The sequence below is a fragment of the Mirounga leonina genome, unplaced genomic scaffold (assembly GCF_011800145.1).
Source record: "Mirounga leonina isolate KUSES-001 unplaced genomic scaffold, KU_Mleo_1.0 Mir_180, whole genome shotgun sequence".
Taxonomy (NCBI): Eukaryota; Metazoa; Chordata; class Mammalia; order Carnivora; family Phocidae; genus Mirounga; species Mirounga leonina.
Genome location: NW_023270469.1, coordinates 10,298,369 through 10,369,067, shown reverse-complemented (window position 1 = coordinate 10,369,067; position 70,699 = coordinate 10,298,369). Strand labels below are relative to the sequence as shown.

Sequence of the window (70,699 nt, the reverse complement as noted above, 5' to 3'; positions counted from 1 at the left end):
TTGTTTATCACTTCCTCAGCATTCCCACCTCCCACCAGCTGCGGCACCCTGAACTTTCTTTGGGAAGGTACTCCCTGCTATGGCTTGAGTAGTCTTGACTTCACTTCCAAGGCCAGAGTGAATCTTTATTGACTTAGGCCACTCTAAATGACCCTTCTCCTGGCCACAGTGGTTGGTTCAAGGGTGGACACACGATCCAACGCAAGTCAATGAGATTTCCGAAAAGACTTCTAAGAATAGACTCTCTTTGACCCTTTTGGACATGAGCAGGACATACATAGCCAGAGAAACTGCTGAAGCCATTTTGGAATGAGAGGGAAGAAACTGCTAGTAACTTGTGAGCCCCAACAAAGAAGAGAAAGAAATTGAATCCTGGTCAGATCATTGGAGCCCTGGACCAAGTCTCACCTGAAGCTAGTCTTTCCTTTCTCTTCAATTAGCCAACAAAGCACATTTATTATTTAAGACAGCTTGAATTGGGTTTTCTGCCTTTTGAAACAATAATAAGGACACCAGCAATAATAATAATTCATAACTCTTATCAGCCCCATGCAAACTTTCCGTACATTTTGCACTAGTCCTCATAGACTCTTTCCTTCCAATTTTACCAGCCTGAAGGAGAATATTCAGGCAGAAGGGACAGTGTGGGTGAAGGCCCAGAAGTGCTCATGAGGTTCTGGAGGTGCTGACTTGGTTGTTAAAGGTTGGGCCTGAGCATGGGGGAGAAGGCAGAGGAAAGTGTGACCCCAGGGGACAGACCTGAGTCACTTGGGACTGACTGCTATTGCCATTAACTAGGAGAAGAAATGAATTGGGAGAAAGGAGACAAAGTTCAGTTTGGAACAATTTGGATTTGAGGAGAATTATCCAACTGAGCCTCAGAGGTTGTTGACTACCATCTCAATGGTTGGTGTCTACCATCACCAGGAATCTGGCAGGTCCTTGAGGGCATGGACTGTGTGCTCTTCATCTTCCATCTATCCCCCAGAAGGCCCCAAGAACTATGTGCTCAATTAATGAAGACATAAATGAAAGCCAAATTATCCAAAAATAATTACAGAACAATTAAGTCCCAGTGTCTTCTGTGGGCCTGATGATTATGTTTATCAAAAGTTCCAAGAAGTTCTGTGATATCTGCCAGTGGGAATGATAGGCTGTCAGTGGAAGAGCTAACACTAACGCTCTACCTTGAAGGTGGAAGAAAGGGAAGGGAGTGGGGCGTTCTGGGTTGGGAGAGGAGCTTGAAGCAGGTGCTCATTCCTCCCTGCCTGATTTGACAATACCACTGTATTGTGCAGAATTATATCCCTGTTTCAAAGAATTAGAGCACCAGAGTGAAGCATCTGATAAGGGACCCCACCTCACCTGAAAACCCAAGACCCATCACAGTAACCAGAGAAGTAGAGAATACCAGGAAGGGACTTTGCTCAGAGAAAGAGGTCACAGAAAATTAAACCCAAGGGGGGGGTGGTGTCTCTAACTGCAACTTTCTACCTCCTTCAGCTGAGTCGGGAGACCATTTGGTGTGTCTTTTGAAATCCAAGGAATAGGAAACGAGGCAGCTGGTACCGATGTTTTGTGCCTCTTTTTCTGATTACATCAAGATGGAGAAAAAGAAGAGGGAACTTTGAGCCATTCTGATAAACAAATCCAGAAGCTAATTGCATTGTTTTGTTACCTATACCTCTAAAGGAATTTTTTCAGAGAAAAAAAGTTACAAAGAAAATTTCTGCTTAAAAAGAGGAAGAGTCTAACTCCCATAACTGTTTCCAATTTAAGAAAAAAAAAATATCTTCAGAAGGGAAGTGTGCCTTCTAAGCCAGTTGTTCCATGTGCGTTTTAAAAAGAAAATATGGCACAACCTAAAGCAGCTTTCTGTCAGCTGTTGGGGATTTGCACGAGAATGATCAAAGGGGCCCTTTCCTTCTGAGATATATAAACTCTTATCAGTCTTCTCTTAAAGGGCTTTCTGGGTGTAGGCGGTTACTCCTCTATAGGGTAACTGTTTACTCTTACAGGCAATATAACTCTCATGCCTGGTTTTATGAATTTCTTAGCTATCTGCAAAGAAATACTTTGAAACATTAGAAAATCCATTCAAATCTTATTTAACTGGCAGCGGGTGACTTGGAAATGATTTTGTGCTCCTTCTTGTTTTCTAATTCTTTGCAGGGTGATGATGCTGACTGGCTTCATTACTTCCACAGGGAAACAGATCTGGGGTCCAGGGGCCTATGAAAATAGAGGCACCCACCTATCACCATTAGGCAATTTACATCTTCTGAGTTTTTGGTGACCAGATTGGGTTTATCCAAAGGAATAATAAGATGATTGTGGCCTTGTATTCTAGCCTGGCAGTTCTGAGAACTGCTCATGTTTTTGCATTTTAGTATGAGCACTAGAGTAGAGCAGAGCTGGTGTGGAATGGTGGATGAGGCTTGGAATTGGGTGCCATGAAGTCTGGAGATGCAAATTCCAATTTGACTTGACTAAATGATTTAACCTTTCTAAGCTTCTGTTTACCTTATCTCTAAAATAGGATAGTTATAGCCATTCTAAAGGAGTGCTGAGATTTAATTGAGATAATATATATCAAACATCTCCTGTACATGATACACGGTATTGGTTCCGTGAATTGCCATTCTTATGTGGGGGATAGCAGAGAGCGTGGGGGGAGGGGAGGGTGCTACTGGTAGTGGTATTGTTAAAAGGCTTTAAGTATTCAACCAATGGAAGAAAACATTTAAGCAGAATATTCCATTCCAAATTACCCATAATGATTGCAGAGTTACAGTAGGAATAGTTAATATAAATAATATGAAATTGCCATTTTTCATTGTTGGATATTTTATTGTTTTATTTTATTAAAGCTGATAGATGCTCATTTTCAAATATTTAGATGATAACAGTTGTATAAAGTGGGATATGAAAGTCCCTTATCATTTTATATCTTTCTGCTCTGAGATATGTTAATGATCCTTTCAAATTTATCTGTGTGAACATATAAAAATAGTGCTAGAACAAAATAATGGATTTTTCACTTAACAATAAGATTTGATCTTGATGTGATGGTGGACCATTTTATCTCTAGGTCCTTATCTTTGGGGTAGAACTCACTGGGAGCTTTAGATTTTTTATCCAGTTTGTAAGCCAATAGCATATTAGGCTTTCAGATTGCTCTAACAGAGGCTCTGAGTTGTCTATTATTAAATAATGTCTAACAATATCAGTATTCCTGTTGGACTTTACTAGTAAAGTAATGACTTTTGTTGAGGGATAATTTCAAAAAGGTAAAAACAGAACTTATATAAACATATGATAAGGACATGCTGACAGTTTAATTCAGTTTGTTATTAAATGAAGGAATCAATCAAATTATATACTTGGTTTAAAGCAGAATTCAAGGAACAGAAATTTAAAGAGTCATTCAAAAGAATGCTGAAATGGATTTGTTAATAGATACAAAACTGGTTAATGCTCTTTAGGACCATAACCTGAAACCTTTGGAATTTAGATTTCTGATCAGACAGAAATCTACAGCTGAACATATAAAATCATAGTATCAGTGCTCACATCTAATAATAAAGAACAAAGTCAAACACACATGCATCCTCTGAGATAATTAAATAATCCTTGGATGAGACCTTTTAATGATGACCTACTATGACTTTAAAAAGGATATGTTGTCATCTTTTCCTTTATTTCTAAGTTTTAGACGTTAATTATTCTTAATACTTATTTAAATGTGTTCTTGGTTGTTATGGTCATGTGTCCCTGTTATCTTGACCCACAGAATCTTTTCACCTTCCATGTCTTTGATTTCCTTTTTATGTCTTTCATAATAATAAAATCTTTATAAAGAAACAAGACCTTAATTTTTTTTTATTTGCTCTTTTTATCGTATAGATACATAAAATAGCATTGGGGAGACTGGTTCCTTGTCACCAGCCAGGTCACTTTTATCTTCCTTTCTAGAGCTAATTTCACCAAAATGTAGTGATTAACTATTAAAACTCCTGTTCTCTTACTATTTTTTGCATGTTTCCCTGAATTTCAAGCTTAGAATAAATTCCTCCCAAGCTCTGTCCTACCCCCAAGACCATATAAGGTATCTCTTATGTGTCCTAATGCACTTGTCACACTATTATGATACATTCCCCAGCCACCTACCACCACCAACACACCTTCTATTAACTTGGAGTCCTTAAAGTCAAAAACTCTTTGTCCTCTGTTTCCTCAGGGACTGGTTTATATTAGGCACTCCCTAAGTAACACTTGAATCAAGGAATGACATATGGACACTATTCTTATAGTCAGTGAAACAAATGTAAAATTAAAAATTAAACATAAATTCAAAACATGCTTCATCTCTCCCTCATAGTTTTCTTTTAATCATTCTACCAAACTTTCTTTGTCATTCATTTTAAACATCTTAAACCATTCACCTTTTAATGTATTGATTAGTACTTTTGCCTTTCCTCAAGACTAACTGCTCTTGTCTAGGTGAAATATTGCAAAATGGTCAAGTTCTGAGTTTCCCAACTCAAAGTTGAGTTTAGCTGTTCAAAACCTGCTTTAATGACTGTTAACAGAGATTTAATTTTGTTCTATATCTAGTAGCTATAAAACAAATATTTCCACTGTAAGAGCAAAAAACATGTAGCACATCATCCTTAATTTTTTAGAAAAGAACTGAATCAAAGAGTTCCTTATCATAAAGCAATTTCATGGTGAAACTAAAACTAGTTCTTGATACCCAAACAAGTGAGTGAAACATTAGATGCTACAGTGACACATTGATGTGTATTGCCCAGCCTCTGCCCCTGTTCATTTTTGATCCAAGATACATGGTAAATGGGAACAAGCAATGATAGACTTCATTAGATAACACTTGCTATGCCTATGAGGTGATCAAAGACCGATTATTAGGTGAGTCGAGTAATACTTAAAACACGGGGCAATCTCCGGGTGCCTTAGTGGCTCAGTCAGTTAAGTGTCTTATTCTCTATTTAGGCTCAGGTCCTGATCCCAGGGATCTGCACTCAGCAGGGAGTCTGCTTCTCTTCCTCTCCCTCTGCTGCTCCCCATGCTTGCACGCATTCTCTCTCCCTCTTTCTCTTTCTCTCTCAAATAAATCTTAAAAAAAAAAACAAAACAACTACTGGGCAATCTTATATTGCCATAATGAGAACTGGAAGATGCTACAAAGTTGAAGAAGCGTAAAGTCAGCCTTCCCTTATTAATGTTAATATCACTGGCAGTTAACATACTGAGTGCACAGCAAATGCCTGTTAATGCTACTGCTCTCTCTTTTTCACTATGAAAGGCCTTCTCCGCATCGCCATCTGCCAGGTCTAATACACAAACTGATCAAGAAGAAGCACTATTTCTAAGATAAGTTGGAAAGATCAGAAATAGGGTCTCTTCTTCTCCTGTTTCAGCAATGAATGGGAATCAGTAGAAAAATGGAGAATATTGATTAAACCAGAAGGTTCTTTTGAAAACGGCTATGACATTAACAATTCAGTGGGTACATTATCAAGGAAAAATGAGAAAATGTACAGATTACCATTATCTGGAATGATAAAAGGACATTACTACAGATCTTACATATATAAAAGTAAAATTACAGACTACTATAAAGAACTTTATGCCAATAAATTTGAAAGTTTAGGTGAATTGGACAGATATCCTGAAGGATAAAAATTTCCAGAATATACACAAGAACAAATAAGGGCACCTGGGTGGCTCAGTTTAAGCGTCTGCCTTCAGCTCAGGTCATAATCTCAGGGTCCTGGGATTGAGCCCCACATAGGGCTTCCTGCTCAACAGAGAGTCTGTTTGTCCTCTGCCTCTCCCCCCGCTCATGTGTGCTCTCTCTCTCTCTCTCAAATAAATAAAATCTTAAAAAAAAAAAATAGAAATCTCAATACCAATGTATTGGTTAAAGAAATAGTTTACTGAATTTTTCTTACAATGCAAATAAACTTTACTTCCCTGGTTAACCTAACAAACTTTTAAGGCAAAAATAATACATTCATGAGGAGGAGCAAGATGGCGGAGGATAGGAGACCTAAATTTTGTCTGGTCCCAGGAATTCAGCTAGATAGTTATCAAACCATTCTGAACACCTACAAACTCAACAGATCGAAGAAAAGAATAGCAGCAACTCTCTGAACAGAAAAGCTACCACTTTCTGGAAGGTAAGACGTGCAGGGAAGTGAATCTGAGGCAATATATGGGAAGATAGCGGGGGAAGAGAGCCTCTCTCAGCCGCCACCGGCAAATGATAGAGGAACGGAGCACAAAATCGGAACATTTAGAAGTCTGCTCCACTGAGGGACGTCGCTCTAGTGGCTAAGGGTGATGTGGAACCCTAGCTGGGACAGTGTGGTCTCAGGACTCTCGGGGTCACAGAAAGACCAGGGGTGCCTGAGTGTGGCAGAGCTCCCAGGTATCGGAACAGGGAAGCCAGCTGCAAAGACAGAGCCGAGGAGTGGGCTCTCAGCTCGGGGTTGCCATAAACGGTGATCTGCGGCACAGTCGGGCCACTGCTCTTCCACCAGGGACCCAACAAAGGGCAGATCTGGGGAGATTCCCCTTCCTCCCCCGGGAGGAGTGGCACGGGAGCGCACTACAGGAATCTGCTGGGTTTGGAGACTCCAGACGGGGTTGGGTGCCAGATAGAAACGCTCGGTCACAGGCCAGGTGAGCACAGAGTATGGCCGGAGACTGGGGAGATGGGAGTGATTGACTGCTTTTCTCTGGGGGTGCACTGAGGAGTGGGGCACCGAGTTCTCAGCTCCTCTGGGGCGGAGATTGGGAGGCTGCTATTTTCATGCTCGTCCTCCAAAGCTGTATGGAAGGCATTCAGGGAACAAAAGCTACCAAGAGCAAACCCGAGATTACTTAGCCCGGCCCCTGGCAAGGGCGGGACAATTCCACCTCTGGCAAAGACATTTGAGAATCTCTGCAACAGGCCCCTCCACACGATGATCAGCAAGAACTTTCAGCCAAGACCAAGTTTACTGATCAATGAGAATGGCAGAACTCCAGCACTAGGGGAATACAGCACATAGAATTCATGGCTTTTTTCCCCCATGATTCTTTAGTCTTTCAAAGTTAATTTTTTAAATTTATTTTTTCTTTTTCTGTTTTTTTTTATTTTTCTTTTTCCCTTTTTCAACCAACATCTTATCAATTCCTTTTGTTAAAATCTCTTTTAATTTTCATTTTTAGAGTCATATACTATCCCTTCATTGTAGTTAACCTTATTTTTTGTATATATATGTTTTTCTCTCTTTAAACTTTTAGGATACAGTTTATTCTAACAGACCAAAATATATCCTAAATCTCTAGTGTATGGCTTTGTTCTTGTCTCCTGTCTGATCACATTCTCTCTCGTTTTTTTGTTTTTTGTTTTTTTTAATTTTTTCTTCTTTCTTTTTCAACCAACTTCCTATCTTATCAATTCCTGTTATAAAATCTTTATAATTTTCATCTTTACAGTCATATTCCATCCCTTCATTGTATTTACCCTTATTTTTCTACATACTTAAGTTTTTCTTTCTTTAAAATTTTGGAGGTAGTTTCTTCTAACAGACCAAAATACAGCCAAAATCTAGTGTATGGCTCTGATCTATTCACCAGCCTGATCATATTCTTTTTTTTTTTTCTTTCCCTTTCTCTTCCACCCAATTTCAGGTCTCTTCTGATATGTTTAGTATATATTTGTCTGGGGTCATTGTTACCCTTTTAGCATTTTGTTCTGTCATTAATCTGTTCTCCTCTGGACAAAATGACAAGATGGAAAAAATCACCTCAAAAAAAAAAAAAAAGAACAAGAGCAATACTGACTGCCAGGGACCTAATCAATACGGACATTAGTAAGATGTCAGGACTAGAGTTCAGAATGATGATTATAAAGATACTAGCTGGGCTTGAAAAAAACATGGAAGATACTAGAGAATCCCTTTCTGGAGAAATGAAAGAACTAAAATCTAACCAAGTCGAAATAAAAAAGACTGTTAATGAGGTGCAATAAAAAATGGAGGCTCTAACTGCTCGGATAAATGAGGCAGAAGAGAGAATTAGTGATATAGAAGACCAAAGGATGGAGAATAAAGAAGTTGAGAAAAGGAGAGAAACAACTACCAGATCACGAGGGCAGAATTCGAGAGATAAGTGATACCATAACATGAAACAGTATTAGAATAATGGGGATCCCAGAAGAAGAAGAAAGAGAGAGGGGGGCAGAAGGTATATTGGAGCAAATTATAGTGGAGAACTTCCCTAATTTGGGGAAGCAAGCAGGCATCAAAATCCAGGAGGCACAGAGAACGCCCTTCAAAATCACTAAAAATAGGTCAACAACCCGACATCTAATACTAAAACTTAAAAGTCTCAGAGACAAAGAGAAAATCCTGAAAACAGCTCAGGACAAAAGGTCTGTAACCTACAACGGTAGAAACATTAGATTGGCAGCAGACCTTTCCACAGAGACCTGGCAGGCCAGAAAGGACTGGCAGGATATATTCAGAGCACTAAACGAGAAAAATATGCAGCCAAGAATACTATATCCAGCTAGGCTGTCACTGAAAATAGAAGGAGAGATAAAAAGCTTCCAGGAAAAACAAAAACTAAAGGAATTTGCAAACACAAAACCAGCCCTACAAGAAATATTGAAAGGGTCCTCTAAGCAAAGAGAGAGCCTAAAAGTAACATAGAGCAGAAAGGAACACAGACAATATACAGTAACAGTCACCGTACAGGCAATACAATGGTACTAAATTCATATCTTTCAATAGTTACCCTGAATGTAAATCAGCTAGATGCCCAATCAAAAGACACAGGGTATCAGATTGGATTAAAAAAACAAGACCCATTGATAGGCTACCTGCAAGAGACTCATTTTAGACCCAAAGACACCTCCAGATTGAAAGTGAGGGGGTGGAAAACGATTTACCATGCTAGTGGACATCAAAAAAAAAGCTGGGGTGGCAATCTTTGTATCAGACAAATTAGATTTTAAACCAAAGACTATAATCAGAGATGAGGAAGGACACCATATCATACTTAAAGGGTCTGTCCAACAAGAAGATCTAACAGTTGTAAATATCCATGCCCCTAACATGGGAGCAGCCAATTATATAAGCCAATTAATAATAAAATCAAAGAAACACATCGACAACAATACAATAATAGTGGGGGACTTTAACATCCCCCTCACTGAAATGGACAGATCGTCTAAGCAAAAGATCAACAAGGAAATAAAAGCTTCAAATGACATACTGGACCAGATGGACTTCACAGACATATTCAGAACATTCCACCCCAAAGCAATACACATTCTTCTCTAGTGCCCATGGAACATTCTCCAGAATAGATCACATCCTAGGTCATAAATCAGGTCTCAACCGGTACCAAAAGATTGGGATCATTGCCTGCCTATTTTCAGACCACAATGCTTTGAAACTAGAACTCAATCACAAGAGGAAAGTCGGAAAGAACTCAAATACATGGAGGCTAAGGAGCATCCTACTGAAGAATGAATGGGTCAACCAGGAAATTAAAGAAGAATTTAAAAAATTCATGGAAACAAATGAAAATGAAAACACAGCTGTTCAAAATCTTTGGGATGCAACAAAGACGGCCCTAAGAAGAAAGTATATAGCAATACAAGCCTTTCTCAAGAAACAAGAAAGGTCTCAAATACACAACCTAACCCTACACCTAAAGGAGCTGGAGAACAGCAAATAAAGCCTAAACCCAGCAGGAGAAGAGAAATAATAAAGATCAGAGCAGAAATCAATGAAATAGAAACCAAAAGAACAGTAGAACAGATCAACATAATGAGGAGCTCCTTCTTTGAAAGCATTAATAAGATTGATAAACCCCTGGCCAGACTTATCAAAAAGAAAAGAGAAATGACCCAAAATAAATAAAATCATGAATGAAAGAGGAGAGATCACACCCAACACCAAAGAAATACAAACAATTATAAGAACATATTATGAACAACTATATGCCAGCAAATTAGATAATCTGGAAGAAATGGATGCATTCCTAGAGACTTATAAACTACCAAAACTGAACCAGGAAGAAATAGAAAACCTGAACAGACCCATAACCAGTAAGGAAATTGAAGCAGTAATCAAAAATCTCCCAACAAACGAGCCCAGGGCCAGATGGCTTCCCAGGGGAATTCTATCAAACATTTAAAGAAGAATTAATACCTATTCTTCTGAAACTGTTCCAAAAAAGAAATGGAAGGAAAACTTCCAAACTTGTTTTATGAGGCCAGCATGACCTTGATCCCAAAACCAGACAAGGACCCCATCAAAAAGCAGAATTACAGACCAATATCCCTGATGAACATGGATGCAAAAATTCTCACCAAAATACTAGCCAGTAGGATCCAACAGTACAGTAAAAGGATTATTCACCACAATCAAGTGGGATTTATTCCTGGGCTGCAAGGTCGGTTCAACATCCACAAATCAATCAATGTGATACAATACATTAATAAAAGAAAGAACAAGAACCATATGATCCTTTCAATAGATGCAGAAAAAGCATTTGACAAAGTACAGCATCCTTTCTTGATTAAAACTCTTCACAGTGTAGGGATAGAGGGTACATACCTCAATATCATAAAAGCCATCTATGAAAAACACACAGCGAATATCATTCTCAATGGGGAAAAAATGAGAGCTTTTCCTCTAAGGTCAGGAACATGGCAGGGATGTCCACTATCACCTCTGCTATTCAACATAGTACTAGAAGTCCTAGCCTCAACAATCAGACAACAGAAAGAAAGAAAAGGCATCCGAATCAGCAAAGAGATAGTCAAACTCTCACTCTTTGCAGATGGTATGATACTTTATGTGGAAAATCCAAAAGACTCCACTCCAAAACTGCTAGAACTCATATAGGGAATTCAGTAAAGTGGCAGGATATAAAATCATCCACAGAAATCAGTGGCATTTCCATACACCAACAACAAGACAGAAGAAAGAGAAATTAAGGAGTCGATTCCATTTACAATTGCACTCAAAACCGTAAGATACCTAGGAATAAACCTAACCAAAGAGGCAAAGAATTTGTACTCAGAAAACTATAGAATACTCATGAAGGAAATTGAGGAAGGCACAAAGAAATGGAAAAATGTTTCATGCTCATGGATTGGAAGAACAAGTATTGTGAAAATGTCTATGCTACCTAGAGCAATCTACACATTTAATGCAATCCCGATCAAAATACCATCAACTTTCTTCAAAGAAATGGAAAAAATAACCTAAAATTTGTATGGAACCAGAAAAGACCCCGAATAGCCAGAGGAATGTTGAAAAAGAAAAGCAAAGCTGGTGGCATCACAATTCCAGACTTCAAGCTCTACTACAAAGCTATAATCATCAAGACAGTGTGGTACTGGCACAAAAACAGGCACATAGATCAATGGAACAGAATAGAGAGCTCAGAAATGGACCCTCAGCTCTATGGTCAACTAATCTTCGACAAAGCAGGAAAGAATGTCCAATGGAAAAAAGACAGTCTCTTCAACAAATGGTGTTGTGAAAGTTGGACAGCCACATGAGAAGAATGAAACTGGTCCATTTTCTTACACCACACCCAAAAATAGACTCAAAATGGATGAAAGACCAAAATGTGAGACAGGAATCCATCAAAATCCTAGAGGAGAACACAGGCAGCAACCTCTTCGACCTCAGCCACAGCAATTTCTTCCTAGACACATCACCAAAGGCAAGGGAAGCAAGGACAAAAATGAACTATTGGGACTTCATCAAGATAAAAAGCTTTTGCACAGCAAAGGAAACAGTCAACAAAACCAAAAGACAACCGAGAGAATGGGAGAAGATATTTGCAGATGACATATCAGATAAAGGGCTAGTATCCAAAAATGTATAAAGAACTTACCAAACTCCATACCCAGAGAGCAACTAATCCATTCAAGAAATGCGCAGAAGACACGAACAGACATTTCTGCAGAGAAGACATCCAAATGGCCAACAGACACATGAAAAAGTGTTCCACATCACTCGGCATCAGGGCAATACAAATGAAAACCTCAATGAGATACCACCTCACACCAGTCAGAATGGCTAAAATTAACAAATCAGGAAATGACAGATATTGGCAAGGATGCAGAGAAAGGGGAACTCTCTTACACTGTTGGTGGGAATGCAAGCTGGTGCAGCCACTCTGGAAAACAATAAGGAGTTTCCTCAAAAAGTTGAAAATAGAGCTACCCTACGACCCAGCAATTGCACTACTGGGTATTTACCCCAAAGATACAAATGTAGTGATCCGGAGGGGTACGTGCACCCCAATGTTTATAGCAGCATTGTCCACAATAGCCAAACTATGGAAAGAGCCAAGATGTCCATCAATAGATGAATGAATAAAGAAGATGTGGTATATATATACAATGGAATATTATGCAGTCATCAAAAAAACACAACAAAAACAGTATCTTGCCATTTATAATGATGTGGATAGAACTAGAGGGTGTTGTGCTAAGTGAAATAAGTCAGTCAGAGAAAGACATGTATCATATGATCTCACTGATATGAGGAATTTGAGAAACAAGACAGAGGATCATAGGGAAGGGAGGGAAAAATTGGTCTAAAACTGATGAATCACAGACCTGTACCTCTGAAACAACTAATACATTATATGCTAAAAAAAAAAAAAAGACATTAGGAAGGGAAAAATGAAGGGGGTGGAATCGGAGAGGGGAAATAAACCATGAGAGACTATGGACTCTGAGAAACAAACTGAGGGTTTTAGAGGGGAGGGGAGTGGAGGGATGGGTTAGCCCGGTGATGGACATTAAGGAGGGCATGTATTGCATGGAGCACTGGGTGTTATACGCAAACAATGAATCATGGAACACTACATCAAAAACTAATGTAATGTGACTAATATAATAAAATAAAATTAAAAATAATAATACATGCATTTACAAATCTTTAAGAAAAAAAGAAGAGAAATAAATCTTTTCTTAAATCATTATATCAGTGAAAAAATGTAACACTAAAATCAAAGAAAATACAAATACACAGACACACACCCTCTAACATCAATATTCCTCAGGAACATATACACAAATTCCACAAGAAAATATTAGCAAACCAAATCCAGCAATGTGACTGAAAGTTGATTTATCTTTATGAAAACCAAATAATGTAGTTTACTACATTAACCAAATAAATGGTTAAAAAGAATCTATTCAATTATATAAGTTAAGTAGATGCATAAAAATAGGAAAATTCAACAGTTATTCTTGATAATACCTCTCAGCAGCATAGCAGTAGAAGAGAACATTTGTTAACCTATAAAAGAATGTATAACAACACTTTTCAACTAACATCGTACTTAATGGTGAAAGACTGAATGATTTCTCAAGATCAGCAACAGGGTAAAGATTTCTGTTCTTATCCCTACTATTCTTCATTGTAACAAAACTTCTAGGCAGTGTATAAGGCAATTCAAAGGAATAAAAGTCACAGTGATTAGAAAGGAATAAGAAAAACGGTCTTTATTCATGGATGACTTAACCTTGTATGTAAAATTTCTTAAGAAATCTAAAGAAAAGCTACTATAACCAATAAGTGAATTTAGCAAGGTTGCAGAGACAAGAACAATGTACAAAATTCACTTGTACTCATTTGTTTATGACAGGAACAATTACAAATTGAAATTAAAAATTAATACCTTCTATAATAGCGTAAAAATAAGAAATTTAACAAAATAGGTGCCAGACTCATAACACTATGAAACATTATAGAGAGAAATTTAAAATGGTATAATAAGTAGAGATAAAATGCTCATGGTTTGAAAGGCTCAATATTGGTATCAGTTTTCCTTAAAATCATCTCTAGATTCAAATCAATTCCAAAAAAAGCCTAGCAGGCATTTTTGTAGATACCATCAAGCAGTATCTAAATTGTATATTCAGTGGGCTCTACATGCAGTGGAAATAGCCAAGGTGGCCTTGAGAAAGAATACATTGGGAAGAATAACACTACAAAATTTCAAGTATATCATAAAGCTATAGTAACAAAATATGGTATTAGCATGAGAATACTTATATAGGTACTGGAAGAAAATATCTAGAAACAAACTCAAACATAGAGGGTGAGTTGATTTTCAACAAAAAGGCCAGGGTAATGGGTCTTTTAAAGAAATTATGCCAGAACAATTGATATTACATGGAAAATAATTAACTTTTATTCTGTCCCCAGACCACACACAAACATTACCTTGAAATGGATCATAGACCTAAGTGTAAAAGTTTCTGCCTACAACTTCTAGAGGAAAACAAAACATTTTTGCAACCTTGGCATGGACAAAGAATTCCTATATTGGAACAATAACAACAAACCATGAAGGGTTTAACTTAATTAAAACAAAATATCTGTTATTCAGAAGACACTGTAAGGAAAAAAAAAAAAAAAAAAAGCCAGACTAAGAGAAAATAGTGAATATTTTATGCAGTAAAGTTGAAAAATAATTAATTTGGAATACAGCAATGTGGTTCCATTTGCCTGGAGATGATATTCCAATGAAGAGTCTCACAAAGCATAAAAAGACGGTGTGTATGGTGGAGCTCTGATTTTCTATATACCTGGATAGGAAAAATGCATGTGTGTCTGTGAGAGAGAGAGAAGGAGAGAGAGACCCCTGCGGTAGTCAAAATAATGCCCCTCCAAAGATAACCACATCCAGATACTTGGAATCTGTAAATGTTATATTAAATGACAAAGGAGAATTAATGGTACAAATGGAATTAAGTTTGTTAATCAGCTCACTTAAAAATAAATAGATTATCCTGGCTTATCAGAGTGTAGCCAATGTAATCACAAAGGTCCTTTAAATGTGGGAAAAGAAGGCAACAGAGTCAGTGTCAGACATTGTGATGTGAGAAAGACTTGACTTGCCATTGCTGACTTGGAAGCTGGAAAGGCACCATGAGATCAAACCTGGGGGCAACCTCTAGCATTGGAAAAAGCAAAAACTGAAAAAAAATTTTTTTTTCTCTAGAAAAATATTAAAATATCTAGAACATATTCAGTTATGTATTAAAATCTCTGTAATACGGTACTGATGAAGGAATGGAAAGGTAGACAAATTGAATAGAAAATCATTATATAGTCTCAAATGCATGTGCAAATTTAGTATATGATAAAGGTGACATCTCAGGTATGGAAAAAGATATCTTTGTAATGGAGTATTGGGTTAATTAGATATCCATAAGGACAAAAATAAAATTGTGTTCACGCATCATACTGATACTAAGAATATAAAAAGTGAAATATAAAAAGTGAAATGATGGAAAGAACCATGGTAAAAATCTTCTAATGCCTGTTAGTAGTGGAAGCCTTTGCTAACTATGACTCAAATTCCAGATGCAGTTAATGAAAATATTGTTAAACTGATTGTTTTTTAAGTCAAGAGAAGTAAAATGTTATATGAGAAAAATAATTGCAATCATACCTTGAAGAGTTAATATGTTTAATATACAGTTTTTTAAAGTAGAGAAAGAGTCAATAACCCTATAGGAAGAATAGGACAATATGGACAAGTCACAGAAAAAAAGTGCAGAGGGCCCTTACTGCAATCCTATTTCTAGAAATCACTTGTAAAGACACATTTTTATGTCTGTATTATCCAAAGCATTTAATGCAATCCCTAATGAAATATCAACAGTGTTGATATCAACAGTGTTTTTCACAAAACTAGAACAAACAATCCTAAAATTTTTAAGGAGCCATAAAAGACCTGGAATTGCCAAAGCAATCTTGAAAAAGAAAAGCAAAGCTGGAGGTATCACAATTCTGGACATCAGGTTATATTACAAAGCTTTAGTAATCAAAACTGTATGATACTGGCACAAAAACAGGCACATAGATCAATGGAACAGAATAGAAAATCCAGAAATAAACCCAGTGGTCAATTAATCTTCGACAAAGCAAGAAAAAATATACAGTGGGAAAAAGACAGTCTCTTCACAAATGGTGTTGGGAAAACTGGACAGCAACATGCAAAAGAATGAAACTAGACCATACACAAAAATAAATTCAAAATGGACTAGCAACCTAAATATGAGATCATAAAAATCCTAGAAGAGAGCACAGGTCGTGATTTCTCTGACATTGGCCATAACAACATCTTTCTAGATAGGTCTCCTGAAGCAAGGGAAACAAAAGCGAATAAACTGTTGGGACTACATCAAAATAAAAAGCTTCTGCACGGCAAAGGAAACAATCAGTGAGACTAAAAGGCAATCTACAGAATGGGAGAAGATATTTGCAAACAATGTATCCAATAAAGGGTTAGTATCCAAAATATATAAAGAACTTATAAGACTTAACACCTCAAAATCAAATAATCCAATTAAGAAATGGGGGCAGAAGATATGAACAAACATTTCTCGAAAGAAGACATATAGATGGCCAACAGACACATGGAGAGATGCTCATCATCGCTTATCATCAGGGAAATGCAAATCAAAACTACAATGAGATGTCACCTTACACCTGTCAGAATGGCTAAAAACACAAGAAACAATAGGTGTTGGCGAGGATGTGGAGAAAGAGGAACACTCTTGCACTGTTGGTGGGAATGCAAACTGGTGCAGCCACTGTGAAAGTGTGAAGCTTCCTCAAAAAGTTAAAAATAGAGCTACCCTATGAACCAGCAATTGTGCTATTGGGTATTTACCCAAGGAATACAAAAACACTAATTCAAAGGGATACATGCACCCCTGTGTCTAGCAGCATTACTTACAATCACCAAGATATAGAAGCAGCCCAAGTATCCATTGATTGATGAATGGATAAAGAGGACATGAGACAACACACACACACACACACACACACACACACACACTGGAATATTATTCAGCCATAACAAAGAATGAAATCTTGCCATTTGCAACAACATGGATGGAGTAGAGAGTATAATGCTAAGCGAAGTAAGTCAGAGAAAGAAAAATACCATATATTTCACTCATACGTAGAATTAAAGAAACAAAACAAGTGAGCAGAGGGGAAAAAAAGAGAGAAACAAACCAAGAAACAGACTCTTAATTCTAGAGAACAAACTGATGGTTACCAGAAGGGAGGTGGGGGGGGGTGAAATAGGAGATGGGAGTGAAATAGGAGGTGGGAAATCAGTAGTACATTTGTGATGAGCACCAGTGATTAAAATACAAATTTAAAAATAAAAATGAAAAAAAGTAAAGACACATTTTTAAATACAGAAAAGATGTATTTCAGTAGAAAACTGTTGAAAGAAAGAACCAATAATTAAGAAATGATGGATAATCCAGGGCCTATCAACACAGAGTATTCTACAACTATATAAAGAATAAGGAATATATGCTACTATGGTGTCATTGTAGAGTATGCCCTAAAGTAAAAATGGCAAGATGACAAAAGCTATATGTAGTGTGCCACAATGGATGTGCTGGTGTCTGGGCTTATAGGTATTTCAATTAAAAGAGCAATAGGAGGATAAACCACAGCATAGTGATTGGAAGCATGGAGGGGGGTAGCAGAGAATAGAGCTGTGGGAAAGGAATAGAAGCTGAATGAGTGAATGAATTTTGTTTGATAGACTTGGTGTTGCAGGTGATTTTGTTTTCTCAAAATCCTAATGCAAATTTAAGTTGTATAAAGGCCCCAAATATGTTTTTGAATAATAAAACAAAGGAGTCTGTTGGTTTTCTAGGGCTGCCATGACAAAGTACCACAGACTGAGTGGCTTGAACAGCAGAAACTTATTTCCTCACAGTTCTGGAGCATAGCAGTCCAAGATCAGGGTGTCAGCAGGGTTGTTTTTTTCTGAGAGTTATCTCCTTAATTTATAGATGGCCACCTCCTGCTTTTATTTTCACATGATCTCTCTTCTATGTGTGTGTGTGTGTCTGTGTCCTAATCTCTTTTTATAAAGATACCAATCATGTTGGAGTCGGGTCCACTCGAATGACCTCATTTTACTCTAATTCCCTCTTTAAAGACCCTATCTGCAAATACAGTCACATTCTGAGGGACTGGGGTTAGGACTTCAACATGTGAATTTTAGGGGGACACAGCTCAGCCCAAAATACTGTCTAGGAATGGGTCAATTTGGTGGCTCTTTGAATAACCACACAGAGAGAGATTCCAAGTGACAAGTGCACCCATTAATCACACTGTACCTGCCTGGTTGATATGCCTGAAGGATGAAAGGAAATGAAGATGAGAGAAAAATGATTCTGACTGACTAGTACACCCAGTAATCAAATTGTGCCTCCCTGGTGGATATGCCCCAGGGCAAAAAGGCAATGCAGATGACTATTTATCCTTCCTGGTGCTGGGTATGCTGCAGAAGCTGTGGTACCCTTTGGCTCGGACTGACAGAGGTAAGGCATTTGAGATGCAGGACATAAACTTCATGCATCTGGTCCACAAGATCATGGGAGCTGGACCCAAACTTTCTCGGGTCCGTAAATATTAAGGGATGTAGACAGTCATCCATGGTCATCCCAGTTTCTGCATAGAGGTGGATGGGGGAGCTGGGTTAGAAGAAGTTCATGCTGTAATTCATGCCCTCTGTCCCCTAGGACCCGCCATGGATCCTTCATTCCTGCTGGCCTTTCCTTTGCTCCTGGCCCTGTCAACACTTTGTAGTGCTTGTAATTGTAAAATTCAGCACCCTCAGACATATTACTGCACATCAGACGTTGGTGAGTCTAGGGAGACACCAGAGAAGTCTCCACCCAGGAGGTCTTACCCTGGGGGAGCTCTGGTGATCTGAGCAATGTCTCCATGAGACTTTGGATGGGGAAATCCTAAATCAGTAAACCTTTGGGCCTCTGACTCATTTTTTCCTCCTCCCAGTCATACTAGCTGATATCCTAGGACCAGCAAACAACACCAGGACAAAACAAGGTTTCAGAGTGAATGTCGTTAAGGTAAACTCAGTACCTCCTTTCTTCTTACCTCCTTACATCAAAATAAGCAAGACTGTCCAGTCTGCTCTTGCTGAGTTCGGTGGTCTCTGGAGCCTAGCAGCTTCTATGAAAACCTAAGGTTGTAGCCACTCTTTCTCTCCCATCACAGGTACTCAAGGCTCCCCAGGGCATGCCAAGAATCCATGAGATCTACTCACCCATCAGTTGGACAGACTGTGGTTATAGGGTGAGGAACAGCCACCAATCACTATTACTTATTGCAGGTGAGCATCCCTGTCCACATAGAGCCCCTCAACCTTGCTACCTCCCCCTGAAAGAACCACCTGACTTCTGCAGCTAGCACCACCAAGGACCATGGGCTCCTTCTCCATGATCTGACAGACTCTTCCTGGGAAAATGCTGGACCCTCCTTCATGGCTGACTCTTCCAGCCTTAGGGGTCATAGACCCTCTGGGCTGACTTTGCAGAGGACATCCATACCTGCTGTGCTAACTCGGGCCGCGCTTGCCCGTCACTGCAGGCTATCTGAGGAGGGGCACGTTGCACTTCACAAGATGCCACCTGGTATATTTCTGGTACTGGCTCACCAGAGAGCAGAAGCTAGGCTTCGAGGTAGCATACAGAACAGGATGCAAATGTGAAGTGAGTAGCTACCTAAGTGATTTTTCTCTGCAGCCCAGGCACTGCTCTTCTCCCATGTCCTTGTTCCCAGATCTTTCTCCCCTGCTGTCTCCCTTTCTGGATGATCCCTGCTCCTTCACTGTCCTTCCATTCCCTGGCCCTGGCCTCTTCCCACTGTTTCCTTCCTGTCCTTGCCCCCTTCACTGTTCCCTTAAGCTTCTCCTTGTACCCCTGTTGTCCTTCGCTGTCCAGGATGGGTGGTATAGACAAGAGGTGGGCAGTCCTGTATCTCCCTCCATCCCTAGATTCAGCCCTGCCTCATCTGCTGGCGTGACTGCCCTCAACCTGATGTGAGAGAGTGTGTGTGGAAACAAAAGGATTGCGGCTACAAAATATGGGAAGGAAATCATTCCTTGTACTCCATGTGTGTCCCCTCCATGGGTGGGTATTGCGAATGGACCCCTATCCAGAAGAACTATCAATACCAAACCCCAAATCCATCGGCTTCTCTATTCACTCCAACCAAAATGACATATTAGGGTTTTGTTTCCTAACCTGGCTCCTAACGGAGTTCGTTTTTTTACACCTCCTTTGAATTGTACACTTCAGTTTTGTTTACTTTCTGTAAGTAGTGTATGCATCAATAAAATTAACAAAAATAAAGCCCAAGTTGATAAACCCCACCCTAGTGACAAATTTCCTTTATCTTCTCAGTTCTTCAATCATATTCTATTTCTTATTCCTTCAGAAACCTCATGCCAGACCCAAATCTTTCTCATTCTGCAGTTCCTGACATTTCCTCATCCTATCAAAGCAAGACCCCTGGGCCCAAACAAAGGGCTAGATACAGACCCCACCTGACATATCCTTAACCTTCCCCAGATGATTTGCAGAACCAAAAATCACAGGAGAAAGGATGTTCCTTGTTCCCATAGTATCAAGACTCTCTTGCAAATATAAAAATCATTCCTTGTCATATTAAAGTTCTGAAAATAAAATGGAAAACTTTTAAACTTTTATAAGAACAGAAAGGAATATTTTTAGGACTTCAAATCAGAAAAGGTCAAAATATGAAGGAAAATTGATAAATTCCATTACTTTAAGATATCTTCCCCCAAATAAAGTACTATAAACACTATAAAAATATAAGATGCAGACATAGATTGATATTATAGGGGATTTACAGCTTTATGGTAAAAATTAGGTCTGAACAGGGGTGCCCAGGTGGCTCAGTCTGCCTTCTGCTCAGGTCGTGATCCCGGGGTCCTGGGATCAAGCCCCGAGTTGGCTCCCTGCTCATAAGGGAGTCTACTTGTCCCTCTCCCTCTGCCTGTCCCCCAGCTCATGCTCTCTTTCTCTCCCTCTCTCTCTCAAAGAAATAAAAGCTTTAAAAAAGAAATTAGGTCTGAACAATGAATGTTTGGGGGAATTGGTTGAGGTTTTCCTTTGAACATAATTTATTAACTTAAAAATTCCTCAGAGTCCTTCCAGAAAGAGTGTCTTCTCTGTTTTATTTAATTTTTAATTTGATTTAATTATGTAATTTTATTTTACTTAATTATTTTAAATTTTGGAACAATTTTGGACTTACAGAAAAAAGGTTCAAGATGATACAAAGTATTCACATATACCCTTTACCTAGTTTGCTCTAATGATAACATCTTATGCAACACTGGTACATTTGTTAATGCTAAGAAATTCGTGTGAGTACAATACTATTAACTAAATGACACTTCATTCAGATTTCTACAGCTTTTCCCCTTTTTTGTGCCAGAATCTAATCCAGGATACTGCAGAAATTATTCTGATCTGTGACAACTATTTTTTTTTAAGATTTATTTATTTATTTGAGAGAGAGAGAGAGCACAGGGGGAGGGGCAGAGGGAGAGGGATAGAGAATCTCATGCAGACTCTGTGTTGAGCACAGAGCAGGATGTGGAGCTCAATCTCATGACCCTGAGATCACAACCTGAGCCAAAACCAAGAGTTGGACGCCCAACTGACTGCACCACCCAGATGTCCCTGGTCTGTGACAGCTGCTTTTTTTTTTTAAGATTTTATTTATTCTTTTGAGAGAGAGAGAGACAGAGCACAAGCAGGGCAAAAGGCAGAGGGAGAGGGAGAAGCAGATTCCCCACTGAGCAGGGAGCCCGACATGAGGCTGGATTCCAGGACCTGGAGATCATGACCTGAGCCGAAGGCGGGCGCTTAACCATCTGAGCCACCCAGGTGCACCTGTGACTTTTTTTTTTTTTTTAAGATTTTATTTATTTATTTGACAGAGAGAGAGCACAGAGGGAGAAGCAGGAAGAGGGAGAGGGAGAAGCAGGCTCCCTATAGAGCAGGGAGCCTGATGTGGGGATCAATCCCAGGACTCTGAGATCATTTCCCGAGCTGAAGGCAGACACTTAACCACCCAGGCACCCAAGAACTTCTTAATTTAACCTCATTTTTAATGACCTGGCAATTTTCCAGGGTACTGGTGTTCTGGAAACTGTCCCTCAATTGGAGTTGTCTGACGTATTTTCACGATTAGACTGGGGGTGTCAATTTTGGAGAAGAATCCCACGAAGAGGAAGTATTTTTCTAATTGATCTAGATCACAGGTACATAGCATTGACATTGTATCCCTGGTCGTGCTTACAATGGTCAGTTGGTTAAGGTGGTGTCTGCCAGGTTTCTCCACTGGGAAGGCACTGTTTTCCCTTTGTATACTCTGTTGGCCATGCCCCCTTTGTTTTTCAGCTGGACAGTGGAATTTAGAAAACCGTATTTGGGCTCTGGGTTGCTCATTGCTACTGGGGTGTCACTGCTTCCGGGCCTTCTCAGTAGACGGAGCCAGGAAATATATGCATACTAATTTATGTATCTCCATGTGGTTGTAACTATTACCCTATTTCTCTCAAGATATATTAAAATAAACATGAGTTTCATACTAATAACAACTATAGAGTAATACAGGGCTCGTTATAGCCCTCAACTCTTGATTATTTATATGTTTTTTCTCTGACAATAAGACTCTCATTTTATATTATTTATTTTTCAACCCTAGTATACATGTAAAGAAATTTCAGAATTGCCAACATGTACCCCTGTAAAGTAAATTTACCAACTAGAGTACCAGGTTTATGGAGTTTTTACATTAACCCACTCATTCAAATTCAAATGTACATAAGTTTCTAACCTAAGACCCCAAAGATTCCCAAGCACACCTGGGTCCATTCTGGGAGAGGAAGCCTTATAAAAGAGATGGTGCTCGTGGCACAGACTCAGAAATCAGAGTGAACTTGCATGCAGTGTCAGGAGTAAAGGCACTACAATCCCAACCTAATTTATCCAGACCCCAATTTCAACCTTCCAATGAGCAGGTCTTCCCATTTAAAACTCTCAGAAGAACATAGAGCTCCTGGCAGAGAATCAAGAACCTAAGTGGACAAAGTTGTGGTTAATAGGCATAGAGGAGGCTGCAAATCATGCACCAATCATGTGTGATCTCACCCTCCCTGGAATTCAACCATTGACCTTGGAATCAGAAGAGAATTATGGAAAAAGAACACTGCGGAACAGATGGCACACCTGGCAGACTTAGGGAACCAAATGGATAAAGAAAAAGGCTTGGTGCAGGTAGTGCTGATAGGGAACAGAGAAGCTGAAGAGGCTCACCAAATAGAAAGAAAGGGCAAAAACAAAACAAGGGACAAGAGAAAGACAATGAGGATACAGAAAAGGAGAAGAAAAAAAATGAAGAGGGAGAGGGAGCAAGATACAGTGAGAGAGAGGAAGGAATAGCTCTTGGGCTGAAAGAACAGCTGGTTGGTCACTCATGGTAGAATTACCTTATGCCTTGTAGATACCAAGATGCCTTCTTTCTCCTCCTAGTTGTACATTCCCAGATTTCATGCTACATCTATTCAATCTTAACTTATTGTTATTCAAAACTGCTCATGAAAACAGAAGTCAAACTTGGAAGATCAGCACACTGTGTTCCCTCTGTAGTTTGAGTGAATCCAGCCTTAGGCCTTCAGGATACCCTGGGCAAGGAAGCAAATCAGCCATGGATGGGCAGTCCTGGGAGCACAATGTCCTAAGTTACTAAGGAGAAACACTGACTGTGTTTCTGGTTTATTGGCCAAAATCAAGGGTTCTATGCAGCGGGTCAAAGAAGACAAAGGGTTGGGGTGTTTGAGCTCACCCTAGATGAGGTCTTGTTGTCTGGAAAATACCCACTCATGAATGTAACCATGGTCTTTCTCCTCATCAGATGTGCAGGCAAATTGAAACTTCTCCTCAGGAGACTTGATCATCTGCAGAGGAAAGAGGAAAAATGATACGGCACTGAGGAATACGTGTGGGGTGGGGGGCTGCAGTGTTGATGTTTGACTGAGACCTGTCAGACCCAGACACATTCAGTCAGAGTAGGATGGAGAATCTTCTGTTCTCATGGGGAGATATGTACGGAGAGGAGTTGGTAGGGTTAACCTGGCAATGTGATTTCATAGAGCTGCATTTTCCTGGTGAAATGGCCCAGCCCTAGAATAAAGCAATATTGATTGAGAGGTTGAAAAGAGTATTCATGGGACCCCTCATGTTTAGGTATTCAAGACTTCACTTGTGTGTCTCCAGCTGAGTCTCAAAAAGATAAAAAGTGTAGCCCCACTGCACCCATGTCCACAGCCACCACTCAGCACAGCAGGGAGAATTCTCACCCTTATGACCAAATGGTGAAATACCATAGCAAGGGACTCTGCATTCTTAACAGACTCACCAACTTCTAAGTAAACAATCCAATGGCATAATAGTGCCTAAGAGCAGATTCATCCAGGCATGGCCATGATAGCCAGGAGGATACAGAAACCACCAGGAAGGTGGGAGCCTGGAGGACAATGAAGGATTTAGGCAAAGACTTTCATACAGTTCTTCTGTCTTTACTGCTATAACATTATATTATAGAATGTGGATAAATAATATTAGAGGCTTGTGATAAGTACTCCTTTAATCATCATGAGAAACATAAAGGTTAACTTAATGGTACCCAGACTCAAGGTACTTTGGTTAAAATCCAAACTGCATTAATTTCTGGCTGTAGGACCTCAGGGCAGCTCATTCAACAGCTCGTCTCCTCAGATTCCTCAACTGTGAAATGTGAATAATTACAGAACTTCTCTTACAGGACCACTGCCAAGATTAAATATTTAATACATGCTCCTACATCCTTGACCCACACTGACCACTCACCAGAGAGGCCATGACCTAATCTCCACCACCCCCCCCCCCCCCCCCAGCCCCATCCTCTGCAAATTCCCAAGTCCAGGCTGATATGTACCAGCTAGACCTTACTTGCAGATCAGGGACCTACAGCCATGCCTCTAATATACAACATGCAGTCTTTTTCAGGCCATGATTTTAACCAACGCCCAGGCTTTTTTGCCTCAGGAGAAGGTTACAAATAGGCCAAAGATCAATTGCTTGTCCCCATGCCCTATCAGGGCCTCTCAGTGCCATCCATGAATTCATCCAATCCCCCTGCATAAGCAAGGGGGAGAAAAGCCACACTGTATCCTGCGGTGAGGCTTAGTCAGTATGAATTCATGTTTATTTTAATATATATTACACAGATGCATAAATTATTGTAGATATGCTTATATACAAAGATTAGCATATATATGTATATATACATACATAGATATTATTTATCAAATTTGCTTGTTTATTTCTTGACTTTGTCTCCTGAGCAGACCTAGAAGCACTGACACCCTGTTAGTCCTGACCACACCTAGAGCCCAGATCATGGTTTCTAAACACCATTATCCAATAACAGAAATTAGAACTCTTTAGAAAAGGACTGACTACAGGGCTGGGGCAGTTAAAACACAAGATGATCCCATGTGTATTAAAATGACACATGGATCAATATGAAAGAACTCCCAATAGCCATAGCTGGAACAATTTTCCAAGCAAAATATGTAACAATGAGAACAATTAAAATATGGGAAAATTTTCCTAGCAAAATAAATATATAGTATTAAATTATAACTCAAAGAATAAAATAAGTACCCATCATTCTATACCAATATTAATAAGATATTGAATAAATAAATGGGGAAAAGGAGCAAATCTTCCTTACAGAAGAATTCTGAATAGCATGTGTAGATATCTTCCGTCTAGGAGGTGGGAAATTAATTTCCTTTCTCTTAAGTATGAGGAGGACTTACCATGTCCCAGGGAATAGAATATGAAAAGGAGAAAATAGTGATTTTATAATAGAGAAACACTAAAGAAATCATCTTAACCAAGTGATCAAAGCTAATATCAGCAGAGATCATTTAGAGCAGTATCATACACCCCTGATATGATGCAATGAAAAACATACTTCACCTCTGAGTATGTTTTAAAATATCCCTTTTTAAAGTGAAATTTACTTAAATATGTAACAATGCATTGTATTTAAATTACGATTCCTTTATAAACCTCTGTTATATTAAATTTGTATGACTAAATCTGTAACCACTAACTTTAAAATAATGCAACAAAATTATTGTTGTAATGCTGACCATTACAGTTTTGTCCCCATTTTTGGTTGAATTTTGTCAACTAGGACCCACTAACACAATGCAAACAATCTCAAAATGTGACTACTGGCATATAGGGCTCTTGCCTTTGGGTCCTTCAGGATGTTTGCTGAGAATGTACTCAGATTGGCTACTTCCCTATGAGGTAACCAATTCATATTGTTAATGATGGAAGTTGGGGATGTCCTAGGCTTCGTGATGTTTAACGCATATATGTTGAAAAATAGTTTACTCGGTAATTTCCAGATCTTGCTATAAGCATGTTTCAGACCTCTCTTTCACATACTCCGAGTTCAGTTTTTGGTTTTGCAAGCTGAGGGGAATTTAGGAGTCTCTACAACATTTGGTTGATGCCACCATTGCTTGTCAGGGAAGTGAGCCAGCTGACAAACAAAGGAAAGGGATCAGACCATTTGCACTAATTTAAGTAAGTGACCTATGTGTCATTTAGCTCATGCTCTTGACCCCAAATTTTTTGTGTGGACATAACTATCCCTTGTTTCCACGTATGGTTCTGTATTTAGGTTTTAGGAATGCCTAATATTAAAGTTGAACATTTTTAGTGGATTTTCTCCTCAAGTTCAGCAGGTTGCCTTTATAAAAATTACTTCATGACCTTGACACTGAATTTTCCACCTGAGAGAAAACAGATAATAACATGATAACATCCCTTAGCCTATGAATTCATTTATGATGCAACACCAAATGATACCAATCCCAGCACCAGATATCGAGGCTAGTGTGAAGGTTTATGAATGGTGACCTTCTAGGGCTCTGTTGCTGATTAGTTAGATGTGCTCCTTTAAAGATCTTTACAAAAAAAATAAATAAATAAAGATCTTTACAAATAAAATAATCATCCATTAAGGAAATGATTAAATAGGGCCTAGGGCCTGAGGGGACCCTCAAAGGCATACAAGCCAGTACATTAGGTTATAAGTGACAGAAAACTAACTCAAAGTCACTTAAGCATAAGAGGTAGGATTTATGAGACCTCATCATTGGAAAATACAGAACTGCCCCCAGCTTCAGGCCTGGCTTGATGCAAAGATGCATCAAGCATCTTTATGACTCTTGGTCTCTCTCTCCACCTCACAGCTCAGCTTGACTCTTCTGGCATCCTTCCTCAGACAGGCTCCCCTCTGCCGGCTCAGCAACCTCACCAAAAATAACCAGCTTTTTCTCTTCTCGGGCATCAAAATTTCCAAGGAGAACTCTCACTGGGTCATGTGCCCTTCACGGACCAATCTGTACGGTCTGGGCTGGGGTACTCTGATTGAACTGGCTTGGCTCAAGCCTTCCACCCGTGTCCAGGGAAGGATGGTCATGACCAAAAGAGGCATGTGGGTGAGGGAGAAGTTCCTGAAAGACAAAGAGGAGCAACACTTTCTTAACTCCTTTCTTTTTTTTTTTTTTTACAGATTTTATTTATTTATTTGAGACAGAATGAGAGAGAGAGAGAGAGAGCGCACATGAGACGGGGGAGGGTCAGAGGAAGAAGCAAGCTCACTGCCGAGCAGGGAGCCCGATGCGGGACTCAATCCAGGGACTCCAGGATCATGACCTGAGCTGAAGGCAGTCGCTTAACCAACTGAGCCACCCAGGCGCCCCTTAACTCCCTTTCTAATGAGCACCTTAGAGTTGGTTTCTCTTACTTTCAACCCAGAATCCTAAGCACCAAAGTGAATTATAGGAAATGGGACGATGAGGAGGGAGACTCTTTTCTAGGCACAGGACTGTGACCCTACACACCACGTCACCCCAGGGGTGCTGGTGCAGAGCTGTTGCTCAAAGCTCATGAGCATCAAGCTATATACCGCCAGAGAAACACACAAATTGAAGAATGATGAGTGATGTTTTGCCTGCCAGAGAAGAGGAAAATGGGCTTGAATTGGTCCCTAGCAGCGGCTAGGGTGTATAATCTCAACACTCCACTGCCCTAAAGAGAGTCATGTAACCTGGAGCCAGTGGGACAGTCCAAGTTTAAAATATTCCACTAACAACAGCCTAGATATTGTCACAATGCCCCCCGAAGAACTAACTAATGGTCATACTTACCCAAGGTAACACAGCTAAAACTGTTTCCCAGATCCAGTAATGAGAAGATTCCGACATGTGTGTTGCCAGGGTCAAGAGAACAGGGACTTCATTTGAATCCATAAAGCCCCAACAATGCTAACACCATATTGCTCATGGCATGTAGTATGAATAGATGAAAAGATAGAGTCCTGAGCATTTTTCTAATTGTAGGACCTTGAACACATTACTTGAATATTCTGGGCATCCGTGTACTTCTTCTCTTTTTTTTTTTTTTAAAGATTTTATTTATTTGAGAGAGAGAGCACAAGCAGGGGGAGCAGGAGAAGGAGAAGCAGGCTCCCCACCAAGCAGGGAGCCCAATGTGGGGCTCGATCCTAGGACCCTGGGATCATGACCTGAGCCGAAGGCAGACGCTTAACGACTGAGCCACCCAGGTGCCCCTGCATCAGTGTACTTCTTAGTAGAAAATGTTTCACAGCCATCACTTCATAGGGTTAGTGTAAAGATTCAGTTTGCTTATGTAAAGTGGTTAGTACAGTGCCTAGCACATAGTAAGTGCTAAACAAATATCAGCTCTTACTATTATTTCTAATATATAAGGCTGCCTTCACCAACCTAATTGAAGAAGCAGATGGACTCTCCACTCTGGCCATTGATCACTTTGGATTAACAAATAATCTCTATGGCAATGCAAAAAACTCTAGTAGGAAACATAAAAATACCACAGGCAAGACTTTCATAAATAGTTTTCAAAGTATTTATTTCCTCCTAATGGGTTTTAGTGAAGAGAAGGGTGAGATGAACAACAAGACTCTTCAGATAGGTACAGATTTGGATTAGTGACATGGGAGTGGGATGGGCTGTGTTGTTAGTGGTGGGCTGAAGTGGGCTGAGAAGAAGATGTTTTAGATGGAGAATTTTCTGATATCACAATGATCTCTAATTCTCACTATTCACCAGGCAGATGATCTGGTCTCAAAAAACTCTCTCAAAGCTCCATAATCTCTGGAGCAGGTGTTTACATATCAAAAACATGGATTTTTCTGCCATCTACTGGTCATTTTTGAGAAGGACAACAATCTTTATGTGAGCAAAGATGGGGTCTTTGATGCCCCTCTTCTTTCTTGACCCACCTGGGTACTTGCCCAAAATCTCACTGGAACTGTGGGTTGTGGAACTGGGTTTAGTGAAATAGGTGATGGGGCTTTTAGGATTAATGATGGCGGTGTATGGAGACATTGATGGGCATGTGTGGGGTCAGTGATTAGTGTCTGGGTTCAATAGCAAATGTCCGTGGATCAGTGAGTGGGACTGAAGGCTGTGTCACTGAAAGGCTGTGGAACCAGAAATGGATTTTTTTTTCTGGAGTTAGCCATGGAGTCTCTAGAAATAATGTCTAGAATTGGAGATTGAAATGTCTAGAATTGGAGATGGAAATATCTAGAAGTGGAATCTATTTTGTCTATGGTACACAGTCTGTAGGATAAATGATATTTAGACAGAGGGGTCTGATGTAGAATCTGGGGACCCAAGAATGTGAAACCTTACGTTAGTTTTATAAAAACACAAATGAGACTATCTTTAGGACTCCGAGATACAAAAGGCACAAAATGTGAAGGCAATTATTAATCAATCTGACTACTTTAAAATAAAACATGTTTCCCAAAATAAAATCAAATACCACAAACACTGTAAGGTGAAAACACTGCAAGATGCAGACCCAGGTTGAAACTGTAGAGAATTTACAGAATAAATGAGATCTGAACAATGAATGTTTTGGGGAATAGATGCAGTTTCTCCTTTTAACATAATTCATCAACTTCAAACTTGCCCAGAGCCCTTCCACAACAGTGTCTTCTCTATTTTTTTATTCTATCCCATTTTTTTAAATTTTAGAATAAATTTAGATTTGCAGAAAACGTTCAAATACAGTACCTAGAATTTTTTTTCATACTCTTCACCTAGCTCTTGCTCTGATGAGAACACCTTACATCACCAGGGGACGTTCATCAGAACTAAAAAATCAACATGGGCACAATACTCTTAAGTCAATGACAGACCCTATCCAGGTTTCATCAGTTTCCCCACTAAGTCATTTTTCTGTGCCAGGATCTAATCCAGAATACCACAGCCCTTAGTCACCACATCTCTTCAGGCTGATCTGTGACACTTTCTCAGTCCTTCTTTGTTTTCCATTAACTTAGGGAACTTAAAAGAGTCTTCATCCCCTATCTTGTACAGTGTCCCTCAATTATTGTTAGTCTCCTGCATTCTCATTATTACACTGGGATTATGGTTTCTATGGAGAAAACTATCACAAAGAACAAGGGCCCTTCTCATCAAATCATATCAGGGGTCCATTATCTGCACATGATTATCTCTGGTGATGTTAACCTTGATCACTTGGGTGAAGTGGCTACTACCAGGTCTCTCCATGGTAAAGCCACTTTTTGTGTTCCATTTCCAAACCCTTTCATTTGGAAGGGAGTCACTAAATCCAACCTACACTCCTGGGGAGGGAAAGTAATTGGAATTAATTCCAGTTGCTCTGTAAGGAGATTTTCCCTCTTCCCCCCATCTATTTATTTATTCAATTATTCACCAATATTATTATGGACTCATGAATATTTATTTTGTTTCAGGGATTATAATCCAGTCATAATATTATTTATGTATTTGCTCAAATTCTTCTGGCTTTGTCTGTTGGGAGCAATTCCAGGTTGGCTTCTGAGCTCATTTGCAAAGCCCATATTTTTAAAATCAGAGAATGGTATTTAAAAACCAGTATCTAGAGGAGTAATGTCATCAAAATGGCCACGTAGGCAGCTCCAAGCTCTCATTCCTCAGAGACACATCAAAAAACAAGCAGAAAAATGTCAGAACCGATTTTATCAGAACACTGCAAAACAATCAACAACTGACAGCAACCGAGCAAATGCTGAATCCAGAAAAAAAAATGTGACTTCAAAACAGTAGAAAAGTTCTGTGGTGATCTTATTTGCCTTTACTCCATCCATCCCCCCCATGCGGTGGTTTTAAAGCACTAGCAACCCACATTCGTAGAGAGGTACCCTCTTCCCTGAACCAGGAAGGATCAGAGGAGAACTTAGTGGCAAATAAGTGTGTGTGTGTGTGTGTATGTGTGTGTGTGTGTGTGGTTGTGGTGAGAACACCTAATTTCTGCTCTCTTAGCAAATTTCAAGTACACAGTACAGTATTATTAACCATAGACACCATGTTGTACATTTGATCCCTAGACCTTGTTCATCTAATTGAAAGTCTGTCCCCTTTCACCAACCTTTCCCATTTTCCCCACCCAGGTAATCATGGCCTAGAAGGATGTATAGTTTTTAAGTAAGTAAATAAAAGTTACAGATATACCAAAAGGACACAGGAGTCAATCTAAAGGAGTTCACAATGGCTAAAACTGGAGTAATTTGCCCAAAATATGTGTTGGTAGTATAGGCTTCTACCCCAAAAGAATAAAGTAAATATCCATGACCACATGCTTGTAAATAAAAGGTCGAATAAAGCCATAATTGAAGAGAAAAGGCAAACCTGTCCTACAAAAGAATCCCAAATAACATAGGTAGATAACCCTGCAGAACTTCATTTCCCTCTTCTCTGAGTGCAGGCTGCATTTAGTGACTCACTTATTTCCAAATAAAGTATGAAAAGGTAAAAGTAGTGACTTTATAGCGGAGAAACCTGGCAGACACCTTAACCAGGGGATCAAGGCAAATATAACCAGGGATAATTCATACTGATATCATGTATCACCTGATATGATGTGGTGAGAAGGGCAATGATTTCTGCAGTATATTCTGCTCAAAAACCCATAATCCAAACCTAACCAAGAGAAAACATCCTACAAACCAACGATGAGGGACACTTTACAAAATACCTGACTTGGCACTCTTCAAAATTATCAAGATCATGAAAAACTAGGGAAGATTGAAAATTGTCACATATTGTTGCAGACTAAAGGCACACGAAGACTCCAGGATCTGATCGGGGAAGTGAAAAGGGATATGGGTGGTAAGACCGCTTAAATGGGAATAAAGTTTATAGTTTAGCGTATAGCTTTGTACCAATGTTAATTTCACTGCTTTGACAAATGCACTGTGCTTATGTAAGATGTTAGGAGAAACTGGATGAGAGGCATACAGGAAGTCTCCATACTAAGTTTCCAGCTTTTCTGTAAGTCTAAAATTATTCCAAACTAAAAGCTTATTGTTTATTTTTTAGAAGATTTTATTGACCAGAGCCAACACAGCAGAAGATTTGAGAAACGAACTACATTATAGAATACTGAGCAGATTTCACAGTTGGTTTCGGAGTAGCATGACAAGAGAGAAACCATAATCTCACTGCAAAGGCTTTGAAAGCTAAATTCCTAGCTGAGCGACAGCCCATGGCAGTAGGTCAGGGTGTTTGTTCCAAAACCAGACAGGCGACCACTTACTAAACAGGAAGATTTTAAAAGGAACCGTGTCAAATAATACACAAAATGTTCAAGATACAGTCTCAAAGAGCTGCCTTCTCTTTTGTAGATCTATGGTTTGCCTTGTTACTGCTCCCCCAACTTGAAATATTCTCCCCAGTAATTCCTGCTGCTTGTCTTAGGTTTTAATTTCTTATGATTCAGAAGGGTTCATGGGAACAAAAGTCGTTGCCTGGAGGTGACCTCGGTGCATACAGATGTCCACAGAAAAGAACACACTGTGGTCCGCAAACAGACTATTCTAGAGGCTCAGGGGACCCTGGGGCAAGTGGAAGATGGGACATGGTTCACCAGTCCAGGGAGTACAGTGTCCTGGGTGCCTCATGAAGAATAATGTGCAGAGAGGGTGACATCTTGTCCTGGTAAGATGAGTGGGGCCCACTTTTGAGGAACACATGCCAAGGGTTAGAGGTAGGGGTCTGGAGATTGATCAGTTTATCCTGGATGAGGACTTTCTCCCAAGGTGCCCACTTTTAAATGTAAACACTGTTATCCTTAGAAGTCATATGAATGAACTCCAATACCCCTTCAGTTGCCTCAATCACTTGTAACAAAAGGTAGGTGTATGGCATGGGATCGAGGAGTATAGGAGTGTTTTAGTCAACTCAGGCTTCTATAAAAAAAAAGAGCATAGACTGGGGCAGTTAAGCAACAGACATTTCTTTTTCACAGTTCTGCAGGCTGGGAAGTCCAAAATCAAGGTGGCGGCAGACTTGGTATCTGGTGAGAACCCACCTCCTGATTTGCAGACCACTGCCTTCTTGCTGTATCTTCACATGGTGGAGAGAGAGAGAAAGCAAGCTCTCTGGTCTCTCCTCAGTAGGACATTAATCACATCATGAGGACCCTCTCTCATGACCCTCTAAACCTACTTACCTCCCAATGGCCCCATATCCAAATAGCATCACATTGGGGATTAGGGCTTCAACATATGAACTGTGGGGGGCATAATTCAATCCATAGAAGGTAGGCAGAATAACGGCCCCCCAAAGATGTACATGTCCTAATCCTAAGAACTTGTGAATATGTTACCTTACATAGTAAAAGGGATTTTGCTGGTGTGATTAAATTTAAGGACACTGAGTTGGGGAGATTATTCTGGATTATCTGGTGTGCTCAGTTTAGTTACATGAATCTTAAAAAGTAAAGAACCTTTCCTGGTTCTCAGAAAAATAAATATGACTACAGAAGAATAGTTAAAGATGCAGCCGAGCTCCCAGGTCCTAGACTGGGCCCATCATATGCAACATTAATGGCCTCCCCCTATTCTAATAATGTCCAACACCTGTCAGGCCCTCACTGGAAGGTCACACACAGGTCAGTGATCAATGCTTATGGCTCTCATCCAAAACTACAGGATTGGCCATGCCCAAGCCATTACCAAGGCCAGTCCATGCCTCCTCAGGGTATGGACAGAGAAGCAGGCTTCCTCTTATCCAAGTCTTCAAGGCCTCAACCAGTTCAGCTCCACTACAGCTTGCTGATTCCTTACAGAGTCTTATGTCTCCTTGACCACTGGAGACCCTGTATGAGGAGATCACAAAAGAGCACAAGTCAAGCAAGGAAATGTCCCTTTGAGCCAAAGACTTAATGGGTAGGCAATTACAGGTCAGAAAGCAAAATTACAGGTCACCATGCCTTCATAAATGCTGGATACATAGCAATCTGTAGCCAGATCTTCAGCATTTTCCCAGTTCTGGGAAGGCCCAAAGACAAGCAGGCATTTGGCTAGAGGACGTAGGCAGGGCAGGCACCAATGGCCCTGTTGCCCTCCAGGGCCCTACACTTAGATTGTGACCCTAGGCCCTAACCATTCCCCACGACCTTCTCTGCACACAGCAGGAGATCATGCAAATCAGAAATAAATCCATCTGAATAGGTGCAATCTTGGGATTCTTAAAGTTCCCAGCGTATTTGAGAAGAGATAGGTTTGATTGTCTGGGCCTTGACTGGTTTATCTAGTCTGCCATGATAACTCTTGAGCACCCAAGACAGGTGCTTCCTACCTCAAGCAGTGTATTTCCCCAAAGCCTCCCTGAGAACAGAAGACCAAGAAGAGGGATATTGGGCCATTAGGATTCAGGGGAAAATCAAATTCCAGAGAGGAGGAAGTCACAGGCAACATAGGAAGCTTTCCTTGTGCATCTTGCCCCTTCTACAGGCCTGCCCATTACCCCATGAACCGCCACCCCATCCCTGCTTTAGTCTGGGAGGCAGGCTTACAGGCTCATCAGAGAGAAAGGGTCAAGCTGCCAATGGCATTCATGAGGCCTGGCCCTGCTCCTTAAACTGAACTCACATCTAAAGTCTTTCTCCTGTGTTTGACCAAGACGTTGTGGGGATCAGGGGTCAGACCCAGCACTCAACCCTCCCGATAGGCTAAGTGTCCTCTCTGTCTCCCTACCTGAGATGACTCATGGCTTCCACAGTCTTTAAGGGAGATTCCCAAGATATAAGAAGTTTTCTGACCCTAGAGCACTCTGAATCTGGCACCTTCTATTTCTCTAGGTTTTATCCTTTCAATGGGGTAAGGACAGACTGTACTTGAGATTGAGAAAAAACAGGGTCAGGAGTGCAACTTGTAAATGAAGAAGAACACGAAGTGATAAAATGAAATTGAATGAAGAGCAGAGAGGAGGTTTGTCAGTTTTTTACTTATTACGTTATATTGATGCATAAACTGTATGACAAAATATGTGAATGTCGTATGTGTACAGCTGTGTGAGTTGTAACAAAGTCTACACACCCATCTCACTAGGACGCAGATCAAGAAGCAGAACAAAACAAGTGCCCAAGCACAGATCCAAAATCATACCTTCAGTGAGTTTTGAAGGTTTGGAGGGGCCTGATGGAAAGAGAGAGAATAGTGTTTGGGATGATTGGTACACCTGGGAGTCTTAAGGCGTCTGGGAGCATGGATGGTCCTGTGGGGTTTGTTGAGCTTAGGAATTAAGACAGCTCATCAGTTGGGTGAGATGAATGAATTGCAGGAAGCTCTTGTTTATGTAGTTCTAGTCATAATGACCAGGTAGAGAGGGCGGGCTGGAGCTGGTCAAGGACAAGTGAAGGGACTCAATGTTTTCAGGCAAATGTGCCCCATGGACAGGACAGGAATTCAGGAAAGCAGCCTCTCACATTAGTTTTGCAGTCTGTCTACAGGGCTCAATGTCCAGCAGCGTCAGTTCCTCTCAGCTCCCTTACTGTAGTCTACCTCAATCAGAGAAGAGAAATGAATGGAACATGTGAGAAAAAGAAGTGGGCTACAGTGAAGCCACAGGGCAGAGAGATGGGGACAGGCTGAGGGAGGCAGAAAGCAACAGGGAGGAGCAGAGGACAGAGACACCGAGAAGAGTGATGGGATCAGAAAGCAGAGCGAGAGGCCAGGGAACGAGGTGGAGGAGCTCAAAACAGTGTAGACACTGGGAAGAGGAGAGAGTGCAGGGCCAGGGAGGGAACAGCGTACCAAGGAAATGGAGAAGCAACAGGGTACATGGAGAGAAATTAGCTGTACTCATGGTATAGTTTAATCCTATCTTTAGGAAGCTTTGATTTTGCTCAAAAAGGAGCACCTCCCAGGAACCCGTAAGGCAAATATTGAAGTTCAGTTCTCTGTTGTACAGATAACTTTGAGGAAGTGCATGGTACAACATTAGAGCCTCCACAGTATGTCCAGTCCAGATAGCCCCATACAAGCACATAGCTTAGTTCACAGGGGTCTGCCCCAGAGGCTCAGAACACCCAAGGCAGGTAAAGAATCCACAAGGACTTCCTGTTCTGCCAGCACATTGTTCTGGGGACAACTCAGAGGGCAGAACGCCTGATGTGAGGGATTCTATGTTACCAAATATATGAATGGGCACCAACTAGAGCGATTCGTGCAGGACCAAGTGATTGGCATGGGTTGACGATCAGATATGAGGAAACCTTTGAGGGGGAACCCAGCCTTGTTGGTGCCCCCACACAGAATCACTGACCTGTGTGTCTTCGTGAAAGTGTTGTATCATCAGCTGCCCTTGCTGACATCACCACCAACATGACATCAGTGTAGTATGGATGAAACATAGGTACCAGAGCCTTATAACAAGTGTCTATGAGGAACATGGAGCCAGATCTCAAAGTACCATAGGATCAAATCCAGGAAATGTTCTTCCTGATTGTGAATCCTGAGGGCAGGACATTTATCACTTCTGTCCCTCACAGCTTTCCATTTAAAATGGGAAAAGGGTGCCTGGATGGCTCAGTCGGTTAAGCTTCTGACTCTTGATTTCGGCTCAGGTCCTGATCTCAGGGTCCTGGGATCCAGCCCCAGGTGGGACTCTGCACTCAGTATGGAGTTGGCTTGTCCCTCTCCCTCTCTCTCTCCCCCTCTGCCCCTCTCCCTGCTCACATAGGCACATGGGCACGCCAGCTCTCTCTCTCTTTCTCTAAAATAAATAAATAAATAAAATAAAATCTTTTAAATAAATAAAATGGGAATAGTTTAGACTTCCAAGATTGTTATGAGGAATTACATAATTATTAAATTATTATAACATATGAAGGGCATGGAGCAGTGCCCAGCACATAATGCATGTGGCTCTGGTGTTATTTTTATTAATTTACTTATACTAATTACTATAATTATTATATGTTAGGAATAAAATGGCAGCAATCATTAATAGTACATTATAAATAAGGTTACATCTCATTTAAACCGCTCAAAAATATGTAAAGTATGGATGATCTAAACCTGTTTTACAGGAGCATCTTCATGTTGACAGCTGTACTAATAGCAGTTATATAGGTAAGAGAACTATAATGTCAATGAGGCATCACATTTACGTTCATTTCAACTGGCGATGGTAGAGCCCAAGATTATTTTGGTACTATCACCCTGAAGGTAGCATGATGCAAATACACAGTAAAGGAGGGCACCCCCATTTTGATGAGGAAACAGGTACTGTCCTGGCAGTGATGTGTCCCACCAGGCACAAGGCCATGCCCCGGCAGGTGATCTGTGGAGGTCACACAACGGGCAAACCCTATGTCCTGACCCAGCCCTCCTGTCAGGACTGGGCACTCAGTGGATGGTCTGTCCCAGGTCCCCCCGCCCCAACAGTACACACCGAGGACTAGTCATGAGATTACACACAGGTCAGTGACTATGTCTGTTCACCCCACCCCAAAACCAGGATGGCCACATAGTAGCCTCACCCTTGGTCAGGCCATGCCCTCTTGTGGGAGAGGAGTTTAGATTTAGCCTTAAAATTGTCTATGCAAGGGGGACGTCCTCTGCTTTCTTCTGAGTCGTCTGCCCTCCACTAGCAGCCTCCTCCACGCCCCTTACCCCTACACAGGAGATCAGTCTCCTGCTTCTCTCCCAGGGAAGGAAATCAAAGGCATGTCGGGGAAAATCTACCATACACATGCCACACACATTTGGCCTGGCCCCACCGCTCAGGCTGTGTCCACTTAGACCCAACTTTCCAGGCCTGTGTGTATCCTTCAGGGTCATAGAGGACCCAACCCAGACTCTGTCCCTCTACACATCCAAAGTCCCTTCCTTGACACCACTGCTGGGCTTTTTACATGCCAAATATCTTTAAGAAAGTTTCATGGCATGCACTGTTAGTTCTGATCCAAGAGGTCACCAGCTTCAGCACCTTCTTTAGTCCCTATGTGGAGACTAGGGGGGAAGGAGATGAGAGACTGTGTGCTTCTGGGTAACCAGGAGCATGGTTATGAATGTGATTCCTCAGGGAAGGAAAGCCCATGGTGGGGGGAGGAGATTTAAAGATGCTGAAGGATCTGATGAACCATGAGAGACAATGGACTCTGAAAAACAAACTGAGGGTTCTAGAGGGGAGGGGGGTGGGAGGATGGGTTAGCCTGGTGATGGGTATTAAAGAGGGCACATTCTGCATAGAGCACTGGGTGTCATGCACAAATAATGAATCATGGAACACTACATCAAAAACTAAATGATGTAATGTATGGTGATTAACATAACATAACAAAAAAGAAGTAAAAAAAAAAAGATGCTGAAGGATCTATAAACAGGATGAGGATTCAGCCATTTCTTTGCAGTTCATTGGTATCTAGTGCAGAAGCTACATAACCAAATATGTGCACATCATAAATGTACCTGTCTACTTATCTTGACAAAGGTTTCACAGCCCTCACTGCAGTACTTTACTAGAAAGACAATAATTAAAACGCGTGGAGTGGTTCATGGACTTAATGAGAATGGTGTTATTCGTGAGTCTCACGGTCTTTGGGCAGATGTTTGGAAATGCAGGAGATGGCATGATGTGGGAGAAACAGAGACATATGTTAGATGGCCTCACTTCTGTCTTCCTATCTGCAGACAAGAGGAGATCCAGGGGGTGGGTTCCGGTGCTGCCCAAGTGTGAGGACTCCACAGAGCCCAGGCAAGAGTGCTACCGTCAGGGCGCCTGGGTGGCTCAGTTGGTTAAGCGACTGCCTTCGGCTCAGGTCATGATCCTGGAGTCCCTGGATCGAGTCCCGCATCGGGCTCCCTGCTCGGCAGGGAGTCTGCTTCTCCCTCTCCCACTCCCCCTGCTTGTGTCCCCTCTCTCGCTGTGTCTTTCTCTATCAAATAAATAAATAAAATCTTAAAAAAAAAAAAAAAAAAAGAGTGCTACCGTCAGCACATGTGGATGGAGTGATCATCAGCAGCTCTTTTGTTCTCAGACTTTAAGTGACCCTGCTGACCTCCGCCACCAAAGCACCGATAAAATATTGATAGAACATGGAAACACATATATGAGATTCCTCAAGAGTTTTCCTTCAATTGCCCTGTGAAAAACAACGTTGAAATGAGTAAAGCCAGCCTCAAACTACCCTAGGATCAAATCCAAGACGTGTTTCTTCCAGCTTGTGACATCTCAGAGCAGGACATTTATCATCACTGTTCCTCAAAATACAGGGTTCAGATGAAAAGTAAAGCCCATGGGAAGCATGTGGCACACATTAGCGACTCAACATATGTTGCTGGTTTTGTTTTTATAGGTCTTCGAAGTAATTGTGTGTTAGCTAACCCCCACCCCTCCTTCCCTGAGTCCTACTCCATTCGGAACAGAGAGATATTCATTGTTGGGCCAAGAGCAGAGAGAAGGAGCATTGTTCAGGTTAAGGGAGCAAGAAACAGACAATAGGAAGTAAAACCAGCCCCAGGGCCTGGCTGCAGAAACTGGAGAGGCGACTCAGACTAGAAGATATAACTCTGTCTTCTCTCAGAACCTGCTTTCTGGTCTTTGTTGACCTCTCTGCAAGGAATCATATCGTCCTGGGTCAAATGTAATTTATGACTATCCAAATCACCACGGAGGAACGGATGCTATAGCAAAAGGGTCAGCACAGTGTGTCCAGACGTCCACTGACAAGCACACACTGCTTAGAGGTTGTAGGTGGTCAGTCCCCCGGAGGCTCAGAAGCCCTGAAGGAGGTACAGAAAGAGCCAAGGGCTGCCAGATCTGTGAATACAGCTACCAGGGAGTGATTCAGTGGGTGGAATGCCTGGAGTGAGGGGCATTCTGGGTGACTCGGTGCATGAGTGGGATCCAAGATGCAGGTCTCCATTCTGTGAGATGACATGACAAGAAACCTGGCAGAGGTCAACATACCCCATGTGAGCAAATCTCTGTTGGAAAGCCAACCTCACTGGTCTTATCATACAGAGTCACTGACTTAGCTAATTTGAAGGTATCATTTGTCCCTCAGGCCTTTTGATCATCCATAAGGAGAAAGTATGTGGAAAAGAAAGAAAGTAAAGAACTTTGGTGGGGTAGGATAAAAGAGCCCTGATATTTCACTAGGACCTGTTGGATGCCAGGGGATCCCCCCGCACCAGCCACAGAACCGAGGGGGTGCGTGTGGGAGATAAGGATGGGGAAGTGTCGATGGCATTATCCTGAAGCTGCATTTTTCACCCATTCTCCGATGTCAATATTTATTGATATATTGACACCAGCAGTGTATCAATATGATGTGGACAAAATATAGATACTAGAGACCTGTAACAAGCTTCTGCTTAATCACCCTGGGAGGAACAATGGAGACAAGAACAGAGCCAGGCCTCAAACGACCCTCGGACCAAATCTAGGCTATGTTCCTTCCTGGCTCTCTTTCCTCAGGACAAGACATTCATCCCCTCTGTCCCTCAGATTCCTTAATGCAATATGAGAATAATTTTTCTTCTGAGATCATTGGGAATACAGTGTTAAGTAACTTAAAGCACCCGTAGCACACAGAGCTGTGCCTGGTACATGTCAATCCCTCAGTGTATTGCTGCTATTGTGATTGTTTTTATGAATTTCTTCCTATTATTATGTATTAGTTCACTCTTGTTATGTATATAAGATACCACCATAGCCTGAGTCATATATTTAATATCTTAATGCAAATATGATCTCTTGCATTTCTGTATGTCAGAACCTCAACCAGACTATAATCAACGTATCAGCAATGCTGTTTTCCCTTCTGGAGGCTCTACGGGAGTATCTGTGTCTTGCTTTGTGAAATTTCAGAGGCCGACCGCATTCCTTGGCCCTTGACCTCCTGTGCTCATATTCAAAGCCAACCATGTAGAATCCCTTTGACTCATTCCATTTTCATAACTATTTATGATTCAATTTGGGAAATGTTCTCTGCTTTTAAGGACTCATATCATAACACTGAGCCACTGAATAATCCAGGGTAAAATCTCCTCAACTTAAGTACTTCACCTAATCACATCTACAAAGCTCCATTTACCATGTAGGCCATATATTCATAGGTTCAGGGCATTGAGATTGAGATGTAGGCATTTTTAGGGAGCCATTATTCTCAATATTAAACATTATTAGCAAGTTTTGCATATTTATTAGGAATAAAATTGCAGTGATAGGGGCGCCTGGGTGGCTCAGTCGGTTAAGCATCCGACTCTTGATTTTGGCTCAGGTCATGATCTCAGAGTCCTGAGATTGATCCCTGCATTGGGCTTCACACTGGTGGGTGGAGTCTGCTGAAGATTCTCTCTCCCTCCCCCTGCCCCTCCTCCACTCTCTCTCTCACTCTCTCTCTCTTTTTAAAATAAATAAATAAATCATTTTTAAAAGAAGGAATAAAATTGCAATAATAAATAACAAGGCTTTATAAATGAGGTCTACCCCATTTAAGCCAAAAGAAAGGAAGAAAGGAAAGGAGGGAAAGAAAGGAAAGGAAAGGAAAGGAAAGGAAAGGAAAAAGGAAAGGAAAAAGGAAAGGGAAAAGGAAAGGAAAGGAAAGAGAAAGAAAGAAAGAAAGAAAGAAAGAAAGAAAGAAAGAAAGAAAGAAAGAAAGAAAGAAAGAAAGAAAGAGAAAGAAAGAAAAGAAAGAAAGGAAAGAAAGAAAGAAAGAAAGAAAGAAAGAAAGAAAAAGAAAGAAAGAAAGAAAGAAAGAAAGAAAGAAAGAAAGAAAGAAAGAAAGAAAGAAAGAAAGAAAGAAAAAGAGAAAGAAAGAAGGAAGGAAGGAAGGAAGGAAGGAAGGAAGGAAGGAAGGAAGGAAGGAAGGAAGAAAGAAAAAGAAAAGAAAGAAAGAAGAAAGAAAAGAAAGAAAGCGAAAGAACTGGGGGTGCTCTCTGGATGAGGACAGCCTATGGACCCAACCAGGCCCTCCCCTCAGGCCTGGGCAGACACTCAGTGGATGGTCTGCCCCAGGTCCCCGCCACACAGTACACACCCAGGACTAGTCATGAGGTTGCACACAGGTCAGTGATTATGTCTCTTCACCCTACCCCAACCCCAGGATGGCCACACAGTAGCCTCACCCTGGGTCAGGCCATGCCCTCTTATGGGAAAGCAGTCTAGATTTAGTCTTGAAATTGTCTGTGCAAGGGGGACCTCCTCTGCTTTCTTCTGAGCCATCTGCCCTGCCTTAGCAGCCTCCGTATTCTTTATCATGACACAGGAGATCAACCTCCCCACCCTACAACCCGGGTCAAACAGATGGAAAAAATCCCCACAATCCTGATAGCACACTTGGCCTGTCCCTGTCCCTCAGGCTGCAGTCACTTGTCAGACCCAACTCTCCAGGCCTGTGTATTCTCTTTGGAGACAGTGCTTAACCTGGGCCCACCACAAGTCCAGAGTCCTCTTCCTGGATCCACAGGGATTTTTACATTTGAAACCAAAATGACTATAACACTGTATGCCAACTATACTTCAATCAAAAAAGAAAGAAAGAACGTTAAGCAATGTTTATGCCATGCCTGCTGTGGTCTTATCTCAGAGCTGCCTGTATTTCACATTCTTTTAGTCCCAGGGTCTTGTTGCCCCCAATGGGGAAAGACCTCATGCCTCCAGGCAAGAAGGAACAGACACAGGGATATGGTTCTTTGATGAAGGAGAGACCAAAGGTATCAAAAACGAATAGAGTAAATTGAGGAATTTTGTTAACTTTACAACCCCTCCCACCAGCACCCAGAGCAAGAGATAGTCCATGGAGAGTACCTCAAAACTGACCGTACCTAATGGTGTTGGAAAGGTGGAATGGTTTGGAAAGGCTGTTGACATCTGTAGTCTGGTAGAATTGTGGGGACTAGTATTTGGGCAGTTTTGTGTACTAGGGAGGGTTGCTTGTTTAGAGAGATCAGTGGCTGTGAGCAACTGGACAGTTCATATTTTGGGGAAGTTTGAATGTATTGATTTGAGGAAGGCGGGAGATTGAGAGTGATTGTGGCTTTGGAGATTTTGATAGACTTGGGAGATTTTGGCTTTGTGGACGATGTGGGATTAGGGGGACGAGGGTGGGTATTTGGAGACTTTTGAAGAAATTAAGAATTTGGGGCTTGAGAAATTTGGTGGATTGGTTTAGGGCTTGATACACTTGAAGTTATGCGACTGGTGGATTGGGGGAGTTAAGTGGACATGGGGATTTGAGCCTCATGGAAAATTTAGGACTTGAGGAGCTTGGAAAGTTTGAAAATACTGATGCCTTGAGGGAAGATAGAGGTTTGGAGAGTTTGATGTGTTTGAACAAGTGGGTATATTCGGGCAGTATGGTGTGTTTAGGAAATTTGCAGGTTTGGAGAGGCTGAGTGGCATAAGGATATTGGTGGGTTTATGGAACTTGATGGGCATGGATGACATTGTTGGGCTTGAGGAGGTTGACAGGCATGAAATATTGGTGAATTTGGGGAAGTTGTTTTGGTGTGTTTGGTTTTGAAGGGTAGTGTTTTTGGAAGGTTGCTGATTTGTGGAAATTGGCAGCTTTAGGGATGTGGGTAGATTCATAGATGGTGGGGTGTGTGGGATGATTAGGTGCTTTGGACATTTTCTTGGGTTTGAAGAGTGAGAGTTTTGGTGACACCAGTGTGGTGAAGATGGGGTTTCAGAGGAGAGGTTATCAGATTGGGAAGGCATAGTGTTTGGAGACGTTATGGAACTGGGAGACATCGAATGTTTTATGCAGGTTGAAGACCTAAGGTGTGTTTAAGGGTTTGGTTAAATTAGTAGATTTGAGTATTTTAGAAATTTGAAGAAATTAGTTGGCTTGTGGAGGATGGTAAGCTTGGAAATGGGGCTAGACCTCTGTCAGGTGAAACAGAGAAGGCTATGTATTTTTGGTTCCATTTACATTGATTAGTTACATAGGGTAGGCCAATCTTGTTCAACTTTTCACTTGATAGATGCAGGGCAGGGGGTGTTCCATTCAAAACTATGTATCTAGGAAAGCAACCAACCCTTTCCTTATGGATGAATGTGGTGAATATAGCCGAGATCATCATTCCTCTTCACCCTAGTCCTGTTCCCATCCCAATCTGGGGGAGATAATAAGATCAGAGGATCAGGTAGAGAAAGAAGAGGCAAAGAAGAGTGACAAAGTAGAGAAAGAAGAGGCAAAGAACTGGGTGAGGGAGCAAGGACTAAGGAAACAGAACAGAGAACAGCATGATGGGGCAGGGAACAAAAAGTAGGAGCAGGGAGCAGTGGTACAAATCAGAGAAGAGAGCATGGAACAAGGTGAGGGGGCAGAGAAAAGAGAGAAGAAGCAAGGAAGAGAAGAGGGACAGGTAATAGGGAAATAAAGGCCACAAATGTTCCTGCACTGCGGGTACAACTGAAGGAGCCAGTCACGGCAGAAATACACTACAAGTTGCGTTGTTTCTACTCACAGCTGTGTTCTTCTTCCCACTCCAATTTTCACTGTATATATTCAGGTTCAATTTCCTAGCAATCAAGAAGTCTAGAAAGAAAATAACCCATGGCAGGAGGGTCATCACAATATATCCAAATAGGCACAGGCAAGTTCCTAGTGTGGTTTATGAATTGTCAGTTCCAGAGACTCTATCCGTCCTGGGGCAAGTATAGAAGTAGGCATGGTTGTGCAGCCCTGGGAACTATGTTCTAGTGACCACATGAAAAAAAAAAATGTCCTTAGACAGGGACGCTTTCCTGTGCTTGTGGGTGCAGCCTAGTATGGAAGTGTTTGTGCAGAGGATGAAGAGGGCAAGTATCTTGAGATTGGTCAACTCACCCCAAACGCAGAATTTCCCAGTGGAGATGCCCACTTTGGGATGTAAGAACAATTATTCTCCTTAGCAGTCATATAAATAAACTCAAACACCCTTCAGTTTCCTTGATCCTCTGTAATGAGGATTGAAAAGTATTTATATGAGTGCAGGGTCTTACTATGTCTTCAGGATTCACTGGACTCCAGAAATTTACTCCCCTCTTGGCAGAGTTGTTTTTTAATACCTTGTATTCCGGTGGGAATATGGATGTGGGAAGAGTTGGTTTGTTTACCTGGTGATGTAGATTCATGAAAAAGCATATTCTAGCTGACATGACAAGAAACTTGGAATTGGGCACATCCCGCTGAGGGGAAGCAAGTCACAATTGGGGATCCCTTATCGGGAAGGGATGGAAGAGTTTGCCCTTCAATTTCCTGAGGAGAGAGTGCTCAGAGGTGGAGTCTATTTCTCCTGCGATTCCCCAACGTAAATGGAAATCCTGCGGGCATTGGAGCTGGGGACTCCACTCTGCCGGTCCCCGAAGGCTTTGCCCTGCGATGCTCTGCCCGGGGATAAAAACAAATCCAGCTCAGGCACTATCTAAACTAGGGAGGGAGGGCACCCTCTAGGGGGCGGGTCCCCGGCGGCGACGTCGCGCCTCCCCTCGCCCAGCCAATGGTAGCGCGCAGAGGCCGGAGGGGCATTTTCCTCAACCAACCAGAGCTCCTAGGCCTTTCAAAGCCACGCCTGCGTGTCCCTCCTTTAAGCCAGGACTCCTAAACCGCATAGCCCCGCCCACAGAGCTCTTTCGGAAATGAGGTCTACCAGGCCTTCGGCGGATCTGGGCAAACCCTGGGCAGCCTGCACATCGCCTTCGTAAGCTCACTCCCCCCCTCTCCATGAGCAAGCTTCCCTTTTTCCAGAGGCTGTCGAGCCCTTTGTCTGTCTGACTACAGAGAGACACACGAATACTTCCCACTTCTGAGAAGCCCGTCTCTCGCTTCTTTAGCAACCGAGCCCCATAGGTTGGCCAGGCTGCGCACAGCGCTCCGATTGGAAGCGGGGACTGCCCGTCAAGCATTTCCTCTCGGCACAGACTACTCCACCCCACCCTTCGCCTTTTCAGGTGGATTAGGGAAAGTGAAGTTGCCTCAATTCTGGGGAGCACGCCTATTGGTCGGACATTGGTATCCATCATGACCGAGGCTGTGAAAGCCCTCGAGCCTTCGATTGGGTCCGGGGATATGTCAGTCAAGATGGGCGGGTGCAATCGCAACGCAGCGCACAGTATTGGTGGAGCTACGGCGCGGCCGGAGCCGGTGCGGAACGGCAGGAGGAGAGCCGGCTTCTCTTGATTGGGCCACAGGGAGGCCCTCCGACTCCGGACTGGTTGAACGCGAGCCGCGCCCCCGTCACGCCGACAGCCGGCTGCAAGGGGAGCTGCCGGGCTCGCCTGTGTTAGCCTTGCGAGCCAGGGCGGTGAGAGGAGTGCGTAGGCGGTTCGCCGGGTCCCCAGCCAGGCCGACGTAAATCCGGAGTGGCGCGCGTCATCTCAACGGTGAGGGGACGCCAGTGGGCGGCGGGAGACAGGGCCCCGGCGCGGCGGAGAGCGAATAAAGCTCCGCAGCCGGAAGGGTCTTCAGAGTGGCGTCGTACCCGGAAGTGTGGCACGACGGCAGCCGCACCCGGAAGTATGATGCTCCCGCTGCTCGGGAAGTGATGGCACCCGGCCAGTTGGGATACGGGGTTAAAACAGGTGTTTATGTCTCTGTATCTGCTGAAGCTCATTAGAACCTCCCTTTCCGGGAAATGTCGGAGGGTGCAAGTAGTTGGTCATGTTTTTGCTTGTCTCATCCTGTTGAAACCCGAGGGGAAACGAGCAGTAGGCATGTGTCCAAGGGGGCCAGGCTCAGCAGAGGCTTTTAAGAAGTTTCTTTTGCTTCCTGTCACCCTCAATTCCTTTACCCCACAGGGATGTGCAGATGGAGGCTGGAGGAGACACTAAAGCCCCAGCCCCTGGGGACGCGGAGGACTTGGAGGACACTCGGTTCCCCAGTGAGGAGGCTGGAGAGGATGGAGGGGTTCACGAGGACCCGCCGGATCCTGGAGACGGGGACCTGGAGAAAACAGGTATGTCTTCCCCTCACTAGGGTCTTGGAAAGAATACCTAGAGGGTGTCATTGTTGGGGGAGGTCAGAGGGGGACAAGTGAGGAATCTTTTGGGACTCAGGAAAGTGGTTTAAACCGCAGCAGGATCAGTAGGAGGCCATTGTGGACACACAGTGTAGTTTAAATCATTGAGGAATGAAAAGGTAATCAGTAGGTGTCAATGGATGTTCACTGGGGACTTGATCTGAGTTCAGGTCTTTGAGGAATCGTTGGGGTCAACGAAGGGTATTGGGGATTTAGGATGTTTAGGTCAATGAATGACGAAAGAAAGTTAATACAATCAAAAGGAAACTATTTAGAAGTCAGTGTCTTTGGGGGCTAGGGTGTTATTTAAGTCATTGAGGTGGGAAAGGGGATCAGTGGCAACCAATGCGCATTCAGTGTTTACATCATTGAGGAGTCAGTGGTGAGTTGTTGGTGACAGTCTTTAAGGAACCAAAAATTAGATGTTAAGGGCGGTCATTGGTGAGGAGGCAGTGGACATCAGTGAGATTATGTGGAGAGTCAGAGGACCAGTAGGAGGGTCTTTGAAGAATTAGTGGATGTGTGAAGTTATTTGATGGAGACTCAATGGGAGTCATTGGGGAAACAATGCTTATTGACCACCTGGGAATGAGTGGATGTTAGTGGCATCATCAAGAAGGATGAGTGGACATCACTGAGAATAAATGGTGGGTGTTGGGGGGGTGTCTTTGAGAATTTGGAAATTATTGGCAAGTAATGGCAGGTATTGGGAGGGTAATTGGGAGGACAACATGGGGGATTGGCAAATGTCAATCGGAGAATGAGGGAATATGAGGTCATTGGGATTTTATGGGAAAGTTGTTGAAATAATGGTTGTTAATGGGGGATCAGTAGACATTGGAATAAATGGGAGAGGTGTCAAAGCAATCAGTAGGGGGCAGTGAAGTTGTGGGTTTTATTGCTGATTGTTAATGATCGTCATGAGGAAGGGCGGTGGACAACATTATCATAGTCCTATGTGTTAGTGTAATTATGGTGGGTATTTTTTTTTTTTTAAGATTTTATTTGACAGAAAGACAGAGAGGGAGGGAACACAAGCATGGGGAGTGGGAGACGGAGAAGCAGGCTTCCCACTGAGCAGAGAGCCTAATGCAGGGCTCAATCCCAGGACCCTGGGATCATGACCTGAGCCAAAGGCAGATGCTTAACAACTGAGCCACCCAGGTGCCCCTTGGTGGGTATTGTAAGGAGTGGAGTGGATTATCAATGAGAATAAAAGGAGGTCAAGGAAGTTGGAGGAGGTCACTGAAATCCTGGATGTTAGTGGAAATTAATAGTAGTCATTGGGGAGAAGGGAGAATTAAATAAAAGAGGGTCAGGGGAAGTTATTTGAAGTCTTGGATGTTAGTAGAGGTTCATGGTGGTCATGGTGGGGATGGAGTGCACATGAGGTAAAATAGATTGTGTGTCAGGGCAGTCACTGGAGGTCACTGGAGACCCAGGTATTAATGGAATAACTGGAATGTTAGTGAAAAGCAGTGGGCATAAATAGGGGCTTAGGGGAGGCTTAAAGATCTGGGTGCTACTGGATATTCATGGCAGTCATTGGAAGAATTAGTGGTTATCACCAAAAATATACGTGGTTGATGAGGAGAGTCAATGAGGTCATTAGGGATCAGTGAACATCCATGAGAATGAGTAAGGGATTAGGGAGGGGTGGGGCAGTGGGAAGGATTTAAATGAGAGACTGTAGAGATATTAGTGGATGTCATGATGGCCAATGAGGGGTGAGTAGATACTAGGAGAATACATGAGGGGTCAGAGGTGTTAATGGTGGATCATTGAAGATGAAGATAATAATGGTCATTCAGAAGCAATAGGGTGCTTTGAAGACTTGGAAGTGTCAGTTATTGACAGGAGAATAAATAAGCTTTAGGGACATAGAGGGTTCTGTAATGACAGTGAGAGATTGGATTGTTGGGGTTTTAGGGGGATCATGTGGAGGTCATTGAGGGGTAGAGGGGACACCTGGAGGTCTGTGTCAGTATCACGGGTCATTGGGGGGCTGGTAGAGATTTGGTAAGTCCCTGGGCACATGGGGTTAAGGGGAGTCCACAGCCAGAATGACTCACCAGGATTTCCCTTTCAGAACCCGAGACGAAGGATCAGCCACCCGGCCTGCTGTCACCCCTGCCCCAGTCAGAGGCCCTGTCATGCACCTGTGGGCTTTGGGATCCTGCGACCTCTGAGGATAGTCCCCTGGGTGACCCCGAGAGTGGCTCTGGGGGCCAGGGTGGGGACCCCAGTGATGAGGACTGGCGCAACAAGAGAAAGCACGTGTTTGTGCTGAGCGAGGCAGGCAAGCCCATCTACTCCAGGTATGGTAGCGTGGAGGCACTGTCGACGACCATGGGTGTGATGACAGCCCTCGTGTCCTTCGTACAGAGTGCAGGGGATGCCATCCGCGCCATCTACGCTGGTGAGCAGAGGTGGGGGAGAGGGAGTGGGGAGAGCAGGGGATGGTGGACAGGAAAATGGCTGGCTGGGAGACTATCCACGCAGCCCTCTGTGTATATGGCTGGCTGGCTAGGCATCTCTCTCTTGTCCATCTGTTTGGCCTGCTGGGTTCTGAGTGATTAACTCACCTGGACCCGAGTCACTGGCTGGATACTTCTGTGACTTTGGGGGCTCTCTGGGTGTCTCTGGGTTTCCGTGTCAGTCCTTGCTCTGTCTTCCCCTGATCCATGCTGTGTGTCTAACCTGATTCCTTGACCATCCCATCATGTGTCTACGAATAACCCAAACTCCCCCCAGTTGTCCTTATCCTCGTGCAAGTGTGCCACAGAGTGACCATGTGAGCCCGGGCCGGGAGTGCGTGTGTTCAGGGACAGAGCAGAAGAGCCCCGCCTGAGCCCTCCAGCGGCAGCTGACCCATGTCTACCCCCTGCCCCCCTTCCCTCCTCCAGAGGACCACAAGCTGGTGTTCCTACAGCAGGGCCCACTGCTGCTGGTGGCCGTGTCAAGGACTCCTCAGTCAGCAGCCCAGCTACGCGGGGAGCTGCTCGCCGTGCACGCGCAGATCGTGAGCACGCTCACGCGTGCAAGTGTGGCCCGCATCTTCGCGCGCAAGCAGAACTACGACCTCCGCCGCCTGCTGGCCGGTTCGGAGCGCACCCTAGACCGGCTCCTGGACAGCGTGGAGCGGGACCCCGGGGCCCTGCTGCTGGGCGCCGTGCGCTGCGTGCCTCTGGCTCGCCCGCTGCGGGACGCCCTGGGGGCGCTGCTACGGCGCTGCACGGCGCCTGGCCTGGCCCTCTCGCTGCTGGCGATCGGAGGCCGGCTGGTGACGGCGGCCCAGGAGCGGACTGTGCTCGCCGAGTGCCGGCTGGACCCAGCCGACCTGCAGTTGCTGCTCGACTGGGTGGGGGCGCCGGCCTTCGCGGCGGGGGAGGCGTGGGCACCTGTGTGCCTGCCCCGCTTCAACCCCGACGGTTTCTTCTACGCGTACGTGGCGCGCCTGGACGCCATGCCGGTCTGCCTGCTGCTGCTTGGCACCGACCCCGAGGCCTTCCATGACATGGCCACGTGCAGGCGCCTGCTGGAGGAGGGCATGCACGGCCTTGGTGCCATGCGGGCCCTGGGGGAGGCTGCCAGCTTCTCGAGCGCCCCAGCAACCAGTGCTCCCGCCTACAGCGTGCAGGCTGTGGGGGCGCCCGGCCTCCGACACTTCCTCTATAAGCCGCTCGATATCCCCGACCATCACCGCCAGCTGCCTCAGTTTACCAGGTAGGCCCGGACCCTGCGGGCAGTTGGCTGGGCAGGAAGCCTTATCCAACTAAAAGGTTCAGCGTCTCATAGCCATGAGGTGGGAGGGAGCCAGGCATTCTCTAGGAGGATGGAATCCAACGGGAGTCTGTCCACTGAGGGAGGCTCAACCAGCAGCCTCAAGGAGTCCCTCATTCTGATGAAGAAGAGGGCCCCAGTACTCCTGGAACCCCCCGGTTGCTGGGCCAGCTGGGCCTCCAACCACTGAGAAACCTCAAGTCTAAGGGGGGCGGCTGGGCTCCCTCACTTAATCGAACTCCCTAGGCTGAGGGGAGACAGGCGAGCCAAGCAAGCCTCTGATTGACCGTGGCCTCTCCTCCCTCCTTCCCGGCAGCCCTGAGCTGGAGGCCCCGTACAGCAGAGAGCAGGAGCGGCAGCGCCTGTCCGACCTGTACCACCGTCTGCACGCGCGCCTGCACAGCCCCTCCAGGCCCCTGCGCCTCATTTACCACGTGGCTGAGCGGGAGACGCTGCTGGCCTGGGTGAGTCGGCGAGGGGCCTGGAAGAATTCGTTCCTGACTTGAAGACTCCTCTTCCTCCACTCCGTCCACTCTGACCATGCCTTTGCCTGCATCCCCGTTCCTACCATTACACAGGTGTCTTTGAAACTCGTAAGGATTGCACGGTCTACAACCCTCCCGTACCACTGTTCTTCTCCTTGTTTCCCCATTGGCTACCAGTACAGTGTCTCTGACTTGGAAGAGGTCCCATTAACAACCATCAGCATGCCTCTTGTTTTCCCAGGAGCCCTGCCCGTGTGTCTACCAGTTCAATTTTCGCTCTGGGAGTCCCCAGCACTCTTGAACACTACAGGCTTGGTCCCACGCTTTGCCTTCTACCTGGGGTGTCCTTCCCTGGGGTCTTCAGGGCTCCTCTCCTCATTCCCATGGGTCGATTAAGGGTCAGCCATTCAGGGACTTTGACCAAGGTGACCCCACTGGAAACGGCACCTTCCCTCAGGCTCTGCCATTTGGCAGACATGTATTAAATCATTTATTGTATGCTTATTGGGTGTGAGGCATTGTTCTCACCCGAGGATTATATTAATTTTAAATTTTTTTAACTTCCATTTCCAAGCAATTTTAGACTTACAAAGAAGCTGCAAAATAGTACAAATAATTACTATAAATAGGTTCTTCCCCTAGTTTCTCCAGATGTTAACCACAGGAGCTTATTAAAATCAGGAAATTAACATCAATACAACAACATCTAATCCACAGATTTCATTCAGATCTCACCAGTTGGCCCACTAATGTCCTTCTACTGGTCCAGAATCCAGTCCAGGATCTTATATTGGTTTATTTATTGTTATCTTCTTAGTCTCATTGATTCTAGAATCCTTAGTTTTTTTTGCATGTCCTTGACACTTTTTAAAGAGTACCAGCTAGTTTGTAGGATGTCCCTCAACTTGGGGTTTTCTAATACTTTCTCATGACTGAATTAAGGTCATGCATTTTGGGCAAGAATATCCCAAGAGTGAGTGATATGCCCTTCTCTGCACCTGATCAGGAGATCCACAGTGTCATTTGTCCCACTGTTGATTTAACTTAGATCACTGGGTTAAGGTGCTGTCTCCCAGATTTCTCCACTACAAAGTTAGTGTTTTCCCCCTTTATAATTAGTAAATATCTTTTTTTTTTTTAAAGATTTTATTTATTTATTTGAGACAGAGAGAATGAGAGACAGAGAGCATGAGAGGGGGAGGGTCAGAGGGAGAAGCAGGCTCCCCGCAGAGCAGGGAGCCCGATGCGGGACTCGATCCCGGGACTCCAGGATCATGACCTGAGCCGAAGGCAGTCGCTTAACCAACTGAGCCACCCAGGCGCCCCATAATTAGTAAATATCTTGTGGGGATTATGTCAGGTTTCTGTTTTCCATCACACTTTCATCCCCTGACTTTAATAGCCATTAATGATTCTTGTCTGCAACAGTTACTGCTCTGGTGTTTGCCACGTGTGATTTTTGAACTCTGTCATCCCTTCTACATTTATTCTTTGGGATTCTACTACTATATGGAAGAACTTTTCCTCCCCCTGTTTATTTGTTGAATTTTTAATTTTATAGCAATATGGTCTCATGGATTTTTCTTTAAGTCAGTGGGCTACAAGCCTTTTCTGTCATTCATTTTGGTGCTCAAACTATCTTGATTTAGTCGGGCTGGGCCCTGTGTCTTTTTTTATACGTCTCCATCGATGTCTGAGCATTCCTGTTTTCTGGCACACGACGTTCCAGGCTCGTCATGTACTTTCTCTGTGCCAGTCCTGGAATCAGCCATTTGTCCAAGGAGTCCTTGTTCCTTTTGGTGGAGAATGGCATTTCAAAACCAAGATATGGTAGGCTCAGGATTTTAAATTGGGTTGTCAGGGGATGACTCACTGAAGAGATGGCATAAGGGGGAGGTAGTGGGCTATGTGGGTATCTGGAGGGAGAGGGAAAGGACCGTGCAAATGCTGTGAGGTGAGACAGAACCTGTATGTTTGAGGAATAGCAGGGAGAGGTTAGAGTGGCCCGGAACAGAGTGAGTAAGGGGGAGAGCAGTGAGAGAGGTGATACAGAAAGGTATAGTGACCTGGTCAGGTTGGGTCTCTGGTTGGTATAAGGATTAAATTGAATTAATCCTCCTATCATGCCCAGGCTGCAAATGATGAAAACAAGTATGTGGAGCTGAGAACAGAACCTTGTATACGACAACTGCTCAGTAAATGTTAAGCATTGTTGTTTTCCCTGGTCCACAGATGAGCAAACTGAGATCTAGGGAGTACGCACACACACACACACAGAGCCAGCGGCCACTAGATTAGCTGATTCCTTGGCCCTACTGAAAACCCCTGGCCCACCATGACACAATATTAGTTTACCAATTTTAGCCCAGTGACCAGGTAGCACCTGGTGGGAACCCTTGCCAGATGGGTTTTCCAAACAAGAGACGGGCATGGGGCTTGGGTGGGGTGGACAGGACTGGGCATGGTCAGCTCTGGCCTAACTGACTCTGTCTCCTCTCAAACCTGCAGGTGACTTCCAAATTTGAACTCTATACCTGCTTGAGCCCCCTGGTGACAAAGGCAGGTGCCATCTTGGTAGTGACTAAACTCCTGCGCTGGGTGAAGAAAGAGGAGGATCGACTCTTCATTCGTTACCCACCCAAGTACTCCACACCCCCAGCAGCCCCAGCTGCCTCTACAGACCAACCTTCCCATAACGGCTTGTTCCCTGGACCTTGAGAGGTGGAGTTCTCAGATTGGGCAGTGCTGAGAACCACCACCTTTGGTTTTTACCTTCTGTCTCCACCCTGGGAAAGGGGCAGGAGGGACAGAGGAAAGGCTGCTTCCCCAGCCCCGTCATGCTCCTCCATCTCTGGGAAAATCCTGCGGCCCCTCTGCCTCACCTCTATCACTCGGATGATATTCCTCTGTCAGGGGCTGTCTCCTCCAGTCCTGGGCAGCACACCCTCTGTCCTGCATCAGGAGTCTGCCTCCTTGATGGGCTCTCAGCCCTAAGTGTCTAGGGTTGGCCAAGGTCCCTTTGGGTGGTCCGCAGGGGCTCTGGAATTGGAAATGCATGGCCAGCCTTCATGAAAGGCTTAACGAAAGAAACAGTACATAAAAGACCTAAAACCAGTTCCCACAAGGACATTCCTTTGCCCTTCATGTACTTCATCTTTACCTGGTCAAAAGTGGCCCCCATCAACGTTGGCTGCTGCTGATACCGGTGAGAAGGTGGCCTCCAGGGCAGAACACCTGACTTCACAGGTGGCTGAGATCCAGACATCCTGCATGGGAGGTGCACTCGGCTTCTAAGGCTCATTGAACTCCTTCGTCAAGTGCAGAAAACCTCGCATAGGCTATTACGTGAGGATTTGTGAACGAAGGGGGACTCGAACTCCTGGGTACCACCGCACAGCTCATGTATATTGTCTCGGACTTCCACAACCTGCACCACACGGCAACCCAGAGAGGGCAAGGCTTCCCTAGAGTTCGTACGTGTGTGCACAGCACTCCCCCCTCAACCGACCGAGACCCAGTTGTGCCCGTTCCCCTACACTGGAGCTGGTGGACGCAAGGTTACGCATGCGCGCTAACTGTCGTTCAGGGGCCCGCGTCCCTGCTTGGCGGGAGCTGAACCCTCACCGCGCCTCCAGCCTGGGCGACTGACGAGCAGACGCGCAGTGCACGCATGCGCGCCGCAGAGCCTGTGTCCCTCGTGGTGTTTTTTGGGGTTTTTTGACCAGTCGTCGTCCAAGGTGCACGCAAGCGCAAGCCCCGCTTTGGAAAATGGCGGGCAAGTTGGAGCCTTTGAAAATGGAGGCCCCCGAAGTGGTAGAGGAGGCCGAGGAGGCTGAAGGTAGGGAGGGCGAGCCAGCCTCTCCCTGGCCAGGGCAGACGGGAGGGAGCCTTGTCGCGCTACAGTAATGAAATATGAATAGTGTACTAAAAAAATTAAGCTTTTTACGAAAACAAAAACTTCACCAAAGGGGAGAAAAATAACGTGCATATTCCTATCGTCTAGATTAACCCAGCTTTATCGGGTATATTGGTTTAAGTGTTTCGAAGAAACAATAGACTATTTCAATACGCATCTCTTCAGACAAAAAACGGGGATGGATGTCGTCACAAAAACCACTCTGCTCCTGCCACACCGAGGAAAAGCAACCGTAATGCCCCGGTATCATTTCACACCCAGCCCATATCGCGTTTCACATGGACTCTTAAGTCGGAATGAGAGTGGCCTCTCCCATGGATGGCTCCTTTCCTTGGCGCACTTTGTCGATAACGACACCCCCACCCTAGTGAGGGGGAGGGGATTGCTCTAAGGGTAATTAGAAATTACCGCGAAGCCAGAAGAAGAAACCCTCCCAATTCAGTGATCCACTGCTATGCCACTAGCTTTTTTTTTAATTGTAGACATTTTTGGAAATGTCCCAAAGTACAGCAAATAATACGGTGAAGGCCCATGTACCCACCACTCTTGTTTCAACAGCTCTGGACTTTCTGCCCTCCTTTGATCTATCTTTGTCCCCCTTCCTGCACACTCCTTAAACCACTGTATTAATAATAACATTTGGACTGCATCTTTCCAGATCTATCTATGCAGACACCAACAATAATTATGATTGTTCACTGCTTTATTGTTATTTCTCCAGCACCTAAAACAATGCTGCTTGGCATATAGTAGGTGTTCAGTAATTTTTATTTTTATTATTGTATGAATAGTAACTTTAACTGGAAGAGCTCTCTTAGGTTAGGGCTATACATCAAGGGCCTTCAACAAAGGACATTCAGAAGGAAGACAGATGCAAATAGATCTCATTTATTAAGCTCTTACTATAGCACTTAAAATAGTAGCAGCTGTGCTAAAAACTATTTTCGTATCAAGCTTTCAAATGAGTCAAAATTGAAGTTCTGATTAACTTCACCAGCAAAGGGGAAAATTGAACATGTTAAGTATCATTTCTAGCCCATTGAAAATGGCTTTAAAAAGAGAGGGATAAATCTAGTTCTGATTACTCTGTAGGGAAACAGGCTCTCTTTTGCCTCACTCAGAACTGACCAGTAGAAGCTTTGCTAGAAGCAGTTTGGCAGAATTTTTAGCATCTAAAATGCTATTCCATATCTGTAGTCACCATGCTTGATAATCATAAAATGTGCAGATGTGTGGACCATGAAGGATCAGTGGAGTGTTGTTGATGGAAGCAAGACGCGAGGAGCAATCAGGGAAATGTCTAGATTTAGATATGTCCATGCCTATTGTGGAATGCCTGTGTGGTGGACATTTTTTTAAGCAGTAAGAAAACAATAAGATAATTAAAAATTAATTTTTAAAAGAGTAAGATCATGGTTTATTGACACAATGAGCTTCAAAGGTGATCATACTTTTATGAGAGAAAAGCAAGTTGGGATTTAAAAAAAAAATTAAAAAGACGGGTAATGTCAACTAGAGCCCTAGGTATATTGCACAGTGTCTGAAGGCTAAAGGCCTAACTAATGACTCTCAACAAGGGACTTAGGTTTTTAGGAGTGTGCAAAGGTGGAGGCATTTTTGTGATTTTTTTTTTGTTTTATTTTTCTTTCAGGAAAATGTAGTGCTGTATGATTTTAAAATAGAGAAAGGAGGAAATTTTGAATGGCATCCAAGGACCACATATTAATACTGATCAATATTACCATCCCAGTGTTGATGGTTATACTGTGGTTACCTGGCAGAGTCCTCTTTTATTTAAGAAATATACACTGGAATATTAAGGAAAAATGGGCCATGATGCCTGCAATATATGGTACAGAAATGCTCACAAATGAGAAATCTAATACAAAGGCAAATAGGAGCACTGTGGCCTTTTTCTACCACTTTTATGTACATCTGAAATTATTTCAAAATAAAATGTTAAAAGGGACTCATGCTGTACAGACTGTTTTGTAATATGGATTTCTCAGGAATTTTTATCAAGATGTTAGTCGGGTTATTTAAGAGATTTACTGATCACTCATGATGATTCAGACTAGAAATGAAGTAGAGGGGAAAAATACAGATGGAGCTTTCGCAGAAATGGTTACAAAAATCAGCTGTAAAAGACATGGGGACAATCGAGAAATCCCATTTGTCTGGGCACTGGATGATACTACATGATGATTGTTAATCTTAGTGTAATGACAGGATTGGAGTTATCTAAGAAAATGGCCTCAAGTAGTTGAGACTCTTAATGAAATACCTGGGGATGAAATATCATAAAAGCATAGGGCTTGCTTGAAAAATACCACAGGAAAAACAGCTGAAGCAAATATGGATGAATATTAATGGCTGTCAGATCTTAACGATATGCATAATCAAGAGCTCATCAGGTGTCCTCTCTATTTTCATGTGTGTTTGAAAATTTTCATATGCAATACTACAAAGAAAGTAATTAAATATTTCCCCTTATTAATAAAGTAGCTTTAATTTTTTTTGTTTCATTTCCAAATATTAAAAGAGTATTGTAGAAATTAAAGTCTCAAGAGGAGACATATCCGTTATTATGGATTATATTGGAGAAAGGTCGGAAGATTTAGGGCCAACGAGAGAAAGGGAGGTTTCATTTTTAACTTCACATATTTGGTAGTGTTTGAATGTTTTGGGGGGTAAGAAAGTAAAAAAGCAATGCATGAAATACATTTTACTAAAAGATCTGAGTGTGTTCACCAAACTGTTGGCAGTAGTTACCTCTAGGAAGGGAAGTGACTCACTGAAGAAGGACTTGTTCCTGAGAGGAAGCTGTTACTTTTTCATCCATGGTTTTCTACATTTGTCTATTAAATAGTTAAAAATTCAAATGCAAAATTAATTTAATGCATACTAACTTGTAAATGATTTGAGACCAGACATGTAAAGAAAGTGAACATACCACCAAAACACCATACCACCAAACATTTTACCAAAACTTAAATTTACAACATGATTTTTTTTTAAAAGACTTATTTATTTATTTGAGAGAGCAGGTAGGGGCGGGGTGGGGGTGGGAAGGAAGAAGGAGAGAAAGTTTCAAGCAGGCTCTGCATTAAGTGTGGAACTCAACATGGAGCTTGATTTCATGACCCTGAGATCAAGACCCGAGCCGAAACCAGGAGTTGGAAGCTTAACAGACTGCACCACCCAGGCATCCCTACAACATGATTTTTAATGGCTACAAAAGATTTCATCCTATGAATGTGCTATAATTAACTAAAATATCTTTAGGTTGCTTCAGTTTTTTAAGATTAGAAATAATGAGCAACTTGCCCACCATTTATTTCCTTGAGGTAGATTCCTAGATATGGAATTTCTGATCTAGAGGATTTGAGTAATTTTTTTGGTATTTACTACCAAAAAGGTTGAAATGTAATACTGGTTTTGCCTATCAGATTGGCACAAATGAAGAAGTTGGAAAACATAGTTGGCTGCTAAGAATATGGGGAAGGAATCTTTTATGGGCCTGCTTGAAACAAGTGGAGAGCAATTTCATAAAACCAGTCAAATTTAGTAATACACATGCTCTTTGATCCAGCAGATGGCCTAGTAGGAATTTATCCAGTAAATATACTCCCATGCATGCACAAAAAGAATGTATAGGGATGGTTTTCTTGTTGAATTGTGTCCCTCCCCAAAATTTATGTCTATCAGAACCTAAAAATGTGGTCTTATTTGGAAATAGGGTCTTTGTACGTAAAACTAGTTAAGATGAAGTCATTCTGGATTAGGATGGGCCCTAATCCAATGACTGGTATCCCTATAAGGAGAGGGAAACTTGCGCATAGAGAAATACACAGAATGCCAGGTGAAGAGCCAGCCTACATCAGGGCTGGCACAGAGAGCTGGCTGGGTTTGAGGTTCAACCCCCAGCCCAGGCCATCTGCAACTAAAATACCATGACCCATTGGTCTGTTTGGTCTGTTCCAAATAAAAGAGAACCTCTCCTTCCTCCAGCCTGGCACGCTCCTGCCCCACGTGGCCACCTGCATGGGAGCTGCTGCCTAGGCTAAAATTAGGTAGAGAAATCACAGGACTGGAAATGCAGAGTCTTCCAGATGACTGGAAGTCATCTCCATACAGAGCCCTGAAATTGAGACTGAGAGAAGTTAGAGATCTCTAAAAAGAAGACCCATTTTGTGGTACTTTGTTATGGCAGCCCAAGAAAACTAATACAGATGGTCACTGTGGCATTGTTTTTAACAGCAAAAGAAGGGAAACAACCTGAAGATCTATGAGTAGGGGCCTTCTCTTAAATTATGGTCTGTTCAGCGGACCATAATGAAGCCACTGAAAAGAATAAAAAGATCACTGTATACACAGTCAAACGAAAAATAAGATGTAGAGCACCATTTATGACACACCACCACTTAAATAGCATGAGTGGACTTGTGAATTTAATTATCTCCAACTACACAACAGATAGCTTGTAACACTAGTGGTCTCTTTGAAGGGGAAGTGAGGAAGTTAGGGTCTGAGGAGGAGGGATTTTGCACTGTAACTGTGAGTAAGCATCTCTTCTTTTACCTTGGGACTATCAGATGCGTTTTGTGAGCTGCCTTTCATTTTCTCTGCCCAGTGTTCCTTGGAGAGGAGTGAGTCACTGGACTTTGACCTTTTATCATTGATTTCAAGAATTTAAGATGTTAACATTTTTCCTGTGGGTTTTGTTGTTGTTGTTATAATTTTAAAAGTAACACAGGCTCATGTTAAATACATGTATCTATGGTGAAAAGTATCTTTGAATCAGGTTCCAAGTAAGGTCTTTTCCTCACAATTGAATGATATATGTGTCAAGTTTCTTTTAATCAATAGAGTTTCCCCTCTCCCTTTTTTTTTTTCCTTTGCATTTTATTTGTTGAAGAAACCAAATTGCCCTGTGGTGTTTTCCAGCATCTGCATCCCCATGGTGTCACTTAACATGTTTCTCTGGCCCTTTTATTTCTTCTGAGTTGGTATTTAGGTACAGAAATCTGGTAAGATTCCTGGGTTGTTTTGTTTTGTTTTGGTTTGATTTGGTTTTTGGCAAGAATCCTTCATAAGTGGTGTTGTGTTCTTTCGTGAGGAGGCTCATAATATCTGGTTGTCTTCCATTTCCTACATCCATTAGTCCTTTAAGAATTTGCAAATTGTGACCTATAATGATTTCTTTAAAAATTCATATGCCATCTTTCTGCCCTTCTGCATCAGTTAGAACTTCATACTGATTTTAAACAGCAGCAGTGAAAGTGCTGTTTCATTTCATTAAGGGAATGCCTGAGATGTCCTTTGACCTCTTAGGAGAAGCTGACCATTAGGAGTCCTGATTCATCCAGCACACATCAGATCAGAAAGCTCAGGGGCAAGGGACAGGGTCTTGCAGGAGACCTGCTCTGTCTGGAAGCCTGCTCCCCCAGCTTGTCCTCAATTCCAGCCCAGGGCTTCCGCAGAACTCACTGCACCATTCTCCCTCCCTTCCCCAGATAGGCGTGGCCTTTCCTCCATCCTGTAATTCTTGTTTTCATCTCCCCAGGGCACACCAAGTCTTTGAAGATGACTGAAGACCTGCTGGCAATGGTGAAAAAGCTGCAGAAAGGTCATGTATCTCTTTGTGTCTGAGGCTCAGCCTGGGGTTTTGAGGCAGGCAGATATGGTTCCAACCCAGTCCCCTCATCTCACATGGGACTGGGTTGGAAATTATCCTGGGAAATTATCCCATTATGCATTTTCCCTCTTGTTCAATTTAATTCTTTGAACCAAAAGTACAGCTTCAAAAATCAAGAAGAATAAGGGAATGGAAAACCCTACTCTCTTACACACACACACACACACACACACACACACACGCACCTGCCATCCATGTCCCTGGCTTAAGGGCTAGCAGCAACTATTTTTAAAATTCTTAGGTATTGGGGCGCCTGGGTGGCTCAGTTGGTTAAGCGACTGCCTTCGGCTCAGGTCATGATCCTGGAGTCCCGGGATCGAGTCCTGCATCGGGCTCCCTGCTCGGCGGGGAGTCTGCTTCTCCCTCTGACCCTCCCCTCTCTCATGCTCTATCTCATTCTCTCTCTCTCAAATAAATAAATAAAATCTTTAAAAAAAAATAAAATAAAATTCTTAGGTATTTTTCCAGAGATTTAAAAAAAAAAAAAACATTCCTGGGTGTGTATTCTTTGTCCTCCCTTTTTATATACAAATGGCAAATGGCAATGCAAATGACTGCACCTTGCTTCACTTGTTGAGGGGGCCTAGGAGCAAGCCTACATCAGGGCTGGGGCAGAGTGCTGGCTGGGTTTGAAGTTCGACCCCCAGCCCAGGCCATCTGCAACTAAAATCCCATGACCCATTGGTCTGTTTGGTCTGTTCCAAATAAAAGAGAACCTCTCCTTCCTCCAGCCTGGCACGCTCCTGCCCCGCATGGCCACCTGCATGGGAGCTGCTGCCTAGGCTAAAATTAGGTAGAGAAATTACAGGACTGGAAATTCAGAGTGACCATAACTGTCTCCAGTAAAACGAAGACCCTCAGGAATGTGTTAAGTCATAATCAGCACCTTGGAGAGCATTCACTCTCCTAGAAGTTTCAGGAGATGGGAGTTGGTGGTCTCAGAAGACCAAGGACTTGAGTTTATCAACTCCAGCCACTCCAGAGTGTCAGGAGTTGGTAGTGAGACCCAGCAAGGGTTGGGAAACTTTTGCCCCAACTCTGTGCTGCTGACCTTGAAGCCAGAGAGGGATGAGGAGGAAGTCGTCTCCATACAGAGCCCTCTAATTGGTACTGGGAGAAGTTAGAGATAGTTCTCTAAAGAGAGAACCCACGTTGATAGCATATATCTTCTTTCAATGTCTGTCTCGCCCATGCAGAATGCAAACCCTGCAAGGGCCTCTTACAGAGCCCAACACACAGCAGGAGCTCAATAAATGCGTTTTGATTGCTAGTATCAGAGATACTGTACCAACCCCCACCCATCTCTATCTGCCTTAGACAGCCAGGCACCTATCTTCTCTGGCTCAATCTTTCTTTCGTTCTGCAGAGGGAAGCCTGGAGCCACAGAATGAAGACCTGATTAACCGGATTAATGAGCTTCAGCAAGGTAAACTCCAGGACCTAGACTTCCTAGCTAGCCAGGAAGAACCTGGACTTTGAATGCCACCACTTCGTCTATAAAATCCAGGCACCTCCAGGTTGTTGAAAGATGAGTGTGCAGTGTCACAGTGTGCAAGAGAATAGCAAGGTTAGAGGCTGCACTCACACAGTGTCCTCTTCTTTGGCCCAGCAAAGAAGAAATCCAGTGAGGAACTGGGAGAAGCCCAAGCTCTCTGGGAGACCCTGCATAAGGAACTGGACTCCTGTAAGTAGGACCAAAAGAGGGACCCACAGATCTTATGAGCACTGCTGATGTTCTCTGCACACCTCAGGGTCTTGGCATGGGCTGTTCCCTCCATCTGCAACACTCTTATCTGTATAATACCAATTGCCTTTTGCTATCTCAAGTCACCTTTGAGCTCTCAGCCCCAACTTCATTCTAACAGATCTCGCTTGACAGCCCCATCTAAACATGGACTACCACCTTCCCTCTGTCACCCCCACTCCCCGGCTTTATTTGTTTCTTCACAGCCTGTATTTCCACTTGATACAGTGTATTTATTTCTAGTCATCTCTCCCATTGGTATAAACCCTGTGCACTCTGCAGGGTCTTCACTCCTTTGGCACTTATAGAGAATGTGGACACTGAGGGGGAGATGCTGGATCAGGATGGTCCCCAGTGGGAGATGGGTGCAGGTGGCAAGAAGATACCTCCCCTGCCCTGGCACTGTACCATGCCTTCTGTAACTTTGATAAGCCTTTGCATGAAGTTGCAATGAGGGCACAGGATCTGGCCTCTGGAGGCTCAAAGTGTCACTGTGTTTTCCAGTGAATGGAGAGAAAGTGCACCTAGAGGAGGTCTTGAGCAAAAAGCAAGGTATTTATCAGCTGTTCTGTCTTCATTGTTCTACCCCATTTTACTCACAAAAGCCCACACTTCCCAGAACAGCTAGATTAATCCCATTGAAACCTGAGTCAGGGTGTGCTTCCCTCTCTGCTCAGACCTTTGCCTTAGCTGCCACCTGACTCGAAGTAGACACTAAAGGCCTCCAAGTGCCCTCCAATGTGTGATATGATGTGGGGCCCATTACCTCCACCCAATCCTGACTCCCCAAGAGGTCACACAGGGCTCCCTTGGTTCCTCTCCCCACAGAGGCACTGAGGATCCTCCAGCTGCACTGCCAAAGGAAGGAAAGTGGAGCTCAGAAGTAAGAGGTCCTGCTCAACTCTTCCCCACCTTATTTCCCAACCTGAAGGAGGAGGGAGCAAAAGCTAGGGAAAATATACCTTGGACACACACTCCTCATTTTTCCTTTCTGTAAAATAGAATAGCTAGACAAGAGACTTCCCTGCTCATCTTTGATTTTGGTTGGTAGTGTTGAGATTAACTCACTCGTTTGATCATTCATTGCTAGTTTCTTTATTAAATAAATTTCACCCCCTGTTGTTATTCTAAATCTTCTTCTATTGGCTATCCAGCTCTTCCACCATCCATTCATTTGTTTATTTATCTGCCCATTTAGGCCTCCAGTCATCCACTTACCCACCTGTCCACCCACTCACATTCATCCATTCATGCACACATCTATGCAGTCCTTTTCCAGCCAGCCAGCCAGCCAGCATTAAGTCTCCATGTTGCAGGAGTGCACAGAGCAAATTTCTGTCCATAACTCTCAGGTCGCAGAGAATTGCAGACAGAAGAAGCTAGGGTAACTGCTGGGAGTAACCCCGGGTCCATGGCCCAGTGTGGTGCTGGTTCGGCATGGGAGTGGGGCTTGCATCAGGGAGTTTGTTGGAAGAGGAGCTACTGGAACCAAGGCTTGGAGGAGAAAGCCCATAAGGGGGCTCCTAGTAGAGGGAGCACTGGGCAAAGATCCAAAGGCCATCCAGAGGAATCCCCTAGACTGAGCCAGGCTGGATGTCAGTCCTAGCATGTATTCTCTCATTCCTGGCTGTTGGCCCCTAGGTTGCACGTTGAAGAACAGCTGGAGAATTTGATGGGCCAGCACAAGGACCTCTGGGAATTCCACGTGAGCCATCCTCATTGCCTCCAACCACAGCCCTTCCTCTCCTGCTTTCAGTGTCTCCACTGACTGGCTCAGTGTCTACCCACTGGTCACCCCAACTCCATGGGATAGTTTTGACTCCTTTCTTCCTCTTACCCACCTACTCAGCCCTTCAGCTTTTACCTTAAATTTAGCCACGTCTTACCATTGCCACCATTGCCACACTGGGCAATTGCCCAGACTGTTGCCCAAACTGTTACAGTAACCATTGCTGAGCATCCTGCTTTCTTCCTGCTTACCTAGAGTTTGCTCCCCTTGCAGTGGCAAATACGAACCCTGAAAAGGCCATGGTCTGATCAACGTTCCAGGCAGGAGGAGACAGTGGGGAGCCAAAGGGGCCAAGTATTTGCTTGTCCCCAGAATAGTTGGGTGCAAGGGGAGGCAAACTCAGACTCTAAACAAAAAAATAAGTAGATCATGTAATGTCAGTAGGGAAGGCATCCCGGAGCAGGTGACATCTGAATACAGACATAAAGTAAGGGAGGAAAACATGCATGTATCTTGGTGCAAATGTTCCTGGAAGAAGGAAAGGCCAATGCAAAGGCCCTGAGGCTGAAGCCAGCCTGGGGTATTTGAGAGAGCAAGGCGGGGGGGAGGATGGGGGGAGAGAAGAGATGAGATTTGAGAGGTACACGGAGACATGGGGAGCTTTTGGAGAGATGTGTCCCTACCACCAGGCCACAGCTGGAACTGCACATCGAGTTAATAAATAGTTGAATGAATGAATGAATGAATGAATGAATGAATGAATGAATGACATAATTCGGGTAAGGACTTGCCAAGGGGGCTGAGAGGACAAACGGACAGACAAGTCTCCTCTCTCGCAGATGTTGAAGCAGCGGCTGGCCCGGGAGATATGTGCCCTGCAGAGCAGCAAGGAGCAGTTGCTCACTGAAGGTGGGGCCCCCGTGCAGGGTTGGGGCTGAGGGGGCGGGGCCTAGCCCCCTGGAGCTCCTGGCCCCGCCCATGACGCTCCGCCCACCCGCAGAGAAACTGGCGCGGGCCAAGCTAGAGGAGGTGGAGCGGCAGCTGAGCTCGGGGCGCGCCCTGGCGGTGAACGATGGGTGAGAGGGGCAGAGAGCAAGGGGCGAAGGGGAAGGAGCAAGGAGGAGGGCAGTGGGCCGACTTTCCCCCGTCACCGCCTCCAGCCGCCCCTCCCGGAAGACCTGGCGCTGGAGCGGGTCGGCGAGGCCTCTGGGGTGCGGCGCTCCTTGCACCCCAGCCGCTCGCGGAGGCTCCGGCCGCTTGGCGTCTGAGGTCTACGTCGGGATCTTGGTGGCTTCCTCCCCGCGCCGCTCCACTCTCGTTCTCTTCTTCCTCTCCGCGCCCCCTGCTCTCCAGGCTGAAGGCGGAGCTGGAGAAATTCGGGGGCAGGGTCCCGCCCTAATCCATTGCACCCCAAAGGACGGGGCCTGCAAAGGAGAGGTAGGGAGCCCGGCGATGCGGCGCGGGGGCAGAGACGGCGGGCGGGGGTGCCCTCGGAGTCTCTTGGAGAAAGCATCAGTGGGGAGCAGGGCGCCCGGCGGGGGACGTGACGGCTAGAGTAAAGGCAGCCGCCGGCCTGCGTGCGGGGACGCCAGCGCCCTCGGGAGCCGGGGCCGGCAGCCTGACTCGCCGCTCCCGCAGGCTGGCCCCGAGCGCCCGGGCGCCCTCCGCGAGGACCTGGAGCCGCCCCCAGAGCACTAGGACCCCCCCGAAGCTCCCCACCCCCACCCCCTTCGAGGCCGGCCGAGAAATAAAGGCGAGGATTTCGGACCTTCCTCCACCTCCTGCCTGAGTCTGTGCTCCCCCGGGCTTGGGGGGGGGGCGGGGGGTTGCTCACGACGGGCCGGGGGCGTGTCCAGGCACTCGGGGCGGGGCTTCGGCCGGGCTCCGCCCATCGGTCACGTGGCGGGCTCGGGGAGCTCAATGAATGTTCGTGAGCATCACAAGGGACACGTGGATGCCTAGGCCACCCCATCTCCTTGGCCTCACGTCGGGTTCCTAACTGTTTTACCAACAAGGGCTAGAGGGAACATGTTAAAAACCCATGTAAAGTCCTGCCTGTCTCCTGTGGTTCAGAGTAAATTCCAACCTCCCAAGAGCCCCCGCATTCCCCACAGAATCCCACAGACCTCTCAGCCTCCCCCTGCTCCCCCTCACACGTTCGGTTCCAGCCCTCTGCTTTTGCACCCTCTCCGAGCACTTTTTCCTCTCAGGGCCTTTGCCCAGCTGTGTCCTCCTGTGGGACGCCCTTCCCCAGGGCCTCGAACAACCGCAGGTCTGTTAAGTCTGTCAGCTGCCTTGGAGGCTGGCCTGGGGGACCCTACTTCAAAAGGCACCTTGCACCAGGGTGCTGTCCTTGACTAAACATGTCTTCATAAAATGTCTGTGCTGGTTGTCCGCTGTGTGCCAGGCACCAGTGTTGGCCCTGAATTTAAATAGCATGGTCAGGGGATGTCTCACTGAGGGAGTGGCGCCAGAGCAGGGAGGTGAGGGGGCGAGTGAGGAGGGGAGCCCTGTGGACATCGGGGGGGGGGGGGAAGGTGCCCCTGGCAGAGGGAATGGCTCGTGCAAAGGCTGTGAGGTGGGATTGGGCTTTGTTGTGTTTGAGGAACATCTGGAGGGAGCCAGTGTGGTGGAGCACGGTGAGGTAAAGAGGGAGGGGGGATAATACTGGAGAATTGCTGGGGACCCAGTCAGGTCGGGCCTTGTCTGCCGAGTCTGTGTAGTGTTCCGAGAAGGAGCCCTGGCCCCCAGCAAGCACTCAGTATAGGTTAGCTCTCACTTAGATCCCCTGGCCCACTGCCCGCCTGCGTTAGGCCGGCCTCCAAGGATCTTTAGGGAGCCTTGGTGTCTCTGTGTCACACAGATGGGACAGCCTGGATATTCTACCGACTTACCATTTTCCTCCTAGGATTCAAATCCTGGTTTCCCTGCTCACTTGCTGAGTAATCTCAGCAAACTGATTAAGGTCTCCCAAACTCAATTGCCAGATTTGCAAAATGACACCAACCTCACAGAAATTACTATAAACCTAGCCAACTCCTTGCTTCTCTAGGAAATCTCCCCTGAACCCACAGATAAGCTAAATTGCCTCATGTGGGTACAGTATAAGGCAAGGGTTGATTGGCCCCCCCAAAGAACTCTGAAGAGTGGAGACTGACCAGCCTTATTTTTCTCCCTGGTTTCCAGTAAAAGCCCTGAAAAAAAACTGCTGAAGACAAATGTCCCTTTCAGTTATTGCCTGGATATTTTTGTACATGCATGAAATCCCCTGAAATTCCTTGGATCTGAAGGCTACTGATGATTAATTGTTAATTGTTTCCGTGCGCCGATAGTTCTTAACCGTTTTTCTTCTTTTCTCTCGTATAAAATAAATACTGGCTTATTCCATATTCCTGGAGTTCCCCAAAAGGTCAGACTTTGAGTGGTTGCTTCTTTACTCTCACACACTTCTCTTTCTCAACGGCTTGTAAGTTAAGGACAGTTGTCAAATTATTCCCTGGGGAGGAAAGGATCAAATGGTGTTCCTAGTCAGGAATTCTTTAGCCTTTTCATCTTCATTCTATTGGGACTGTGGGTTTGGAAGGGGAGAATAAAAGGACAGGAGACTGCTATTTGGGAACGTTGAAGAGCAATATGAGACGTGCACCTTTATAAGATGGAGGGAGTCCTAGATGGGAGCTGTGCTGCCCAGCGTGACAGCTCCGGGCCCCAAGGGGCCCCAAGGGGCTACCGGGCACTTGGAGTGCAGCTGGTCCAAATGGAGACACGCCCCAAGTACAAAATGCACGCTGGATTTCAAAGACCTGGAACAAGAAAAAAATTAAATGCATCCTTAATCATTCTTATGTTGATTACATATGTAAATGATACTATTTTGTGAATAGTTATAATCATAACGTTTAATATATTGGCTTAAATAAAATATTAAGGTTAAGTTCACCTTGTTTTTCCTTGTTTAATTTTTTTAATGTGGCTAGTAGAACATTTTAGGTTACATATGTCACTCACATTATTTTCTATTTCTATTGGACAGCACTGTCTTATTAGAGGGTGTGGAAGGGGACTGGGCCATCTGCTGTGCCCCTGGCCCCTTTGTAGCTGTTACCTGCAGGACACATAGCTCCTGGTCTCCCGGTGTCTTGATCTCACTTGATGCCTTTCGTGCCAGGAGCTCAGCACTGAAGACTGGAACAGTGTTTCACATGGGATGGACACGTATGCAAGGCACACACACACACCTGCATCCAGATCCCTTTTCTGTGTATACATCTCAGTTTGTGGATGAACAGATCCCATAGTCTTGCATCTCAGAAAACATTTTAGTGTATTTGAAGGGCATAATCTTGGTATACCAGATGTCCTTGCTCACTCAGGCGAAAATGCTGATTTTATCCCCTGAACACCTACATAAGTATAGTTTCTTCTAATGCCATTAGCAAGAGGTTCAAAATGGCTACGCTACAAAATTATCAGGCTTCAGGAATGCGTTTTACACAATTGACATGCCATCAAAACTGTCGAACTGGCTAGTGAGGAGCAGGATAATCACATGTTCTTAAAATTTTATCCCAGTTTATGTATTAACTCTGAAGGGGGATGTGACTTTATAGTGGGGAGATAGAACTGCCTGAACCAAGGGCCAAGTGTAGCATGACCAGTCGTGGGACCAGATGAGTGGGAGGTACACCTCATCACCCATGTGGGGTTCTTGATGAAGATGTTTAACTTACGTTTAATCAGTTGGAATCTGTACAGCGAGAAGTTCTATAGGACAACCACCTTGGACATCTGGAACAGGTCAGTGTCATGAAGAATGGAGAAGCTCTGATGTATTAGTTACCTATCACTGTGGTGACGAATTACCACAAACTTGGTGGCTAAACAATACAAATTTGCTACTTCACAGTTCTGGAGGTCAGAAGTCCCAGTTCTGGAGGACTCAGCTTACATTCTGGAGGACTAAAGTCACAGTGTCATCAGTGCGGTGTTCCTTCTGGGGGCTCTCAGAATCTATTCCTTACCTTTTCTAGCTCTTCAAGGTTGCCTTAAATACTTGACTCCCACACTCAGACCTCTGCTTCCATCATCACGTCTCCTCTGACCCTCCTGCCTCCTTCTTAGAAGGACCCCTGTGATGCAACTAGGTAATTCAGGAAAGTCCCCTAACCCAAGGCCCTTAACTAAACCATGTCTGCAAAGACCCTCTAGACACACTAGGTAACATACTCCCAGGTTCTATGGAATAATGGACAACTTTGGGGGCCATTATTCTGCCCACCACATTGGAGGACTGTTCTTGAATGGGAGAGACCAAAGGAAATTCATGAAACTTGAAGGGACCCTGGATCAAGGCTGGGAGAAAACATTGTGGGGGCCTTGGGGAACTTAAGAATAGAGTGAAATTTGGATGATACTGTGGAATTAATGTTGATTTCTAACAGTGGTACTGGCAGATGGTTGGTTGGAGAATGTTCTTATTTTGGGGAAATGAGGGCTAAAGTAGGTTTTAAGTTTCATAATGTCTGCCGCCAATGCTTGGATGGTTTGGCAAAGGGGAAGTGTGTACGTGTGTATGAGAGGGGGAGGATGAAGTGGGTGCAGAAAGATGGTAGTCAATCTAGGGGTTTATTGTATGGCTCTTTGTCAAAGATTTGAAATCCTTTAATAAATCTAATAAGTGGAAAATTGGGGTCATTTCCATAGCCCCTTCCTGTGTCCTAAATGTCCCAATGAGAAGCCCCTGAGATGGCAGGTGTTATATTTTGCATGAACATATGTAAAACCAGACTTGATCTATCCCCAGTCCTTAGGAAGCACACCCCTCTCCATTCAGACTCTGACTTTTTCCAAAGGTGACTGTGCTAGTTCATGACGTTCTTGTTAGGTCCCAGCTCAACTCTGCCTTCCTTTTTTTTTTTTTTTTTTAAAGATTTATTTATTTATTTGACAGAGAGAGACACAGC

The 70,699-nt window shown here is 43.8% G+C and overlaps 2 protein-coding genes across 3 annotated transcripts; both read left to right on the top strand.

Moving 5' to 3' along the window:
• Positions 1-45,984: 45,984 nt before the first annotated feature.
• MON1B (MON1 homolog B, secretory trafficking associated) lies at positions 45,985-57,534 on the top strand. 2 transcript variants are annotated; one of them, XM_035024740.1, is made up of 6 exons: positions 45,985-46,746; positions 47,161-47,318; positions 49,471-49,800; positions 50,288-51,107; positions 51,481-51,628; positions 54,158-57,534. In XM_035024740.1, the coding sequence occupies exons 2-6, from the start codon at positions 47,171-47,173 to the stop codon at positions 54,365-54,367; spliced, it is 1,656 nt and encodes a 551-aa protein (XP_034880631.1). In that variant the 5' UTR covers positions 45,985-46,746; positions 47,161-47,170; the 3' UTR covers positions 54,368-57,534. The 2 variants fall into 2 exon arrangements, with proteins under 2 accessions (XP_034880631.1, XP_034880632.1); XM_035024741.1 differs by lacking the exon at positions 45,985-46,746 and adding an exon at positions 46,795-46,944.
• Positions 55,418-66,499, top strand: SYCE1L (synaptonemal complex central element protein 1 like). The gene is made up of 11 exons (XM_035024742.1): positions 55,418-55,487; positions 61,132-61,194; positions 62,630-62,689; positions 62,873-62,947; positions 63,512-63,559; positions 63,836-63,890; positions 64,649-64,712; positions 65,576-65,645; positions 65,737-65,812; positions 66,090-66,173; positions 66,375-66,499. Exons 1-10 carry the CDS (start codon positions 55,418-55,420, stop codon positions 66,133-66,135), a joined length of 627 nt encoding a protein of 208 aa, XP_034880633.1. The 3' UTR covers positions 66,136-66,173; positions 66,375-66,499.
• The last annotated feature ends 4,200 nt before the right edge of the window (positions 66,500-70,699 follow it).

Excerpts from the sequence above, each read along its gene's own strand:
- MON1B (XM_035024740.1), top strand. The coding sequence starts at position 47,171 with ATGGAGGCTGGAGGAGACACTAAAGCCCCAGCCCCTGGGGACGCGGAG. Across the intron at positions 49,801-50,287 it reads CATCCGCGCCATCTACGCTG|AGGACCACAAGCTGGTGTTC; the intron begins GTGAGCAGAGGT and ends TCCCTCCTCCAG. Across the intron at positions 51,629-54,157 it reads GGGAGACGCTGCTGGCCTGG|GTGACTTCCAAATTTGAACT; the intron begins GTGAGTCGGCGA and ends TCAAACCTGCAG.
- SYCE1L (XM_035024742.1), top strand. The coding sequence starts at position 55,418 with ATGGCGGGCAAGTTGGAGCCTTTGAAAATGGAGGCCCCCGAAGTGGTA. Across the intron at positions 62,690-62,872 it reads GATTAATGAGCTTCAGCAAG|CAAAGAAGAAATCCAGTGAG; the intron begins GTAAACTCCAGG and ends TCTTTGGCCCAG. Across the intron at positions 65,646-65,736 it reads GGAGCAGTTGCTCACTGAAG|AGAAACTGGCGCGGGCCAAG; the intron begins GTGGGGCCCCCG and ends GCCCACCCGCAG.